Raw genomic sequence first — 72089 nt, 5'->3', positions numbered from 1 at the left:
TTATCAACTTTCATACTATCATCATGCATCCCACTTGTTTGGAAAATTTTTGAATTAGAGTAAGATTTATCCTTTTTTAAAAATGTTGATTATTTATTTTTGAGAGAGAGAGAGAGAGAGAGAGAGCGAGTGGGGATGGGGCAGAGAGAGAGGGAGACACAGAATCTGAAACAGGCTCCAGGCTCTGAGCTGTCAGCACACAGCCCGATGTGGGGCTCGAACTCACAGACCACGAGATCATGACCTGAGCCGAAGTCAGACGTTCAACTGACTGAGCTACCCAGGTGCCCCAAGTAAGATTTATTCTTGAAAGAGAAACGTTGCAATAACACAATATGGTTGTTTACTCTGGCCTGTCAGGCAAACACTTGCTTAGATTTGCAGTTTGGATATAGGTTTTTTTTTTTTTTTTTTAATTGAATAATGGAGTCATTGATTTTGATCAGAAAACATAAGTGATTCAGAGTTCATATTTAAAAAAATTTTTTTTAACATTTATTTATTTTTGAGACAGAGAGAGATGGAGCATGAACGGGGGAGGGTCAGAGAGAGGGAGACACAGAATCTGAAACAGGCTCCAGGTTCTGAGCTGTCAGCACAGAGCCCGACGTGGGGCTCGAACTCAAGGACCGTGAGATCGTGACCTGAACCGAAGTCGTACGCTCAACCGACTGAGCCACCCAGGAGCCCCAAAGAGTTCATATGTTTTGAATATGAAAATATTTTTTATAACAACAAATGGACTCAAATCCCAGTTATTAAAATATCATGGCTTCTTGGAATACCAGAACACCAAAAAGCCCACTTATTGGCTGTGTGATCTAGGGTAAGAGACTCTGAATTTCTCCAAAATTCACTTTTCTGAGCTGGAAACAATACATGTACTGCAGGTTTGTGATCAAGATGAACAATAATGTATGAAAAGGGTTGGGCAAAGAGCCTGGCTCATGGAGGACTTGGAACAAATGCTTACTGCTGTTGTCTTGAAGGAGCATGAGACAGAGGGTTCTTCCAGGATGCAGGAATGCCTGGGAGCCATCCAGGCTGGAAAGTCACAGGCCTGGGGAGCCTTCCCTGAGAGCCTTGTCATGGAGCTGGAAAAGCAGCAATGAGTCTGGGGGCAGCTGTCTCTGGCCACTCTGGGCTTGCCTTGCCAGGGCCACTGTGGTCAGGATTATTTCTTGTGTGATAATTAGGCTTGTCAGGGAACTGAAGGCCAAGAGCCCAGCTGTTTATACAACTAGAAGTGAAAAACAAGGTTGACCCAGCAGAGGGTTCTCAAATGATTGTGCACTAAGGCAACACTTGCACTAATACATTTTGTCATTGAGGATGGGGATTGAGGGGGATCCAGGAAGGGAGAGTCATAATGCCTTGTTGTGGGTCAGCATTGGTTTAGGATCGGCCTACAGCAGGCATAGGGTTGCTGGGAGAAAAATGTTCCTGTCCACGTTCGCCAACATGGCGAGGCTATCTGTAGTGGCCATACTGCTCATGGGCAAGGCCATAAAGTAGGTGTTGTCTGAATGTGAACCACTTATATTCCTTATTTTGGTGCCCCAAAGCCCAGATGCCTTCCTTAGTGCCCCTAGACCTCATCAGTAATTGTCCTGTCACTTAATGGAATCTCCACTGGGTCCTTCTACCAACTCTTACCTGTGGCATGTTCTTTTCAGCCCACCTGAGGAGTGTCTAAGTTTCCCCCTCTTGTCAATGGCTCCCAATCTGATGACGCAAAGAATCACCTGGAGAGCTCATGTAACATGCCAATGGTTGAGCCCCACCCCATGAGGATCTGCTTCCCACGAGGTCTGGGAGGTGGGGCTCAGGGGTCTGTAGTGGAACCAGCACTCTGGTCCTTCTGATTTGTAGTCAGGTTGGGGAATTACAACTCCAGCAGACTGGGGAGATAATGAGCTCTCATTATGTACACCAATCTCAGAGGATGCATTAGCTAACTCACTAGCAACCTTCTTAGAAAACAGAATCTGGTGCCAGTGAAAAGCTCTGAGGCTCTTCAGGGGTAGGGTAAGTTGGAGACCTCAATCGCTGTGTTCTGTGTAGTGTAGGAGGGACACACACGATAGATTAGAAAAGCTTTGCTTTCTCAAGTCACGCCAATTAAGTGGTTTATCTGTGGGGTTTAGATGGTGACGTCCGGGGGACATCCATGGTCATTGCTGGATGCAATTCTCTGTGTGTTTATATTCACCCCCACCCTCCTCCACAGTGGCCAGAGCAACAGAAAATGGAAACTCAGGAAATATTGTTATCTTGGGGGTGTCGACTGGCATGAAGGGTTGGTAGCATTTTAGCTGCTGTCCCTTCATTTTGGATGAAAATGAGAGTTGAGATGGTCTCCTTTAAGCATAATTTAGGGGCTGCCTGGGTGGCTCGGTCAGTTAAGCATCCAACTTCAGCTCAAGTCATGATCTCACAGCTTGTGAGTTCGAGCCCCGCGTCAGGCTCTGTGCTGACAGCTCGGAGCCTGGAGCCTGCTTCGGATTCTGTGTCTCCCTCTCTCTCTGCCCCTACCCTGCTCACACTCTGTCTCTCATAAAGGAATCAATGTTAAAAAAAATTATAAAAAAAAGAAAATAAATAATTTAAAAAAGAATAACAGGAAATTCTCATTTGTAAGAATAATAACAATAATTAACAATAATAGTAATGGTAATAAACAACTTAGTGTTTTCTACTTACTTTTGTGCTCAGCTGTCCAGCACAACAATGAGGTCATGAGGTGTGATTTTGTCGATCCCAGCAGGCTGCCCAACTGCCAGGGGCTCTCCATCTAGGCTCATACTATGCCAGAAATGCCATTGTGAAATGCTCTGTTCTGGCATTGAGACTGTCCACTCATTCACTTGCACACTGTGTCTGATTCAGGCAGCAGAGCCCCTACACTGGGCCTCGCCCTACAGACCCCTACGGCCCCCTCCCCCCACCCCCACAAACCACAGAAATGTCTGGGGGGGGTCCCAGTCGGTGAGAATCCCCACTGTCTCTCAGACTACTCCTGGCACCTGGAAATCGTCCACGACCCTATGTCTTGATTCTATTTTAGAAAACATGACTACCACAGCATTACACAGATCGGAATCCATATTTCTAGACTTCACCTCCTATCGCGAAATCAGTAGTTGAAAAGAAGTTTCTGGGGCGCTTGGGTAACTCAGTCAGTTAAGCATCAGACCTTGGCTCAGGTCATGATCTCACGGTTTGTGAGTTCAAGCCCTGCATTGGGCTCTGGGCTGACAGCTCAGAGCCTGGAGCCTGCTTCGGGTTCTATGTTTCTCTCTCTCTCTGCCCTTCCCATGCTCATGCTCTGTCTCTCTCTGTCTCTCAATAATAAATAAATGTAAAAAAAAATGTTTAAAAAAGTCAGGTAATTTTGGGGCCCCTGGGTGGCTCAGTCAGTTAAACAACCGAATTTGGTTCAGGTCATGACCTCACTGTTTGTGGGTTTGAGTCCTGCATCGGGCTCTGTGCTGATGGCTCAGAGCTTGGAGCCTGCTTCGGATTCTGTGTCTCTCTCTCTCTCTGCCCCTCCCCCTGCTTGCACTCTGTCTGTCTCTCTCAAAAATAAATAAACATTAAAAAATAAAATAAATAAAATAAAACACCTTAAAAAAAGCAAGAAAAGAAGTTTCTGAGGCACTTGTTCTTCTGACAGGCAGGCTTTGCAAGGAGACCAACGTGTTCTTGTTCCATATAACACACACTACACTCTCCCTTCCTTAGCCGATTCCCCACACTTCCCACACACTGTCTTTTTATTTACTTTTTTAACCCGAAAGAATACTGTGTTCCCTGCTCGCCTCATATGCACGTTGGAGGAACAACAGCACGCTGTCGGACAGAGGTGGCTATTAATACATTGTGGATAACGAGCAGACAGCTTAACCCAAGGCTCCCTCAGGGAAATAGAAGGGATGGGAGAAATAATGCCATGCTGGGGAGGTTGGGGGAGGAATATCTCAGCGAATTCATCACACAAACATTAAAAATAAAATTAGAATAGATAGCCTGTGATTCCTCAGCAAGGCAGAAGCAACATAAATTGAAAATATTATCCCTAAGCTTTAATGGCTTATCTCCAAAGAATGGCCTCTTTTCTTCCATCTGATTACAGCGTTCTTCCTAAAGGTCAGCCTCATGCTCGTCCAGAGCCAAGATGTTTGGGGCCTCAGCTCTTCTCTCTCAGGCCAAGGTGGGCAATTACATCGGCCTGAGAGGCAGAGGTCAGTGACGAGGTCAATTCCAGGGCTCATCTTGGGAATAGGATACATAGCACCAATTGTGTTTGTTTCTATAGTGTTGGTGGCAGAGCCCAGGCTTGGAAGGCAAACTGCCTAGTTCCAAAGTCCAGCCCTACTACTTACCCACGCTTATCAGTTGCGTTAACTCTTGGTGCCTCAGTTTGCTCATCTGTAGAATGGGAGTAAGGTGGACTCTACTCTATACATTTGTTGCGGGGCTCAGGGGAGTTGATGCATGTCAAGTCCCAAAACAGTGCTGAGCACGGAGATGTTGGGACTGGTAGTTGCTGTTATTATGTTTACCATTTTAGAGACTCCGCACCCCATTTTACTAAGAAGCAACATGATTCAGTGGAAGGAGTTTGGGGGCAGCACAGTGGGGATCTGTAGCCCAAGCGTCCACCCTGCCCAGATGTTTCATGCGTTTGGTGTGTATCCTGACCTTCTGGATCCCGTGTTGTCGGTCCGCAAACCAGGAACACAGCTGCCGGGCCTATGTGTGGATTTCTCTGGATTGCTGTGAAGATAGAATTCGATGCAAAATGCCCGTGGTCTAAGAAGACCTAACAAAGTATGATTTCTCTCCTCCCAATTTCTGATTCCTCTTTCTTTCCTTCCTGCAAAGTGGATCAAATCCAATTCTGGCATCAAACTGGATTGCAGACGGTCAGACACAGAGATGTTAGCTCATTGGATTGCATCGCCATCCAGCTCACTGGACCCTGTATTTTCTGGATTATTAGCAATCTCATGAGTTTATTACAGAATACTGTTCCAAATTTATGTTGGTGTCTCTGATGTGACATGTATCAAATATCAGATAGATCACTTGTCACTGTCTGGCACAACGTATACCTATGTGCTGTTTGCCAGTTTATGTCAGCACACCTCTTGCTTGCTCTGGATTGGAAACTTCATTTATTCCAGGCATTTCCAGGGTTGGGGTGTAGGGGAGTCAGGCTAGAGATTAGAACCGACCCTTTCCTGGAGATGGGGATAAGGTAGCATATTTACAGCAGACCTGTTGGCTGAGCCAAGGAAAGGGAAGGAAAGGGAAGGGCTGAGAAGGAAAAGGGTAAAACGCTACTCAGATCTCCATTTACATGATGCCTTCTAAGGGAAGGAAACCATGGAAAACTGTGGAGTCAGCCCGACGTGGGCTAGGCCGAGCGTGGAGAGTCATATTTATTTAGAAGCAGGTTGGCTTGAGTTCATCTGGTGAGGATTACATCCCCCACTAGGGCCAGCATCGTGCCTTCTATCTCTCATTCATCAGCTAATTCCTACAAGTGCTGCGTCCTGGGCTTGTTTTGTTCAAAATACATCTTTTTCCCCCCTCAGTGAAATGGAGCAGAGTTGACAAGAAGTTCTGATAATTACTCCCTGAACAATACATCACTCTGCAGCTGAACTGTGTTAACTCAACGCGCGGCATGAATGCGTTTCAAGGGAACCTCTCTCCAGTCAAATGGCAGCAAGTGATGTGGTCACAACTCAAACAGACATGCAGACAGGGCTGTCTGGAGCCTGGTGCTGACTTCTGGGCTGGCGAGAGCATTCGAGAAGAGCCACTGTGGGGGACCTGGACAGAGAGATGGACTCTGCTGCTGCTTGTCCTTGGAAGAAGCACAGGGATAGGCACAGAAAGGAGGGTCTTCAGTCTTTACTCATTCATTCACTCATTCATTCATTCACTGACTCATCAGACTCAGCTGACATCTGGCCAGCACATGCTCATGTGGGTCACCTGTGTTTGTAGCCAATATCTGTCTGACGGGTCTGTCCTAACTGTTGCTGTCTTTGCTTTACCAGATGTCAATTATTGTATAGCCCCATTAATGCAATTTTGTTGAGCACCCACTATTTTCTAAGTACAATGGAAAGTACTGGAAATATAAAGATGAATGACGTGGTGCTTGTCCTCAAGAAATATACAAACCAGTGGGGGAAAACGTAGTTCCTTAACGTGTTTTGAAACGCCTAAACTTGATAGGAGTAGAAGTGGCACCAAGATCAGTGTTTGAAGAACCAAGGGAGGGTTTTCAGGACAGGACACAATGAATGTGGGATGTTGAGGAAGGAAAAAAGAAGACGGAATCACAAGAGTGTGGCCCTTGTGGGAAACGGCAGGAGTTTAGGGTGGGTCAGTTTAGGGAGTACCAGGGTGACATGAGCTGTGTCTGGGAAAATGGCAGATAGCATAAAGGAGTTTGAATTGATTCTTGTTAATTCCCTAAAAATTCTAAAATTCTAACCAGCAGATGATGAGATCATATTTGCAACTTAGAAAAACCTCTCTAGCTTGAGAATAGAATAACAGAAGGGCAAGAGAGGGAGACCCATTAGAAAACACCAGTCATTCATTCATTCAACAAATAGTCTTTGAATGCCTACCATGTGTCAGGTGACAGCTTAGGTGCTGGGGATATGGTAGTGACCAGGACAGCTTACAATAAGAGAGCCGAGTTTAACTAGACACCAAATAAATTTATATTTACAAATGGCGGTAAGTGGTATGAGTGGAATTCTATGATGTCATAGTCAAGTATGGAGGGGGGGGTCCACTTCAATGGGTGACCAAGGGAGGGCCTTCTTAGGCAGCGACATTTATTTAGGGACCAAAGGAGGAGTAGAAGTCATCCTGGCTACTCTGCAAAGCACGACTGGAAGCAGGGAAATCTGCTAGGAAGCTGGTTCGGTTGTCCCTGGCAAGGAAGAGGCAGTGGCATTGGCGATGCGGGGAAGACAGCTGATTTGAGATGTACTTTGCAGATGAAGTTGGCAGAATCTTGCCAATCTGGGTGGGAAGAGATGAGGCTGTGAGTCATTCCAGTGGGAGGCGGTGTGGATTTGATATGGGTTTAGAGAGGAAAATGCAGAGGGTTTGGTGTTGAATGGGATGGGAGGTGGGTCATGAAGGGTAGAGCCTAGGATAGTTTCTGATTTTCTGGCTCTGTAACTTGGATAGACAGAGGCATGATGGTCCATAAACAGGAGTGGGTCACTCCCAAGATGTGTCTGAGAAGCCCATGGCTCCTCTAGGGAGGGCTGTCTGTCTGTCTATTCAGTCGGCAGGCAAGGCTTGGGCTGGGAATTGTAGTATACAGGAACCAAAGGATGAAGGTAAATGAGTTCACTCAGAATGGGTATAAGATTTGGACGAAGGCAGCGCTGAGTCAGGTGCCTGGAATGTGAGCCAATCCTGTGGTGCTAAGTGCCATCCTTTCATCGAATATGAAGGCAAAAGCAAGCCAAGAGTGGTGGCAAATTAATAACTGCACATCGATATTGATATCATTGTTTCCCAGGGACCCAAGGATGGGGGGCAGTCTTAATTTAATGCAATCCCGTTCTTTTCATTGAAAGCCCATTACCTAATTAGCAATGGTCATCTCTGGAGCATGACATTAGGAGGAGATGGTTGAGGGGAAAACTTTACTTATAATGTTATAAAATTCTTTTCCTTTTTTTCTTCAATTTTGTTTTGCAGCAACCAAATTTACTTCTTATATAAACAAAAGAATATGTATGCATTTATTTATTTATTTATTTATTTATTATTTATTTTTAAATGCTTATTTATTTTAGAGAGCGAGAGAGAGGTGGAGGGGCGGAAAGAGAGGGAGAGACAGAATCCCAAGTAGGCTCTGCACTGTCAGCACAGAGCCCAATGTGGTGCTTGATCTCACAAACAGTGAGATCATGACCTGAGCCGAAGTCAAGAGTTGGATGCTTAACCTAACCAACTGAACCACGCAGGCTCTCCAAGAATAGAGTTTTAAATACTCAGTTATAATAGTTTGGGCTTCCCCTCACATGTTAAATAAAACATACCTGCCATAAAAACTTAAATGTTCATCTTACGTACACATAAATCCTTTTTTTTAAAGTTTATTCTTTTATTTTTGAGAGACAGCGAGAGCAGGAGAGAGGCAGAGAGAGAGGGAGACAGAGGATCTAAAGTGGGCTCTGTGCCGAGGACAGAGAGCTCAATGCAGGGCTTGAACTGGTGAACCACAAGGTCATGACCTGAACTGACGTCGGACGCTTAACCGACTGAGCCACCCAGGTGCCCCATGCCCATAAATTCTTAAAGAAGGAAAGAAATGATTCCCCCACTGCATCAGACTTCTGGTTCCTGAATTGGCCACTACAGATGAGTTCTAGTGAATTGGAAATGACCGGAGAAGAAAAGACCAAGATAATCCATACTCCTCGCCCACAGCCTAGGGCTTGTTCAGGGGCATCTGGTCATTCCAGAAATGTACTGAAACATGTTCCCAACATGTGGAGGATTGTCTCTGAGGCCACAGATGGTAGAAATCTTCGGGTGACAATGGGTTGTACGGAAGGAGAGGGGGGAGTAGGAAACCTTGCAAAGAGTGGCCAAATTCCACCTTATCTTGGGCCCAGGAATATCTGCTGCATGTCAATGATGCATTTGCAGAGAACATTTCCTCACTGCCTTTGTGTTTAAGTGGCTCCTTGAAAAGCGAGAAAAGGACTCATGCCTGCATATGTAATGATTTCTTTCCTAATGAAATCTGGAGAACAGTCAGATCTTTTCTTCTTTAATGGAGCTTCATTGATTTGTTTATGATTCAGGGAAACTTCCCCACCAGACTCACTTCTCCAGCTCTGCTCAGGTTGGTTGTTGTTTTCTTCTTGGGGGTCAAGGATTGTTTTGATTATCTCATTCCTTCTACAAACTAAGGGAGAATATTCAAAGATTGGGACTGATTACAGAGTTCCTTTTGCTATGGTTAACACTCAGTAACATTCTTAAAGAAAGACAAAATGTGCTAATGAGATTCTTTGAAAGAGCAAGATAAAAGGAGTTTTTGCAGAAAGAAACTTGAGAGTTGGGTTTACCGTTGAAGAAAAGAGGTGAGAGCAGCAGGCAGCCATCAGCCGGGATTCAACCGGAGTCCAGGATTCTCAGATGTGACTGCTTGTGGTGCTGTGTTTTAGTTCAATTGCGCGTTTTATTCTTAAGCAAAGAAAAACTGAAAGAAGCCACTTTAAAAGGAGATCAGGGTAAGAAAAAGGTATTAATTCCAACGAAGGCTGTCTTTTCTCTTCGCGACATCGGCTTCTCCTGTGCCATCTTGCTACTCTGGCCACAACTGCTGGCCTTGTGGGTTAGTGGTGGGAGGAGCAATTGATGAGTTAACCGAGGCAAAAGAAAAACCAGGCAGTTGGTTAACTGGGGCTTGTTGTTGTTGTTGTTCATCCATTCCTTTGATTTGTCATACCATGGATGCACGTTGATAAGTTGGCAAATCTCTGCCATCTCTGTGATAGTGTGCCGGAAAACTGAGGGAGAGTGGAAAAATAAATCAAAGAAAACTTCCTTTCCTTCATCTTACAGAGAGATAAATTCACTCAAAATGACTTTTAGACATTTCTGAAACTATTTCAAATGAAGTGAGCTGCTAAGGAATTGAAGATAAAGGTAGAAAGAAGACTGGATAGGGAGGAAATTAGATGCTCTTTATTTTATGATTACACACAGGAGCTAAGGGTCGGGCCCTCACTCCTGAGAGATGGGTAGGTTGTGTTGAACAAGGGCAACCAAATGAGTAAAGCCTCTCTTTCTGATGATCCTGAATTAGGCCACCTTGCAGGAGCCGGAATGACAAAAGTTTGCTCAGTCATACAGCCACTTCAGGGGACCTCAAAGTCTAGGGCTTATGTACCGGCTGGTCCTGGGGTCACCAGCCTGGGAAGTGAGGTCCAGTCAGTGGTGCAAACCCTTACTAGGCATCTCTTGTCTAGTAAGCAGTTTGTTGAATGTTACAGATTCAGGTTTTTTCCTATGTGTGGGGTTCACTAGACCACATGGATTTTCCAAATTATAACCACTTGAACCCCTACTCTGCTCAGTTATGAGACAGTCCATTCTTCTCCCCAAGAATATCTGAGACGCCTTAGGAATCTCTTAGAAGTTTCCCCCATCTCTCTTGGTTGTCACTTAGCTATCACCTGGCTCAGGAGCATCGGTGATGATCCTGTGTGATCTGCTCCGACCGCGGTCTATACAGGCTCTGCTGCAAATTGCCTCCTGGGTCCTGAGAGCTTCCCTCTGGCTGCTGACACATTCTTCTTTTCCCCAGTCTCTCATTCATGTCCATTGGGACCTTTAACCAGTTTTTATTAAAAGTGCCAGTGCCTGGCCACCACACGCACAGACCCCAACGACAGTGACAACTTCTGCTCCCTTCAATGTATCGCCAAACCCCCAACTGCTCTTAGAGTGTTTTTGCCTTATGTTTCCTTACGATCATGTTACTACGGTGTTCTAACCCATTATCAGCATTTCCCCCAGTGCACTAATGAACCTAAAATGACCCCACGAGTAGGACGTCAGCCTGAATTGTTCTCAGCCAAGTTCACGTGTTTCCTTTCCGTATTCTCTTTCAGCTTCAGGTGAAGCTTGGACTAGTTCGTCCATTCCGGCATCTCGGGGCTTGTAGTTCTTTCTCTATCACCAGGGGAGACTCCTTGAGCTGGAACACTGGCACTCACTGGCACACACAGCCCCACAGGACCAGCGACGGCAACCTCGGAGAAGTCTGAATCCACACAGAGGAAGGCACTCTTCTGAAGCAGCAATAACATCTGCTGGAACATCAGCTGACATCACAAACATGTCCAGACCCAAAAGGAGCACTTGGACTACTTGTGAAGCATCTGTGGTTGGGGACTCTGCAATGATAAGGGGACATGCTCTGTGTTTGCACAGCCTAGAGACCTGTTTGGGGGTGGACACCCTGGGACAAAGGGTTCCTTCCTTCAAAAGTACATTCCAGTTGGGAGCCTCTCGGTCTTCTCATTTGAGTCTTAAGAGTTGACGGGGCGCCTGGGTGGCTCAGTCGCTTAAGCATCCGATTTCAGCTCAGGTCATGATCTCGCGGTCGGTGAGCTCAAGCCCACGTCGGGCTCTGTGCTGACAGCTTGGAGCCTGGAGCCGGCTTCGGATCCTGTGTCTCCCTCTCTCTCTGCCCCTCCCTTGCTTGTGCTCTGTCTCTGTCTCAAAAATAATAAATAAACATTAAAAAAAAAAGAGTTGAGTTCCAACTAGAAAGACTGGCAGTGGTTGCACATGGCCAGCCTAGCCATGGAACCCAAGGGGCTTATGTGCTTGGCCACTCCCAGGCCACTTCACCCACCTATGCATCCAGTATGGACCCTGCTCTAGATGACTCAGTCATAGGTGCTGCCTTCTAGTGGCTCATGGTCAAGGGGCTAGGAGTCCACAAGGGAATAGTCCACACAGTGCTGCCTGCCCCAGCATTAGCCTCCAACACTCCAGCAAATGTTGCCCAGTCCTCCTTGAGCCTCTTTCTGTTCTGCCTTGGGGAGCCTTCAGACTAACAGCCCTTGTGGTCATGGCCAAGTCTTGGTTGCTTACCCATTGCCATCAGCCTTGGCCGAGTCCTGATCTTGCCTGGGCACTTGGCCTTCGTTGCTGCTGGCACAGGACCCTCTTTCACCCTTGCCACTGTGCCACTGTCGCCACCTGTGCTGGATGGACAGCTCTGCGCCTCACACAGTCCAAGACATCTCGACTCTTCCAGGCTTTCCCTTCCCTCCACCAGCACAGGTTACAAAATTAGCCATTTTAGTGTTTGCCCACTTGACCTCCCAGGAACTGGGGCTGTGGGGAATGGTGTCTGTGCTCTGAGCCTGAGCGGGAAGGATCTCACCCCTTCAGAGCTCTGGCTACATCTATTTAGAGAATTAGGAAAATTGCCAGCACAGAGCCAAGCAGTGGTTCAGGCTGTTCCCATATTGTATGCCTCATGAGCCAACATATCAATTGCTGCCTCTTTCAAAGCATATTGTAGTCTTCTGCTTTGGGCAAGATTCTTGCCAGAGTCCTGTATCATCTCCAAACAGCTTCATGAGTCACCTTGTGGCTTTGATCCGCAAAGCAGCACATGCTAATTGATGCATTCTATAATAACTGTAGGGTACAGTATCTGAGATATAGCTTCTATTTATGGTCCCAGAATAATTAATTTATGCAAGTATTCACTCATCGAAGGAGTACTTATTGTAAATCTACTATAGACTAGGCCAAGTGGTATGGAGGGTGCCAATAGATTTGAGACATAGTTCCTGTCTTCTAGTAGCTTCTGATCCAGATGGCCAAGTTCACATTGAAATATGTGAAACCATCTTGGCTTCCATCCTCACCAGCAGTGTGACCTTGGGACAATCTTCTAACGCGTCTGGGCCTCTCAGTTTCCTCAGTGAAATGGAGATTAAAAACACCTGTGATGGCGCAGCCAGCTGGTTCAGTTGGAAGACCATGAGACTCTTGATCTCAGAGTTGTGAGTTCCAGCCCCACATTGGGTGTAGGGGTAACTTTAAGAAGAAGAAAAAAAAAACCTTAAGAAAATCACCTTTGATGTGTGCTTCCCTGAACTGTTGGGCCAAGCAGGTTTGAGTTGGTCAACACCAGAGAGCAGAACTGGACTGAATGGGGCAAAATGGCAGATTCTCTAAGACGGCCTGAGGAGGGACTTCTTAATCCCCCAGGGTGCTTAATCCCCCCAGGCTGCTTCAGCCTGCCAGTGAGCTCTCATCCCTGCAGACTCTCCAGCATGGACCCACTGGGTCTTAGTGGAGATGCTGTAGTGAGGTTACAGAACTTACCCTAATCCCCCAGGAGGCTGTGAAAAACGCAAACAAATGCATGAAAAATGCAGAGTCTTGGTCTTTTGATTGGGTTTCTTTTTTTAAATTATTTTTATTTTTTATTTATTTTTAAAAATGTTTTAAATGTTTATTTTTGAGAGAGAGACAGAGACAGAGACAGAGACAGAGTGTGAGCAGGGGTGGGGGAGGGACAGAGAGAGGGAGACACATAACTTGAAGTGGGTTCACGAATTGTGAGACCATGGCCTGAGCTGAAATCAGATGCTTAACCAACTGAGCCACCCAGGCGTCCCTGATTGGGTTTCTTTTTAACTAGCAGACATTCCTTGGGCACCTGCTACTTCCTGAAACCTGTGTGTTCTTCCTAGAGGGAATGAGCAGATGAGAAGAGTGTTGTCCTTGTCTTCACTGTGGTGAACACTTTGTTGAGGAGATGGACACGCGTATTGTGCAAGGGAGTGAATGAAAAGGCAAAGAAAGGACACCTGGAATCCAAAGCTTTGGGTTTCCACTCTGGAACAAATCTAGTGTGTTCTTCCACGTTAGTTTAGAGTCAAGGTTTATGGGAAGAAAAATAATTTTAGTTGGCTTTGGAGCAGGAGGGATATTGTAAATGCCTAAATGAGTGAGCTAGAAAGGAAATATAATACCATGTTCTCAAATTTGAGATGGATGGACCCCATAAAATATTTCATTCTGTTCCTCCAGGGTTGGCTTAAACTTTATTTTTATAAAGCTATTTAAATATAAACATAAGACTAAGTACAGATTTTTAAGGATTATAGAGTAGCGTATTTGTGAATTATATAGGAACGAAACTATGAAACCAGTAACATTTACATCTAATTTAATTTACTTTGATGGGTGAGGTTTTCCTAAAACTAAATTGCTTACAAGGGACTTAAGAATGGGTTATCATTCTTTCTTGCCAACTTGTCAGATGACTTTCCCCAGGATGGAGCATCGGTTGAGTGACTGTCATTGTGGAAGGTTAGCTGCATGGTAGTTAAAATCATGGATGTGAAAGCCTGAGGTCATCATTCAGTGCCTTGGGCAAGTTGCTTAACTTCTCTGTTCCTGCTGTCTTCACCTGTAAAACGAGGATGAAATAGTAGTGCTTACCTCTTATGGTTTCCGTAGGGATTAAAGGATGTGAAGTATGTATGTAAATAAATCATTATTCAAAGTACACAGAAGAGTGTTGTACAGAGTATTAAACAAATGCACTGTCAGTATCAACTTTGATTGTTTCAGCGTTCCTTTTAAATTATGATCTCATCTTAAATCAGTGATGCATGATCTCAGTAAGCCAATTGATGAAAAGGTGGCCCCCAATATAATGATGAAAAGGAAAAATTCCACGTAATGAAAAACGCCATCACTGCGTATTTGCCACTATGCTCATTGCCAGTGAACTGTCCCAAGAAGGTGAATCTAACCCTGGTCTCTCCCCATGTTTCTTTGTTCAAACTACGGTGAGATCTCTGAATTGTCTGCTGCCAGGGAATTCGGTCTTCATCTTGCACAGACATCAACACGAGAACAGATGCACAGCCTAGGAGTGTGTGTTCCTACAGCATCATCTTCCTCCGGATAATGACGACATTGATAATATATCAGGAACATGAAATTCTTGTAGACCTCAGACCTTGTTTGAAATACACTATTCCCGGAACTCAGGCAAAGAGCAGATAACGTTGTGTGGCGTCATTAGTCAAGGCCTTTGAGATCTTGTCTAAATACCATTCAAAATGCCAAACGTCATTTATAAATGGTATATATATTTTTAATCCTCAGAACTTTCCTATGGTGGGGAAATCTTTATGATGGGCAAACTGACGTTTGAAGATTAATTTGCCAGACTTCACTGAAGGAAGGGGAAGAACCAAGAATCTCCAGGTTAGGGGCCTGCAAAGCCACTGCTCTCACCGATCATTCCAGTACCTGCCCCAGAAAGCACAGCGTAAGAAGTAACCCCTCCAGTGGAACAGAGATGACCCTGGTTTTAAAGACTGCAGCCGACTTGTTTCCCCTGCCATACTTGGCCTTCGCCTACTAGCAGGAAAGGCATTGTGTTACCCCACAGCACTAGGCCCAGGAAAGCTGAACTCCCAAGTTTGAATTAAAACAAAGGGAGAAGGAGAAGCTGAGTATCTTAATGCGATTCTGAGCACATCCAATATTCATTCAGGCTTAAAGAGGTTCACAGTGAGTATTCCAGAATACGTGTTGAAAAGTGATAATGAACCTCCAATTACATGAAGCTTGGGTCTTATTATCATTTCTTGGAATTACTAAAACAACAAGATAAAGATTTTTAGTGAATATGAACTGGGGAATTTACGAAATAATAATAGCCATCGTAATTACTGCTAACAAAGGCTATGTTGTAAAACGATATGAGGCCACTTAAAAAAGTTAAGAATTATTTACATCAATGTGTTTTGTCTGTGGCACGGAGGGTCATTCAGAATTTTCCACAGGTTAGCTTTGACTTTGTTGCTATGACTGAGATATTTGGATTTTTTTACTCCTCTGCCTGAAACTATTCCAACCAATGATCTCAGTCGACATCTGCTGTCTCCCTCATGGTGGGAACTTGTCAACATTAAGAAAGAAATAGGAATGTGAATGGATAAAGAAGATATGGTATATTTATACAATGGAATACTACTCGGGTATAAAAAAGAATGAAATCTTGCCATTTGTGCCTTGAGAGTATTATGCTAAACGGAATCAGTCAGGTGGAGAAAGATAAATACCAAAGATTTCACTTATATGTGGAATCTAAACAAAACAAAACAAACAAGATAAAACAAAACAAACTCACAGGTACAGAGAACAGACTAGTGGTTACCAGAGAGGAAGAGGGTTGGGAGGTGGGTGAAATGGATGAAGGGGTTCAACTGAATGGTGATGGATGGTAACCAGAGGTGGTGATCACTCTGTGTTTTGTGTGTGTGTGTGTGTGTGTGTGTGTGAGAGAGAGAGAGAGAGAGGGAGCGTGGGGGAGAGGGCAGAGGGAGAGGGAGAGGATCTTAAGCAGGTGCCACATTCAGCAGCATGGTGCCTGATATAGGGCTTGATCCTATGACCATGAGATAATGACCTGAGCCAAAATCAAGAGTTGGGCACTTAATTGACCAAGCCACACAGGTACCCCAAGCTGGTGATCACTCTGTAGTCCCCACAGATGTGAAATTATAAAGCGGTACATTTGAAACTTATTTTTAAAAAAACGATGAGGTTCATTACCATCACTCTCTTAAAATTCTGCTGTGAAGACTATTTGTACCTTATCATGTGTCCCCTGAAACCTCTTGGCTGGTTTTCCTTTCTTAGCAAGAAGTAGCTAGTCACTCCATGGTTCTGTGACTGGCTGAAAATATGTGGTCAACTACACCGAAGTTGTCATAACTCGGATAAAAGGCCGGCAGTTTCTCCCCTCTCTGCCATCTTTAACTTGGGTAATCCTAACAGGAAGACTGAAGAAGGTGGTGTTATTTTATGAAAGGGAAGTCTGAAAAAAAACCCAGTTTCGATACAAAACACACATCGTATAGGTGGTAGTTGAATATGTCTTCAGTTTACATAAGAGTGATTTTATCTGCAGCATGACTGTAGGGTGTTATAACTGCAGCTGTACCGTAAGACAATGTCGCCTTTAGATGTCATTCCTAAGGATGAAAAGGCAACCAAAGAAAGGAGAAAATTAAGAAACTGTCAAAGAGGGACCCCCCCCCACCTCAAAATGCATGCTTTCCTTGGGGAGTACTTTCACACCTTCAAGGAACTGACAATTCATGGGCTGTATAAACTGTTCTAGAGCAGAAAGAACAAAGCTTCCCTCTTCTTTCCTGATGTCAGCTCAACCCTGTTACCCATGGGGAGAGCACACCTGACTTCTTCTGAAATGTAGAAGCAGACAGCTTCAATATGATGTGGGCAGGTAAAGCGCAACGGTGTTATTAGAAAAAGAATGCCCAGAGATCAGGGTCCAGGAATAGAAGTATGGTTTCATATGAGAAAATCTATTAATACCGTATACTCTTTTAATAGATTACTTTATATTATATGTGAAAAAATGATAATATTTAACCCCAATTCTAATGAGAATAGATGACAGGGTGCCTTCTTGTAAGACATGAGATAGGAAACAATAAATAATACACACGTGTTACATGCACACACCAATCTCATGCATGTGATTAGCATATTGAACGTGTCAGCCACACTCACGCACACAGCACATCATACGTGTGAGCACCTTATACAACACAAGTGTGAACCCATGTATTTTTATATCGTATCACACATGTCGTAGATGTGTGCACAGCACGAAACAAACATCAATCCCATGCATATGCACATCATATTATAAACACACCGATCACATATGTGAGCACACGCATCATACGCACGCCAATGACATCCACGTGCAATCATATTATACACGTGGCAATCACATGTGCACACCATATCCCATGTGCCACCCACATGTGTGCACATGATATTATACACACACATCAGTCACGTGTGTATGCATGATACGTCACAGCTCTACATCACAAAAATTTGACAACCGCCTCGGGAAAATAGCCAGCATCGCGTTTGATGGTGAAACACTAAAATAGGCCACTTTTGTCACCACCAATGTTGGGCTGGAGTGCTATTTAGTAAAATTAGGGAGAGATTTAATCAGAGTTCCATATCCTGGTAAGACAAAGGCAGTTATTTTTTCAGATGATATGATTATCTACCTGGAAAATCCAACAACATCCAGTGAAAAAGCTCTTAGAGGCAAAAGGAAAACTGAATAAGATGTCTGGTAAAAAAAAAAAAAAAAAGGAGAATACAGAAACAATAGCATCTTGTCTTATAAATTAGTATAAAATAGTTCAGACACACAGAATGGTATAAGAAAACTACAAAGCATCTGCGTGCCCACACTCTGGCTTAAGAAATAGGAAAGTGGGTGATGGGCATTGAGGAGGGCACTTATTGGGATGAGCACTGAGTGTTGTATGGAAGCGAAGAATCACGGGAATCTACCCCCAAAACCAAAGCACACTGTATACACTGTATGTTAGCCAACTTGACAAGAAATTACATTAAATAAATAAATAAACAAATAAATACATAAATAAAACTGGTAAAAAAAAAAAAAAGAAATACAACATTGCTGATGCAGTTTGCCTGTGTATTCTCCACGGGTCATCTCCTTGCCTCAGAATCTTCATTATGAATTTAATGTGTATTATTTTTCTGCAGCTTTAAACGTGTTTGTCAAATAGATCTGTATTCCTCAATTCCATTACTGTTTGTTTGGTGCCTCATGAAGGTGGCATCCTGTTGAGAAGGTTCTTTTTTGGCCTGCTTGTTCAGGTCAGCATCAGATTTACGGGGTTCACGTGAGCGGGTACATGGGCTTTTAGCACATGCATTTCGTTGCTATGTGTTGCTCCAGGGAATGAATGTAGCTCTACATATCCCACCATCTGCTGTCCTAAACCCCCATGTACATGTTCTCTTTTTACAAATGTGGGTGCTCCCAGGGACCCCAGGCATCTAGAGTAGGCACCAAGAATTGGAAAGAATCCCCCTCTTCACTTTTTCCAGGCAGAGACCAATTGTGCTGAGTTCATGTTTGAACGCAGCATATACAACTTCTCATTGTTTCACATCCTCACCCAAACACTTTTTTTATCAATCATGTTGTTTACTATATCAGCAAGAAATAAGTAGAAAATGTAATGGAAATAAAAAGTCTCATTTACAACAATAGCGATAAAACTCTTGGGAATAAAATCAACCAGAGTCATGCAGGATTTGTATGAACCACTTTTTATTTATTTATTTATTTATTTATTTATTTATTTATTTATGTTTTATTATTTATTTTTGAGAGAGAGAGAGACAGAGACTGAGTGAGAGTGGAGGAGGGGCAGAGAGAGGGAGATACAGAATCCAAGGCAAGCTCCAGGCTCTGAGCTGTCAGCACAGAGCCCCATGAAGGGTTTAAACTCGCAGACTGCTAGATCATGACCTGAGAGGAAGTTGGATGCTTAACCAACTGAGCCACCCAGGCGCCCCAAAAATGGAGCCACTTTTAAAAAGAATGTAAACAAAGACTTGAGTAAATAGTGAGAGATATATTTTCCTTAGCTACAAAGATCCTAAGTTGGAAAGATAAACTTTTAATCTAAATTATTCTATAAATTCAAAACTTAAAGTCATTTCCCCCTAAGTTTTTTAAAAGAATATATACAGTGGAACACAGTACAGAGATTCCTCAACAAGTTAAAAATAGAACTGCCCTACAATCCAACAATCACACTACTGGGTATTGCAGCATTATCTACAATAGCCAAATTATGGAAGCAGCCCAAGTGTCCATCGATAGATGAATGGATAAAGAAGTTGTGGTATATATATATACAATGGAATGTTATCCAGCCATGAAGGATGAAATCTTGCCATTTGCAATAACATGGATGGAGCTAGAGAGTATTACACTAAGCAAAATAAATCAGTCAGAGCAAGACAAATACCATATGATTTCACTCACATGTGGAATTTAAGAAACAAAACAGATGAACGAAGGAAAACAAAAAAGAGAGACAAATCAAGAAATACATTCTTAACTCTAGAGAACAAACTGATGGTTACCAGAGGGGAGGTGGGTGGGAGGATGGGTGAAATAGGTGAGGGATATTAAGAGCACACCGATCATGATGAGCACTGAGTAAAGTATGGAACTGTGGAATCACTGTATTGTACGCCTGAAACTAATGTAACGCTGTATGTTTACCAAACTGGAATTAAAATAAAAAACTTAATCAAATTAACAACAACAACAACAACAACAAAAAGAACGCACATGAGAAAGTAGCCATAAGTTTTTTAAAGGAAAGAAGTGTGAGAAGGGGTAAAGCTAGTTCTACAAGATTTTAAATTATTTTACTACACATTTAAAAGATGCAAAATTACTACATTACTGATGCAAAAAAAAGATTGATCAGTGAAATGCTAACTCTAGAAAAAGACTCAAGTATATATGAAAAATGGCATCTCAAATAACTGGAAAAAATATATACTTTATAAATGTTAATTGAGAGTGTTGGCTAACAATTTAGAAATAAACAAATTTGGATCCCTACCTCACAATTTTTACACATGCACACACACACACACGCACACATAATTCAGAAGAAGTGAGTATTTTAATGCAAACAATAAAACTAAAATGATTGGAAAAAACTTCAGGGGTTCAAAACTGGAAACCAATAAGGAGAAGACTTAAGAACAAGAAGATAAGAATCTTTAGTTCAGGGGCGCCTGGGTGGCGCAGTCGGTTAAGCGTCCGACTTCAGCCAGGTCACGATCTCGGGGTCCGTGAGTTTGAGCCCCGCGTCGGGCTCTGGGCTGATGGCTCAGAGCCTGGAGCCTGTTTCCGATTCTGTGTCTCCCCCTCTCTCTCTGCCCCTCCCCCGTTCATGCTCTGTCTCTCTCTGTCCCAAAAATAAATAAACATTGAAAAAAAAATTAAAAAAAAAAAAAAGAATCTTTAGTTCAATGATAAAACTTATGCATATAAAGAAAACCAACCAGGAAAAATATTAATAAGAGATTAACAGTCTAAACATAAAGAATTTCTATGGATAAAAGAAAAATATATACCACAACAGAAAAACAAGCCAAAAAAAAAGGCAAGTTCCCAAACAAGCGATGTGCAAAACAAGAACCATAGCAATTTCAAGAATAAAAAATACATATTAAAGCAATAATGAGATACCCAAAGATGGGTAAGTTATGGGAAATCTGCAATATAAACTCACAACAGGTTTTTTGAGGAAAATTTATATATGTTTCAAAAGTCAAAATGTGTATAGCCTTTGACACAGAAATTCTATTTCTAGAAATCCATCACTAGGGAAACCAAGACAGGAGTAAATGTGTGGGCAGCAGAGTGGGGTATGTGAGAATGCACACCGGGAGTCCACGGGCCTGGGTTTGAATCCCGGCACCATAACTTTCTAAACCTTGGTCTCCTCATGGGCACAACAGATGTGATTAATCACACCTTACCGTCTGAGGATTAAATGAAGCAATGCATGTTGAGTGCTTAACAAAATATGTGGTGTAGTATAAGTGCTCTATAAATGTTTGCTACTGTCATTGTCATTACTATTAAGGTCGATTCATATTGTGCAGCCTTTCAGGCACTAAATGATGATGCAAAATTCTGTTTACTGACACAGGAAGATGTCTAAGATATACTATTAGGTGAAGATGCAATTTATAAATAGCATTTGTAGTATGAATACATTTCTGAAATATATAAAGTCTTGTTACATCAGGGTAATGAATATTAGAGAGTAGCCATTTGATGTAAATCTATTTAAATGGGTAAAAAATTTTGGAGTAAAAAAATGAGAATAAAGAAAGGTATTTTACAGAGAACAAACTGAGGGTTGCTGGTGGGGTATGGGGGGAGGGGATGAGCTAAAGGGGTGATGGGCATTAAGGAGGGCATTTGTTGGGATGAACACCACGTGTTGTATGTAAGTGATGAATCACTAAATTCTATTCCTGAAATCATTATTGTGCTATATGTTAACTAACTTGGATTGAAATGAAAAAAGAAAGGTATTTTATGACTATCTTAACAATTAAACCTAAAACTGTTGACAAATTTTATAGTTTATTCTTTAAAAAATTTAAAACGTAAGGGTAACTAAGCAGTAATTGTTAAAACAAAGAATACTGGACTGCACTGGCAAAACTTTGCCTGCAAAGCGTATAGGACAGCAACTATTAGGTGTTCATTAAGTGTAGGCACTTTGGAAACACAGAGGATATAGCAAACAGTGAAGAAAACAAAGGCTTACCTATACCTCACTTTCTGGAGGGGATGACAGATAGGAGCAAATCAGCAAATAAGAAGGTAAGTGCTAGAAGGAGAATTGATTGAGGTGAGGAGTCCCTGGGGAGTGGAAAGGGAAGGACTCTGATCAGGGGGAGTTGAGACAAGGCCTATAGAAAGTGGGGAGGGGGCCAAAAGGGAGGGAAGTCTGGGCAGAGGGAAATGCTAGTGCAAAGACCAGGGGCCAGCACTGATGCCGACATGTCTCAGGAGCAACAATGGCACCTCATGGTTGGGCCAGGGCTGGGGACTCGTGGAGGAACGCATATAATAAACTGAGAAGAAAGGGTCTGTGAGGGAGGACAACCAAAAAAGAATGGTCACCTGGATGCCAACTGGGGGGAAGTGTCTCAGGAGGAAGAGAGAATGTAGTGCCCGGAGATCAAGTAAATTAAGGACTGAGAAAGATCATTGTATTGGCAGCTTGGAAGTCACTGGATGAGGCCAGCTTCCCTGGACAGGTGGTGAAGGAATTTATTGCAGTAAGAGAGGAAGTGGAAATTAGAGCAAACAATCCCTTTAAAGTATTTTCCTATAAAGAGGAGCAAAGAAATAAGACAGAATCTGGAGATGAGAGTGATAAGACAAGGAAAGGGTGTTGTGTGTGTGTGTATTGGGGGTGTTGTGTGTGCGTCGGGGGCGGGGGGAGATGGGAGAAATAGCAGCATGTTTGAGTCATGCTGACGGGAATGATCCGGTAAAAGGAAGAAAATTGCTGATGTTGGGAGAGAACACAGCTGCAGCCACATCCTGGAGCAGAAGGAAGGACTGGAATCAGGGTCCAGCACGGGCTGGCCTTAGCTGGGAGCACGGACAGTCCATCTACTGTGTTTCTCAAGCCTGACTGCACAGAAGTGCAGGGGGACTTTGAAAAGCATCACCGCCCAGTCACAGTTCAGGTCATTTAAATTAGTGCATTGACATAATGAAATTTGGCATCTGTGGCATATTTCTAGTTCTACTTTAGAATCAACTTGTGTTTTATTCGAGTATCCCATAACCAGTGAGAGAGACTGCCCAGCAAAGATTCTCAGTTGACAGGTAGTGTTATCAGGGAGGGAAGCTCAGCGAATACCAATTTCATAAGTGATCATTTCATTTGCTGATTTTTGTGGTTATTGTTAGTTACGGCATTTACTTTGGTTTTAAATATTTTGTTATGAAGAATAAGAATATACCAGGATAAGAATATAAGAAGAATAAGAATAAACCAGGAAAAAATGATAAAATCTGGAAGGCAATGTACTGCGTTAACATTAGTTTTTGCTGGGTAGCATTACTGGTCATATTACTGGTCATATTTCTGGTCACTCTCCACTTAAAAAAAATGTTTATTTATTTTGAGAGGGGTGGGAAGGGCAGAAGGAGCAACAGAGAGAATCCTAAGCAGGCTCCACACTGTCAGCACAGAACCGACGCAGGGCTCGATCCCACAAACCGTGAGATCATGACCTGAGCCAAAATCGAGAGTTGGATGCTTAACCAACTGAGCCCTCCACTTTCCACTTTTGACAGCTTTTTTCCGTGAGCATATACAACTTTCATTGCCAGAGCAAAACCCAAACAAACCTATTTTTATTAAAAAGAAAGAAGAAGGTATGGAAAACAGTATGGCAGTTCCTCCAAAAAATGAAAAATAGAATTCCCATATGATCGAGCAATTCCACTTCTGGGTATGTATCTAAAAGATTGGGAAGCAGGGTCTCAAAGAGATATTTGTAAACCCATGTTCAGAGTAGCATTATTATTCACAATGGCCAGAAAATGGGAGAAAACCAAGTGTCCATCAATGGATGAATGGATAAATAAAATGTGGTCTGTACCTACAATGGAATATTATTCAGCTTTAAAAAGCGAGAAAATTCTGACTCCTCTTACAACATGGACGAGCCTTGGGGACATTATGCTAAGTGCAACCAGCCAGTCACAAGATGACAAATATTGTATGATTCCAATCATGACGTACCTGCAGCAAACTTGTAGAAACAAAGTAGAGTGGTGTTTGCCAGGGTTTGCGGTGAAGGGGGTAAATGGGGAACAGTTGTTTAACAGGTATAAACTTTCAGCTTAGCCAGGATGAAAAAGTTCTGGACGTTGGTTGCACAACAATGTGAATATAATTAATACTACCGGTTTGTATACTTAAAAATGGTTAAGATGGCAAATTTTATGTTGTCTGTATTCCACCACAGTTACAAATCTAAAGAAAGAAGTAGGAAGAAGAAGGACAATGTTAGCTAGCTGTGTCTCTGGGAAGAACTGGGAAGGTCAAGTTGTCATTGGGACAAGGGGATTCTACAGACATCCTCTGAAGGTCCTTTCTAGTTTTGACGATCTGTAAAATGTTAGAATCCTTTCTTCATTCTTGAAAAGAATTCAATTAATTAAAAGATTTTTTTTAATAACATGATTTGTAACCTATATTTTGAGTTTAGACCAAGAACACTTCAAAAGCCCCATCTGAATACAAGTTTTAAAAGTTTGGCAAGTTCAGTCACAAGAAAAAAGACGGATTTTTTGGATTCATTTTCAACGTAATCTATTTTTCCAGTCTCTAGTGTACAATGTGATTCATTTCAAAGGGGCTCTATTTCAGGCAATGTGGCTTTAAGTGGGACTTACATAAAATGAAGCCACTGCATCTAATTAATCATTCAGGAACCCAAACTTTGTAATTATGTGGCCAACCATTTCCAATCATGAGTCAGTTGTGAATCTAAATAGAATGGTTCACCCACTGCAATTACCTAAGTTCCTCTTATTGGAAGGTTGTAATTACTTTGACAGCCCTCACCACTGGCTCTCTTTCAACTTTTAGAGGATACTTCTCTTTGAGATGTGCAGCCGTATCTCCGGGCTCTGTGGTCTGCTTGCTAATTCCGTCATGGGCAGGGTGTGTGTCCCTCAGGACTGGAATCATGATGACCTTCTCATCAAGACATGAAGGTGAGGCTTCCCTGGCCCCCCATCATAGCACTTGGAGTATAGACATTATTCAGCCACTGGTCTTTAGGAAGTACATTCTTCAGGGGCGCCTGGGTGGCTCAGTCAGTTAAACATTGGAGTTCAGCTCAGGTCACGATCTCGCGGTTCATAGTTCAAGCCCTGCGTCAGGCTCTGTGCTGACAGCTCAGAGCCTGGGACCTGCTTCAGATTCTGTGTCTCCCTCTCTCTCTGCCTCTCCCCTGCTCACACTCTGTCTCTCTCTCCTTCAAAATAAATAAACATTAAAAAAATTAAAAAAAAAAAGAAGTACGTTCTTGAGAAGCCACATCTCCAGTGTAGTGTGTATTGGACTTGTATACTATTCAGACATGAGCAGCATAAGTGTTGTGAATGACAGGTTTACGGTTTTTTTGTTTTTTTCTTAGTTACTGGAACTTCAAAAGTAAATCAGACTCCTAGTAAAAATTCAAATACTGCAGAGGAGTCTAAAGTCAAACTAAAAATGCCCCCAACCCTCCTCCTAACTCTACCCCTGATGTAATAATTAATAATTAGATACATTTTCTCCCATACTCTTTTCTTTGCTCATACAAACACATATGTTTGTATATTCTTTTTATTTTTATTCTTTTTATATTATTATTTATGTTTTACCGCATCATACTAAACATGGTATTCACTGATTTACTCTTTTCACTTGACCACATCAGAGGTATTTCCTGTGGACTGAATTGTGTCTCCTTAAAAAAAAATCATATGTTGAAAACCTAACCGCCAGTGTGATGGTATTTGGAGATGACACCTTTGGGAGGTAATTATGTTTCCATGAGGGTAGAGCTGCCATGATGGGATTAGTGCCCTTATGAGGAAAAGAAGGGATCACAGGTTTCTCTTTCCACCATGTGAGGACAGAATGAGAAGGCAGCCATTTTTGAACCAGGAAGAATATCTTCACTAAGAACCTGACCTTGATCTCAGACGTGATGCTCTGGCCTTAGACCTACAACCTCCAGAATGATGAGAAATTAATGTTTGTTGCCTTAAGTCACTTGGTCTATGGCATTCCATAGACCATTCCTGAATGCAAAGACTCCATGGAACAAAGTGACTTGGCAAACGTGTTTAGATTCTAACAATAGACCGGGCAGAGGGAGAGGGCATCCCAGGCATGGTCTGGACAAAGCCTCCCTGCTGGCAAGGAGAAAGGGCCATTGGGCTAGTCTCCTTCCATGGGAAGATAAGTGTGGGGGTCTTTGGGATTTGGCCCAAACCTGCTTCCTTAAAGTTGTTCCTCACCACTGTGTTTCATGTCCTCTACTTAGCCCAGCAGAACTGTAGAATTCACTACTCTGCATATATGTCTTTATACTGTAATGTTATTGGTCACACTGGCCCTGTTTCCAAATCTTTGTCTTCCTACGTCTTAGTCACCCTTCAAAGCGTATTCAAAATTTGATACCCCTCAAGAGCTCACTACTATCCTCAGAGCCAGAAATAAGATCTCCCTCTTGGAGTCCCTTCGGTCTGTAGTTTGTCCCTCCCTTAAAGCAAGGACTGTTTTTACCTTAAATGAGAGTGATCTGTGCGCACGTTTCATGGCACTTATTCTGTTGTAAGCTCCGTCTTGTTCATCTTTGTATCGTGCATAACACGTAGTCCCTAGCACACATGTGTGTTCATGGTGATGACCAATCTGAATATTTCATCGTAAAGAAAAGTAAATTTTGAAAGGGAATCTTGGACATGAAGTGAAGGGATCCGGCCAGAAATCTTTGGCTTTATGCAATAGTTACCAGGAGTCACTGTTGATTGTTAAACAAGGTTAATAAATACAAGTGTTAGCATAATTGTTCTGATACTGGTACACGGGGTGAATCCAAAAAGAAAATTCTATTGCCTAGAAGAAGTAGAGTAATGGGACTCACGAAGAATCACGGTGTTGAGGAGTATTTAGAATACATACAGTTCAGAGACAGTAATGAGGAGGATGGGGCAGAGGCTCAGAAGTGAGTTGGAAAGAGAAGAAACAATGATGAGCTGAAGTCATAAAATAGGAAAAACTGTCATAGAGAAATTGGGACTGGAGGGGAAAAAAAGGAGAGAGAAATGAATTTCCCAATTTCCATGCTTTTCACAACCTTTAGCATTGTGCAGAGACATATGAAGTTACAGATAAATCTGACACATTTCTGGGGAGTTCATTTTGATCAAAGTTTGGGAAAAAAACATTGTTATTCTATTACAGTCACAAATATCTTAGGAGCATGAAATGTTAACATAAAATACTAGACTACAAAAAATTTTATTTTAGACTTGGGACTTTTTGTGTTCCAAACTCAGACTACCAGGGGTTATAAATTCGCTCTGCTTCTGCTATGAGGATATAATGGGAGCAGCATTCAAAAAGTGCTGCTCTGACCTTGGAGACATCCAGGTGATGTCTGCTACACAGGGGAAAACTGAGGAGAAAGGAAAGGCTGTAGAAGGATCTTTTCCCAATGTTGGTATGATATTGTGATTTATAAGAAATGTGTATTTGGTCAAGTCCCCTTCCTGAAAAGAGCTCCTATAAAGTTTGGAATTTCCTTAGTGAGGACCGCAGTAAAATGTGTTTTGTTATGTTAATGAGGTGACTTTGGGGAGGCTCAAGGGGAAACCTAACAATAGGGGCCGGTTACCAGGGGGTCCAAACTTGTGATTAGAGGTTGAAGCTTGCAGTCCCATCCCAGACCTGAGAGGGAAGAGGGGTTGGAGACTGAGTTCAATCACCAGCGGCTGGTGATTTAATCAGTCGTGTCTATGTCATGAAGTCTCCATGAAAACCCAAAAAGGATAGTTGGGGGAGTTTCTGGGTTTGTGAACATACAGAGATTCAAGGAGAGCCGCACACTTGGAGAGGGCATGGAAATTCTTTGCCCTTCCCCATATCCATCCTTGCGCTATGGATCTTTTCTATTTTGGCTGTTCTTGAGTTATATCCTTTCATAATAAGCCAATAATCTAGGATGTAAACAGGTTTCCTGGGTTGTGTGAGCCGCTCTAGTAAATTACTTGAACCCAAGAAGAGGTTGTGGAAACCAAACTATAGACAGACTTGTGATTGGTGTCTGAGGTGGGGGAGTGGGGCAGTCTCGTAGATCTGAACCCTTACGCTGTGAGATCTGATTCTGTCTTTAGGTAGATAATGCCAGGATTGAGTGAACTGCTTGGTGGTATTGAAAAAAAACACACCCTGAAGTGGGTCAAATAAGATCCTTGCATGTTACACCTGTGCTGGTGGCAGTTTCTTAGCGGACCCAGTGCACCATTCCTTTATTGAGTTTCCCCAAGTCTTGTATTAAGAATGAACAAGCTCTTTGGATTCTGTGTTTCCCTCTCTCTCTCTCTCTGCCCCTCCTCTGCTTGTGCTCTGTCTCTCTTTCTCTCTCTGTCAAAAATAAATAAACATTAAAAAAACAAAGAAGGAGCAGGCTCAGTTCCTTCTAGAATTCCTCATGTTTACTCCTCATGCATTGGTCATTCAATGAATACTCATTTAATCTCCAACATGCCAGGCACAGTCTGAATAGCCTCATTAGCTTGGTTTTTTTCCAGAATGCCTCCTGTCTTGTCTATACTGCTCCTAAGAGAGATACCTAAAAGTGAACCCAGTCCTCAAGTATAGTTTGGACAATTCTTACTGGGAAAGAATGCTTGCTTTCCTTGTTCAGGACATATGACTTCCGTCTAGACAGGCTAATGCTGTATTGGCTCACAGGGGGTTGTCTCTTACTGTGATTTCACCATTGACTTGAAAGCCTGAATTTTTTTCCCCCCATTTACTCCTGTGGATTCATGTCTTCTTGTCCTGTATTTGAACAATTGCTCTTTGGCAGAGTTGGAACTTATATTTATCTATATGACAGCTCATCCTTTTAGGCACAGTCTGTGGTCTTATCCTGATGTGGTCCTTTTGGATCCTGACTTGGACACGAAAATATTTGCCCACCCCCGTGGGTTGATGGGCAGGCTTTGTACGTCTGTGTCCCTGGGCAGGTCTGGTGAAAGGTAGCCGATGAGCTGAACAGGAAGCACAGTAGAGTTTCTCTCTCTCTCCTAAATTTTAAATTTCTAGAGGAAACTTTGCTCTTTCTGAACAAACTTAGAGCACGTTTAGTACAGCAGATTCTGTGCATTCTACCAGGGGCAACGGGAATGGATAGAAGTCTTGCTGGCAAAACATGTGGAGCGAGCGCCCTGAATTTTTGTGAGAACAATGACTTTTAGAAGGCTGTAGATGAAACGCTGATGAAATGTGTTCTTTTACAGATGACTGACTCTAACCATGTTTGTGTGTTTTTAAATTCGATACAAGTTTAAATTAATTTCTTACCTTAATTAAAAATTCTTATCCATTACCAAAAAATGAAAAGTTCTTTTAGGTTCAGAGAAAGCAAAATAAAGATCTCTGATGTAGTAATTTATAGGCTTACTTTGTCTCTGATCCTGGGCCGTCAGCTGGATGTTAATAAACAGCAGCTGAGAAATATCCAGACAATTTTGCCTTATTATGTGGGAGACGGGCATAGCAGAAAGGGCACCAGAACAGGTAATATCAAGCAGCCACATGACCCTGGACAAACCTCCCTGGGCCTCATTTTCTCCAGTGGCTCCCTCGTCTGTTTCATAAAGTTTTGGTGAAAATCAAAGAACATACTGGGTAAGAAAAGCACTTTACAAACTACAATCTGTTAGTCAAATGTCAAGGCTTATTCTTTAGAAACTCTTGAAATACCTACCTTATTCAGAGCCCCCACACCCTCACAATGACTGACTCTTAAGCTTACAAAGGAACATTTTAAATGGATCGCATATTCAGCTCAGGTAATAACAAAAGAAGAAAATTCAAACTGAAGACAAGACACTGGTAATTAGAAAGAAAAAATTATAAGAATGAGCAATCTGAAGCTCTTGGATTAATCAGTTTACAGTGCCAGGAATCTGAAAGTTGGTAAGCCTCTCTCTGATGATACTTCATTGAAACAAAGAGGAAGAGTGTCGGTAGTTGGGACAATGGCCAAGCTTGGTGTTTCTCTTCTTGGTGTTGTTTTCCCTTCCCTTTGCACATGGTTGGTTTTTCCTCCCCAAAACTCATTAATTTGTCTTGCCCACCCACTGAAACACCTCCCTGAAACACCTCCCTGAAACACCTATACTAACCTTTGACAATCTATGTTCTTGCAAAGAAAAGGACTAGGATGAAAGGGGATAAGTCCTCGGGTCAAGTAAACAAAGAACTAAAGCCAATACGTAAAAATGATCAGAGCCATGTAAGTGGTTTGTCCATAGGCCTTTCACCTGTTTTTCTGTTCAGAGTCTCTGTTTGTCCACATGGCATGAAGTGATTGAGTATCTTCCCTGTGCCTTATTCTCTTTAACTAGGGAGGGAGACCCAGAGAGGCCATGAGGCCAGCACAAGAAAAGCATATATCCAATCTAAACTGTGAAAGCTATAATTTAAGTGTGTCTCTCCCCTTTCCTTAACTTCGGGGAGGATGGAAGAAAAGTGGGACAGATTGAACAATAAATATACTCACAAAGCAAATGCCTACATCACAGCACATATCATATTTTGACAAGTTTTGTAGGCCTTGAGCTACGAAACGCTCTAAGGGTCTTGTTTTTCATTCTGTTGACTTTAATTAGGCTCACAAGTTGGACAATTTACTGCTAATATCAGTATTATTTTTTAAAGCCAATATTCTTAACAGTTAAGTTTCCCAAACTCAGCTCAACTTCACAGATTTTAAGAAAAGATACAACCATATATTTTTGTGACGGTTTCTTAGTACCAAGTCAACAGTAAGGCCATAATAAGATATAGTAGAGCCATAACATATAAAAGGTTCTTTAGAAAACGGCTCTTTCAGAAATTCATAAAACATTTGAAAATGAGCCAAAAGGTTTCATACTGTGGAGGAAGTGGAAGATTGCTCAAAAGGATGCATTGCAGCATAAATTGGTAGGTTTAAATGAGGGGACCAGAAATTCCTGATCATCTGTCTTACTTGTCTGCTAGCTATTATAATGAATGTTCTCAGTATTTATTTGGATTTCTGATTTCCTTTCAATCTGCGTGCTGAAGATCGTATTTTTAAAGCTAGAGCCCATGTACAAAGGGTGCAGTGATAAAATGTGGAAACAAGCTACCTTAGTCTTCATCCCCTCTCTCTTTCCCCAGAACTCTTAAGTCTTAGAGATTGGAAGTGCCTTTCCAGTGGTGCCTCTGGACCCTAAAGAATTTGTAGACATGTGTGAAGGGGCTCTTCTTGGTCAAGGAGGTACCTGGTCTTGTAGGTGGCTACTTGGGATCCCCAAAATACACATCCAGAGTAGGCATCAGAGAATACGGCTGGGTCTAAGAAGACAACAGTAAGATGTCTGAAATACCCTTGCCAAAATGTCTGACCCATATGGTTTTTCTCGAGGAATTTGTAGCTTCAGAAGTTTTGTTCCAGTTCGGGACTTGACTGGCTCCTTGCTTGAGCAGAATGCTAGGAGCAGCCAGCAATCAGCCATTGGCTGGCTTTTGTTTCTTCTGTTTTTGAAATCCTGGTTTTTTTTTCTTTGAAATCTCCTTCTTTGGGTTTTTTGTTTGTTTGTTTTTCCTTCAATTTTTTTTTTTTCTGGGAACTATCCCTGTTCCTAATATTTACACATGGAGGCTTCTTGAATACATGGACTTAATACATGATCACTTAACACCCATCTTGTTTCCTCAGTTGGGGCCATTGAATGTGTTCACCTGCCATGAAACATTTCAAGCCTAGTATACCATGTAACTAACTGCCAACTCGTGCTGATCCAGGATGGTGTGTAATTTCAATTTGAAAGGGCATCAGTAGGGAGATAAATAACATCATTAGGAGGAAAATCCGGAGCATAAAATTTCTTCAGATCATACAAAAAAGAATTCAGCTTTACCACGTTTTACATTCACATATTGTGATAGTAGGGCTGATCTAGGCACGTGAGGAGAAAATGTTACAGGCACCTCCTATACTGGAAATAATCTAGTTATTAGCAAAGGTCTCTGAAATCAGGGAGTCTAATTACATGTGTTTGTAGACGCCTGCTGGAATCAGATGCTGAGAAGGTTAAGCTTCCTTTTCCTCTCCCACATTTCTTTGTCCTGTTGTTAATACACTCCTTTCTAGGGGTACCAGTTGAGACCAACCGGTTTCTCTTACTCTGAACAGGTGTCTCTATACCCACTTCTGGAAAGAAAGAGATAAACAAAAACATTTGTGATTTGCTTCTTTTGGATCTCAGAAGATAGAAAGGTCTGTGCTCTTCTGAGGATGAGAGAAGGAATGGCCAGTCTCAGAAACAACAGGACCCTTAGGAGACGCCACGTCCTGGGACTGATCATATTTTGCCAACTCAAAGATCTTGGTTGGGGCAGTTGGTTAGAAAAATACAATCTCTCTGCACAGCTGTTTGATTTTTCCTCAGCAGATGAGATGAGATCTGCAGGTAATTCCTTCTACCAATAAATAAGGATACAACTAGGTTTTGGCTGAAGTAGCCAGTTGTCAACATGATGAGGTTGGAGGCTTTCTCCTGATCCTATCTCCTCCTGACTCACCACAGGCCCTGCAATTATCCCAGCTCTCTCCCTCTTGGGATAGGCAGTGATTTCCAACCCCTGGCTTGACATTTGAGTCACATGGAAAGAATTTTTAAAAATAATGATATATCTGGGTCCCACCCTGGCACTATGAAGTCAGAATATCTATGGATGGGCATAGGCATTTGATAAGTTTTGAAGTGCCTCAAGTGAATCTCATGTGCAGAGATGGCCGAGAACTCCATTAATTTCTTCTGTTAAACAGAAACATTTTCTGGCAGAGGAAACACATGATGTCACTGTAAGTCAACGAAATCGTTGACACCTTTGCTGGAAGCATCTGGCAGGAGATGAGCCTAGGGCTCCTTAGGACAGGCAGTTGAGGTTGAAGAGAATTGAACAGGAAGGTGAGCAGGGAAAATGCCCATGGCTCTGGAATGTCAGGGGTCCTAGAAGACGATGGTGAAGGTCGGGGCCAATAATAAGGAAGATTAGAAAAAGGAGGGAGAAAAGACCCATGGAAGCACAATCCAGTGATCCCACAATTTTGCCAGGGCCAACTAGTTGCTGGAATAGGAAGGGGGTTTGGAAGATACAGAGACGGAGCTGAATTTAGTACTTCCTGTTTGGAGGTCAGATGATGTAATCCATTGTGGAGGCTGAAAAGACATAGGCAAACAGTTACCCTTAAAATTTGTTCAGCGGTCAGCATACCACACAGGGACAAACAGCCAGGATCTTCTTTATTTTCAAGGGAATGAATAGTCATCATTAGTGTACCATAGTCCAGTAGCAAAAAAAAATTTTTTTTTTTTTTACCTAAAATCTAGGCCTGATAAAATTCTCTTTTGGAGTATAGTTCTCAATTTTACAGTTCTGAGTAGCTAAATCAACCATTCCTGGAGTAACTCAAGGCGATTGGCAATTTCTTTCACAAAATATTACAGGGCTCCATTGTAACACTAGGTCGGAATGAGGGGCTCTGTGGATCCTAGCAGGAAAATCATGCAGAGCAGTCAAAAGCAGCACCAAGCAAAAAGCTAAAATCTAATGAGTCCTGCTCTCCTGATGAGAAATTTTAGAAAATAGGGACTATTTCAATAATGTGGTTGTTTGTAGATAAATTTTCTTTCCATTAGTATCAACTTAATTCGTTCTTAGTTTTATCCATTTATTTTCTCCAAAATATAGTCTAGATCATTGAAAGTAGTAATTTAAGGATGCATAGTTTGTGTATTTATTTGTTTTTTAAATTACCATCTCTGAAATCAGGATGTGTCCTAAAGTAAATAGGGTCCTGTATTAGGGGAAATAGGGTTGCTCTGCCCGGCCTTACCAATATTCTCTTTTCTCCATGTTCAAGACCCACTATTTCCAAAAGCTGTGACATATCCTTTTAATGACTCATCTCTGGTGGAGCATTCCTTGGACTCATGAATGCTGGATCTGACTCCTCAGAGATTAACAGCTGCTCTGGGGTCTTGCCCTTTGTCTCGATATACCTCCCATTTGTCGGTCTTCATACCAAGTGCCGTTGGGGAGCAGTCCTGGACTGATGTCCCCAGACTGTGGGAGGGAGAGAGCTAGACGACTCTCATAGAAGTTCTCAAGGCATGCAGTTGACCTCCTTTTTATATTTCAGAAATGCTTTTCTTTGCTTCAGTTTAAAAGCTTGGCATTCTATTAATGTTGAGCACACAGGATCTAAGAGCTTGTCTGGGAAACCTCTCCCTGTAGCCATCAGCTTCTCCTTGGTTACCATAGTGGGAACCTTTCTCTTTCTGAGGCAGTCTGTCCATTATTTTATCGTTAGAAGGGTTTCCCCCCAAAAGCCCATGATACTCAGCATAAGAGGGGCCCCAGGGTTCCCAAGGTCTTCAGCCTCCTAAGAACCATCCATCCATATAATTACCAAATACCCAGAATCTAAGACTTTATCTAGGACAGAGTCCTGTCCCTTCTTTAAATACTTCTGAGGAACCCCAGGAATACACATTCTTTTCATTTCACTTCTCACTTCCTACTCCACATGCCTGCTTTTGACCTCTTCCACCATTTTCCATGCACCACCTTGGTGCTCCTATCCATGCTTCCAGCTCTCTTGGATTCCATCTCACATTTGGACACTGACCTTCCTTAATCCCCAAGACATGGTGCCATCAAGAGAGCTGTGTTTAAAAATATTGAGGATTTGAGAATGACAGAAGAGAATTAGCATGTTGGAAGGACAATTTAAAATTGGATGCCCATGGCTCACTACTCCTATAGTTCTTCAGGGCCCTGCTGGCTGGGTCCTTCATTAGTCCCCATGTGTTGCCATTTTGCTGGGCCCATCTCTTCTGCTTAAAGTCCACTTCATCATCTCTCTTCTTCCTGAGTCCCAGAGGCCACAGTTACCCTTCCCCCACTCCCATTATAAGAATCTCTTGACGATGTCTGCAATGAAGGTAGCTTTTCACATTAATAAGCAGACTAGTTAACATCTCTGTTTGAAGCATTGCATTTGGAATACATCCCAAAGTTGAAGGCTAGCACAAGGATGACAAATAGGTACTCGCCTTAAAATTATTTATAGAAATTACATTGGGAACTCTTCCTATGGACAAATTCTATCTTTAGCTTTAGAAGCAAAAGAAACACATTTCTGATATTTTAACCAGATACCAATTTGTTCCCAGTTCAGGCTGTCAAATATTCAGAAACACTGGGGTCTGGCCACAGGGCTTGCCAAATTACACAGGCTCTGTGTATTTTAATATTATGCTAATAATACCAATATAATATGTTAATATTAATCATTTATAATATAATTATATTAATATATTATGTTATTATTTTCACATTAAATTAATGTAATTATATATATTTTTTATATTAAATATAATTTATTGTCAAATTGTTTTCCATACAACACCCAGTGCTCATCCCAACAGGTGCCCTCCTCAATGCCCATCACCCACTTTCCCTTCTTAATATACATTAAAATTAAAGGAAACTAATTTTGACTTGAAATCTTCTTCCCATTATTTGCCACTTTTGCTTCTAGTTTTGCCCTATGAAATTTAGATTAGAACAAGTCGAATCCCTTTTCTATGTTAAAATATGAAGAATCAACTCTTGTCTCTCCAAGTTTGCTCTTGAAGAATTTAACCTCGGTGGGGTTGAAGGAGGGCCCTTATGATGAGCACTGTTGAATCATTATATTGTACACCTGAAACTAATATTACACTGTATGTTAACTAACTGGAATTGAAATAAAAACTAAAAAAAAAAAAAAGAAATTGAACCTCATGTTGTCACACAGTTTTAGCATGGAGCTTAGGACTATTTTACCCTTTGATCATTAATCGAAATAATGGAAATAGGCCAAATTAGGATTTAGGAATAACAAGAATCTTAGAGGTGCGGTCATCTTTTCTAGCTGCCAGTGATTGGTGTTCCTTTCTGGGTGTCCTTGAAAATATAGAATTTTTTTGTTAAAAAAAAATTGAAGATCTACTTCCAGAAGAATTCCACTGCAATCCTGAAAGAGTGTACTATAATCTTTATCTTTTAACCTCACTAAAGGAAAAGAGAGATTCCCCAAGTATGGTTTCATAAACTTTATTACAGTGCTCTCACATGATTTTTAAATATTTGTAATTGGCAAGATGTAAATAAAAGACTTTATGAGTTTTCTTAGAAATATGGGGCGCCTGGGTGGCTCAGTCGGTTGAGCCTCCAACTTTGGCTCAGGTCATGATCTTGAGATTCGGGAGTTGGAGCCCTGCATCGGGTTCTGTGCTGTCAGCATGGAGCCCACTTCGGATCCTCCTCCCTGTCTCTCGGTCCCTCCTCCTCCTCCTCTCTCTCTCTCTCAAAAATAAAATAAACATTAAAAAAAAATAGAAATTGCCTGTAGCTCCACAGCTTAGGTGAATACACGATAGAAAGCATACACAATACAAAATGAGGTCCATGGATTATTTACACATGTTGTTTAATTTTTAAAATTTGGGACCTTTTGGTTATTTTTTTGTTAGTGGTTTTTAATCAAATGTCACTGAGATCAGAGACAATATATTATATACTTTGATGGCTTGAATTTTGTTGAGATGTTCTTTTTTTTTTTTTTTTTTTTAGCTTTATTTATTTGAGAGAGAGAGAGAGAGAGAACGAGCAGGGTTGGGGAAGAAAGAGAAGGAGACAGAGGATCTGAAGCAGGCTCTGTGCCTACAGCAGAGGGCCTGATGTATCAGGGGCTCAAACTCAGGAACTGTGCGATCATGACCTGAACTGAAGTCAGACACTTAACCAACTGAGCCATCCAGGCGCCCCTTTTGAAATGTTCTTCATAGCACAGCATACGAACATTTTTGGTAAACATTTCTTATGCATTTACCAAAAAGTGCACAAGTAGTGTAGTGTAGTGTAGTGTGTTGTTGTTTAGATAACAATTACTTCATATTTGTTAATCTTTGTTTCTTTGTATTCCTCTCCCACCCCCTGCCACGTGTGCTAACAGTTACTGAGAGAAGTTGTTCAAATCCCTCACTATGATTACACATATGTCTATTTTTCCTTTCAGTTTTGTCAATTTTTGCTTTATGTGCTTTGAAGTTATGTTATCAAGTACATACTATTTGTTTATCTTCCTCAAACAGTGACCTTTTCTTCCTCATAAAATATTGTTATCTCTAGTAATGCTTCTTGCCTTAAAAACTGCTTTGATATTAACATACTTACACCAGCTTTTGGGGGGTCAGTATAATGGTCTATTTTTTCCACCTTTTCTTTCAATTATTGTGTGTTCCTATATTTCAAATGAATTTCTTTTTTTTAAATTTTTTTTAATGTTTATTTTTGAGACAGAGAGAGAATGGGGAGGGGCAGAGAGAGAGGGAGACACAGAATCGGAAACAGGCTCCAGGCTCTGAGCCATCAGCCCAGAGCCTGACACGGGGCTCGAACTCACGAACCGTGAGATCGTGACCTGAGCTGAAGTTGGAAGCTCAACTGACTGAGCCACCCGGCGCCCCAACTTCCTTTAATTGTTTTAAACATGTCACTGTCTTGTTTTTTGGCTTCAGTTAATCCTATTAAGAGTCAGTGATCCATCTTGCTTTTGGGAAGATAATTTTTTTTTTCTTTCTCTGGATGCTTTTAAGATTTTCTCATTGTCTTTGATTTTCAACTGTGGTGTACTAAAATATAATTTTCTATGTATTTTTATTGCTGTGCTTATATGATATTTTAAGTTTAGAATTTGATTTCTTTTATCAATTTCAGAAAATTTTCAGCTTTCACTTTGTCAGATGTGACTTCTTTCCAGTTCTTTCTCTCCTTCATTTCTGAGATTCCAGGTATACACATGACAGGTCTGCTCACTGGGTTGCACAGCTCTCTGTTCTTATATTCTCTTATTTCCTCTTTTCCCCTCTCTGGGCTTCAGGATGGACATTTAAAAAAAATACAGTTTATTTATTTATTTTGAGAGAAAGAGAGCCTGCGCAAGTTGGGGAGGGACAGAGAGAGGAGAGAGACAGAATCCCAAGCAGGGTCCTTGCTGTCAGTGCAGAGCCTGATGTGGGGCTTAATCCCATGAACTGTGAGATCATGACCTGAGCTGAAATCAAGAGTTGGACGTCCAACCAACTAAGCCACCCAGGTACCCTGACGATGGACATTTTAAATGGCATGTCTTCAAAATCACTACGACCCTTTCTAGCTGTGTCTGTTGTTGAAACATCCCTGTTATTGTTAATTTCAGTTATTATATTTTTTGGTTCCAGAATTTCTATTTAACTTTTTGAATAGATTTTAGTCCTCTGGTGAGATTCTCCATATGGTCATCTGTTTTCTTGAAACCTAATGGTCAAAATTCAGGTCTCTTAACTCCTCTTAACTTGGAGCACCTGTGGGTATGTTTTTATTGTGTTTTCATCCCTTTGTTCTAATTTTGTATTGGATGCTGGAAATTCACATATTCATAGCCATTATGGGAAACCATTAGAGGCTCTGGATGATGTTACTTTCCTCTGAATAATTTTTTTCTTTTTACATTTTTTCTTCTGATATGCAACAAGGACAGGAGCATCTTATATCCAGTTGAGGATGGAATTGATGACATTCTACTCTTCAGTCTTTGTAAGATCTGGTCTATTTTTAGTTTACTCTTACTTCTAGGGTATAGTCCCTCAGGGGTCCCAACTGAAACCCTACAATATTGTCCAGGACCCCTCTACTTGGGCAGGGATTCAAGCCTAATTTTTGTTTCTCTAATGCCATGCCAATAGCTGTTTTTAACTTCTTATCCTTTTCAAGTTGTTTTTTTGTTTGTTTTGTTTTGTTTTGTTTTTGTCATCTCAATTTCCATAAATTGTTTGTCCTGTTCATCTTACATTCAGAGAGTGGCTCTGACTATTATGCTCAGTTTTCTTTACTTTCGTTCATTCCAGGATCTTGATCTCTCACACCTGTGTGTCAAATCTCCTTCTTCCTCATATAAAGATTCCAGTCCCTGAATTTAGGGCCCACCATAAATTCAGGATGATCTCATCCTGAGAGTCTTAACTTAATTACATCTGCAAAGACCCTATTTCCAAATAAGGTCACATTCACAGGTATCTGGGGTTACGGTTTGAACATATGTCTTTAATCCACTGTACACCCTTGCACGGAAGTGTAGCAAGTAACAGAACATCTATGTCAACAAATGTGCCACCCCATGCTATTTGGAAGAACATGGTACGTGCCTAAGAATCACATGCTCCCTAGACTCTACAGCAACTTGAAAGTTTCTGGTAGGAAATGTGCCGGACAACATTTCTTACCACGCTTAACCTCACTACGAGGCTGGCCTCACACCGGCTGGAGGAAATTCTTGAGCATCATCTGATGCAAAGTCTGGTGGCTCCTCACAGTGCTGGATGCAGTTCTATTACCTGCTGCATAAAGCAGTGATTTTGTCTACGAAGTAAATGTACCGGCAAGGCCCAGGCTTGGCTGAATAGCAAAACTCAACTTCCCACCCTATGTCTTAGAAACACCTACTGTTGTGGGTTGAATTGTGTCCCTCCAAAATGCGTATGTGGAGGACTTACTTTCCAGTTGCTCAGCATGTAACTTTATTTGGAGACAGGGTCTTTACAGAAACAGTTAAGTCAAAATGAGTCATTAGGGTGGGCCCTAATCCAGTATGAGTGGTGTCCCTAGAAACAGAAGAAATATGGAGATCAACATGCACATGAGGAGAATAAACACCATGTAGATAAATGAAGCCAGAGATCACGGTGATGCTTCTACAAGTCAAGGACTGTGAAAGAGGATTAGAAAACCATCAGAAACTCTGGGAGAGGCGTGGACAGCTTCTTCCTTAGAGGCCTTACAAGAAACCAACCCTGACGACATCTTGATCTTGGACTCCAGGCCTCCAGGACCGTGAACACAAATTTATATTGTTTAAACCACTCAGTCTGTAATATTTTTGCTGTAGCACCTCTCGGAAAGTAATCACATGTACCTTTCTCATTTCCTCATTAGTATTCTTCTCATTAGAATGATATGGCAAAATAATAAGTGTTCAGCTATAAATAATGAATATAGACAGAGATATTTTTTCCACTCTGTACATCTTTTAGTCACTCGGGTTTATTTTTCTGATAAACATGACACGAGGCTAGGGATTTGTCAGGGGCTGTTCTGCCGGTGGTCGCCAGAGCACGTGATTTTCTCATCTCCCCAGCAATGGAAGAAGTGGGAGAATGTCTGCCGAGGCTCATGATGCATTTATCGTTCTGGAGGTTAACAAATTACACCAGTTTTGAAATGAGGGAATTTTACACACTTCATGCCATAGATTAAATTTCCAAAAACACTGCAAGGATATCTCTTACTGCCAATGATAGGTCTGCCAGTAGAGAGGCAAGTAAGTAAAACAATCCAAATCTTGCTATGTTATTTATTGCAAATTGGATTTAGGCAAGGCTTGCGGTGGTTTATAGTTGCTTCCAGGAAAAAAAAAAAGGCCAAGTAAATTCACTGCCTATTATCCCTGCAAGTTAAAGACGAGAGCTGTGGGGGAGCCAGCATGGAGGTTCAAAAGAAGTAGTTATGGAAGTGGGGACCTATCTGTGACATGTTAATATAGTGCTAGAAGTAGAGCTCCACCTGCCTTTATGTGGACATGTTCACGTATGGTAGGTCCTTTCACATACAATAAAAGGCTGCAAACACCATTTAAGGAGTTATTTATTGGCATCTGGATATCAGGACCTGTGATGTCTGCATCACCCCCGGTGACTGTCTCATTTCTAATATCCGTTGGAACAATGGGACCAAGAACCAACAAAAAGTCTCCTGAAATTGAGGATCAGGAAACCTGGGACCCAGATGAAACTTTTTCTTGCTGACACCACATCCATAACCCCTCATCATTTCACTTTCCCCATTGCTTCGTGGGAACATATAATTGTCTTTGCACCTTATTTAGCAAGAGGAGATGAGGAGATGGGTAATGGCATTCTTCCCCTTGTTTGGTGGCCATAAATATAAAATAAATATGATGAGTGCAATAACATACATTAATAAAGAACATAAATTATATATAATAAAATATTCATAAGTGAAATAAAATAGCTAATGCTAACAAATTAGGCTTTTTTGGGGTACTAGTTATTCGGGTTCAAAGGCAGATTTTCTATGGTTAAGCATCTGGTGGACCCAAAAGAGCTAAGTGCTGGTTGTCCTCAAGAAAACTGCTTACTGGGAGTATCAGTAAACCATCGCCAGTTCCAAAGATGCTTTCCTACCCATTTCTTCCATGCAGGCCTACGGCATAAAGGGTCTGGAGGGGAGCAAAGGCCAGGGGGTCTCAAAATCAGATATTTCAGCAGGAGCTTCCTCCCTACACACCAGGGTTTTGAACAGGTGCCCTGAACTCTTTTGCCTGGAGAGCATGAAGTCATGACAAAGATATAAAGCAAGGTTATTGGGTTATTCGTTTTGACAGAGGAATACGTAAGTTTCCTTTTCTGAGCAGCTCATTGGAATTTCAAGCTTCTGATTCCATCAACATGGAAATACATTATTTCACATGTTAGGTACGATATTTGTTTAAATCTAAATTTAACTACCTGCTTACATGTACATTTTTTCTTTCTGGGGGTTATCGATCATGGTTCGTTTGAATCGGTAAAAACAGTTCTACTGTTTGGTATTCAGAAGAAACCATTCAATGCCAGTTTCTCCCAGTCTCGGTTGAAATTTGTTCTAGACCACTATGAGAGAGAACTCAGGAGTTAGCATGTTGGACGGTGCTCATGGTGGCTCCAGAGTTTCTGCCTTCAAAAGCCTTGAGCAGTCACCAAAACAGTATGTTAAAACTACCTTATAGATTTGATGAGAAACACGCCTATTTATGAGAGCTAAGGGGGGGCTGGCTGTATTCATACAGTGTTACCCTTGGCAACAGGGATACTCTGGTAAGAGATTAAAATCAGAGAGCCCCCATCCATGCTTCTCCCAAAAGTCTTCAATGAAGTAGGTGCACTTCTTTTTGTGGTGGGTCTTTCTAAAGATACACCAGGAACAATATAGACTCATCCTTCTGTGTTTCTTCCCCATTCCATTTCCATTTAGATAATGATTCATTATTAGCATTTTAGTACAATTTCAGTCGTTACATGTTCTCATATGTTGTGTCTGTTACAGTGGTCCAGTAGCTAACGGTTCTGAATCAGTTTTTACTCACACCTTTTAGCCAAGAATAGCCTTGACTTTCATCTTGCTTCAACCTACTTCCATCAGGCCTGGCATTCATCGGGGGAATCATAACTGCTAGTAACCCCTTCCTCTTTCAGAGAAATTGAAAAATAATTGAGATCTCACTTTCCGTTGGTTCACATTGGATACTACTTTAAGACCACTTTTGGACTGCCAGGCGCATATCCTGGCAAAGTGGTTTTATTCGAGAATAAATTTTTTTTTGAGAAGCAAAATGGAATCTGAGTCCAAAAATGTCTTCACTGTTATTTTCTTTTAGACTGGCGAGTTCATTGATTCCCAGGGAAGTTCAAATAGATTTGTGGTTAGAACTTCAAAGGCTTCATGTGAAAGCATGTCATTAGAACATATGTGAACATCTTGTCCCTATGTTACCTCCTGTGCCTCTTCGTTGAATGTCATCACGTTGAGTTTGAGACAACTCTTGCACATGGAAAATGTTTTCCTCTAAGTATCAGGTTACACTGTTACGTAAAAACTTGTTTGGGATCCATAACTAAATAGAAAAAGAAACCCACCTTTTTTCCATATGGTCAGATATTTTTGTTCCTTTTTAACTCCAAAGCTGATGAAGTAACTATTAGACACGTTTCTTAAAACAGAAAACACAGTAAAACTTAACTTGAAAGTCTTTTCATGGTCACCATTTAAAAAATTCTAAAAGTACTTCCAAACCTTTATCCAAACACATATTTTTTTAATGGAGCTGTCATCATCGCCTATTTATTTCTTTTGTCACTCAATATGATTATAAACATTTTCTGTATTTTGAGGTGGCCATCCTAATCACATTTTTAAGTCCAGGAAAAATATCTTTTTATGGCTGAATAATATTCCATTATATATATATAGTATATATGCATATATATTGTGCATATATATTTCTTGTATATTGTGTATATATATATATATATCTTTATTCATCTAATGGTGGACACTTAGGCTGCTTCCAGAATTTGGCTATTGTAGATAATGCTGCAATAAACATAGGCGTGTTGATATCCCTTTGAATTAGTGTTTTTGTATTATGGGGGTAAATACCCAGTAGTGCAATTGCTGGATTGTAGGGTAGTTCTCTTTTTAACTAACAATGTTTAGAATTGTTGAATCACTATATTGCACACCTGGAAACTAATCTAACACTGTATGTCAACTACATCGGAATTAAAATACAAAACGATAAATACAGAAAACAAGAAGAATATCTCATTGTGCAGATGCACCATCACTTAACAGAAGGAACACGTCTTTGTGGTTTTCATTCCACCCAGCTGTCTTTCTTCCCAGCGTTGAGAATGCTTCAGAGAGCAACAGCCTGCACGGAATGCTTTCTCCTATTAAGGAAATACGTTCTTGGACTGTGCTCTCTGGAGTGATGCAAAGGGCCTGGGTATTGACGGTGCTCCTGCCGTGTGCTGCCTCTCATCCCTTTGCAAAAGCCTGTGCCCGTTTACAATGTTATCGTGGTGGCGAGGTTTACCATGTTGTCTGTCTCTTGTGCGATAACTCTGTGATGGAATTTGTCCTTTCTGTTCCTGCTTTCTTTAATGTACCTCTTTTTCTCTATCAATTTAATGTACCTGTCTACCTTTTCCTCTATCCTGGTTATATAAACATCTTCAGCGTGACTGCCTTTTACCTCTCCAATGACAGTGCTGCGTTGAGAGCAGGAAGCGAGCAGGAAGCTGGCAGGAACCGCGGGGGGGGGGGGTGAGGTGCAGGGGAAGAGTGCTGCTGGCAGTGGGCGATGCCACATCCTGAGACTCCCTGTGGAACCTGTGGAATCTTCAGTAAAGTCTCATTGTTCGCTAATGTCTTACATGGGTAATTTTATTTTTTGTTTAAATTTTTTTTAATGCTTATTTTTATTTTTGAGAGAGAGAGAGAGAGACAGAGCATGAGCAGGGGAGGGACACAGAGAGAGGGAGACACAGAATCGGAAGCAGGCTCCAGGCTTCAAGCTGTCGGCACAGAGCCCGACGTGGGGCTCAAACTCACGAGCAACGAGATCATGGCCTGAGCTGAAGTCGGACGCTTAACCGACTGAGCCCCCCAGGCGCCCGGATACTTTTTGGGGAGCGAGCACTGGATACTGCTTGAGGTCAGATGACTCTGAGTTGGACAACAGCCATATCTGGTCCTATGGGCACACACTCAGCCTCAGAAGCCCATTTCAGCCCACAGCCAACGATGCAGGGTTGGCAATGCTGGCGTCGTGGGAGATTCTGTATTTTGGATTTATTATCATTCTTTGCTTAAAAAATTTTTAAGTTTATTTATTTCTTTTTGAGAGAGAGAGAGCATGAGCACGAGTCGGGAAGGGGCAGAAAGAGAAAGGGTGACACAGAATCCAAAGCAGGCTCCAGGCTCCAAGCTGTCAGCACAGAGCCCGACACGGGTCTCGAACCCAGGAGCCGTGAGATCATGACCTGAGCCAAAGTCAGACGCTCAACCGACTGAGCCACCCAGGCGCCCTGGATTTGTTATCACTCTTATGAAATAACTTCCTTTGTTTCCTTTCTATTTGTCCACACTTAAGTTCAGCCAGCAGACATTTTATTGGGTTCTTACTATTCATTAAGTGCTGAAGGGATGATAAAGATAAAGGTAGCTAATGCTCGTATTCTTCTTTAGAGCTTAAAGTGCTGTCCCGCGTATTAATCTCTTGCATATGATATGAGCTCTGCTCAAAAATAAATTATGTGACATTATAAGAATGCCTTGTGTAACTGACGTCTGGAGTTTGCACAAAATGAAACAGGAGCGAGAGGTGCAGGTGTTAACGTTATCGTGAGAGCAGGCTTTTAAATGAACGGAAGACAAGTTCTTCAAAAAGGCAAAATGGATTAGACTTAATGCTTTATATTAATGAAAGGATTCTGAACGAGCGGTCATGTATTTTTTAATAGACCAAGAAAAATATTCTATTCAGAAAAATAAAGAAGTAAAGTGACTGACAGCTTTACTTGCCTATTTTTGTCCCTTCCTAAATTTACTTCTTTCTGGAGAGAAGAGTGATAATGACAGCCCACAGAGGTGATGGGCACTTGGGGTCATGGGTTTGCTTTGGGGCTGCAAGGAGAGCTTTTGTTTGGATTTGCTGCCGTGGCCTGTGGGAAAGCAAGTCTGTAATTTTAGCTCTTGAAATAGTGTTCGGTTCAAGGTAAGTAAAAAAAAAAAAAAAAAAAAAAAAAAAAGCATCTGTCTCTTCTGAACACATTCTGTTTTTGACAAACTCTTCCCAGCTTTGTTGTTCATATGCGTTTAGGTTGCATGGAGTTACGTAAATGCCCTTGGTATTAACTCTTAAATTGAAGCTCTCAGGAAACATTAATCTGTGAGAAAATGCGGGCTGTGTAACAAGGATGCCTCTTCAGTGGTACCTAGGATCCAAAACATATTTTTTGGCCGTACGAATGAGACAGACCATGCCATGACGACGTAGCATGATGCTCTTTCTGGGTTGTTACGAGGCTGCCGTATTTCGATTTTGAAATCCGCATGCGACGCTGGTGGCGGGCTTCCCGATGGAACCCGGTGGAAGGGGACATCCCGAGGAGGGTTTGGAATTGCTTGGCTGCCTCGTAGTCCGAGAAAAATCGTCCCAAACAGCTCTGGCAATTTACAGAAGACTCTTCAAATTCAGAGAAGTTGGGTCTTGTTGAAAATAAAAAAAGGAGGAACACAACCGACTCCCTTGTGGAGGGGAAAACACTCTTATTTACGATGTAAAGGAAACGCCATGCATGCGTTCTCTGTGGACCTTCAGAATTCTTCCTGCTCCGGGACCCCAGCACGGGGAATGACTGGTTTGTAGCCAGCGAGGAAAGCAACGGCTACACGGTTTTCTTGGCTAAGCTGTCCCTGTCCCTCTTGTCACATACACATGCAACGGCACATGGCTGAGAAGGGATGGTACCAAGTTCCTCAGCCGCACTTGTTTCTGTGGGCAAAGCAGCCAACGCACGCTTACCGAGAGCCAGCGATGCACTAGACGCCGTGCCGGGGTCACCGTGCCGCCCACGAAGGAGTGTAGGGGGGGCCCTCTTGTCTTGCCTGTAATGGATAATGAAACAGCTTCATCTTGCGTGATACGTTTAATGATGGGGAGGAGCAGAGGAGAACAGGAGAAGCGCCTAGTGGAGTGGGGGTTTCCCAGTGGGTGTGTCAAAGCCAGCTTGCAGGGACACGAAGACACTTATCTCCTCCCCTTTGCAGTGACTGGGTGGGGCACGGGGGTACCAGGGGGCAGGGTCTGGTCTCGGTGGCCCCTCACTGCATCTCAATCTGTTCATTACTTGGTGCCAGTCCAGTCCTATCTGGGTGTCACTGCCTGAATGGGGGGAGGTACCGTGGGGAGCCCGGAGGCCGGGAGAAGATAATGGCTAATCCGAGGCTTCCAGTTCAAGAAACAAAATCTAGGTGGAGGCTGGAGCCTATGGAGAAGATCAGAGACCAGCGGTATGTGATGTCTAGGCAACAGTCAGTCTTTGATCCAGATGGAAGGAAGGGGCAGGGGGAAGAGAAGAGATAGGAGAGCTGCCGACAAGGGATGAAGACGCTTATGGGGAGCTTCGACTTTCTCCCAGAGTCTGAGTGGCGTCACAGAAGGATCGTCCCCGAGGAGGCCACACAGGCTGGTCTGTCGGAGGGAGGATACGGCAGATAGAAAGAGGCGTGTGGGCTGAATGAGCATCGTGGAAGTGGGATTCGAAAGCATCCAGAGCAGATGCGATAAAGGCCTCAACCGAGGCAAAACCATTGTCAGTCAAAGCATCTTTTGCAAATTGCATTAGTGAACTGTAAAAGCTGACTTGAAAATTTTTTTCCCCATGTTTTTATTTATTTTTGGGACAGAGAGAGACAGAGCATGAACGGGGGAGGGGCAGAGAGAGAGGGAGACACAGAATCGGAAGCAGGCTCCAGGCTCCGAGCCATCAGCGCAGAGCCCGACGCGGGGCTCGAACTCACGGACCGCGAGATCGTGACCTGGCTGAAGTCGGTCGCTTAACCGACTGCGCCACCCAGGCGCCCCAAAAGCTGACTTTAAAATATGCCGGAGGGGATTGCCTGTACGAATCACAGATAAGATCTGTAACTACCAATTAGGGCAATTGAACGTGTTATTGATTCTTCAATTTCAGGCCACAAAGAAATCATGACATGAAGTTAGGAGACTTCCGGCTAAATTTAAAGAAATCTCTGTATTTTATTTTTTTTTCTTTTTAACAGTGGATTTGGCTTCGCATAGGAGACTGCTTCTCTAGAGCTACACAGAAATGTCTGACAGAGACCCATCAGAGGTGGTTAGGACAGTCAAGCTAGAAGGAAAAAGGAGGAAGTGACCTCTGTGTTGTTTCTGTCTTCCGTGAATTTATTCTTTAAGTGTGACGGTTAATCTTGCATCGGGGGATTTGTGCGTCGGCCACCAGCCTCCGGGCTGAGTTTCCCCTCACTCCCTGCTAACCGATGACTGGGATGTGGCCCACCACGTGTTTTGAATCCTCACCGAGACCCGGGACACCGCTGACGAGTGGAGGCGTGGAATGGTGTTACGTTAGGACTATTCTGGAATGCTTCGTTTGCAGAACCTAAGGCTTGGGCAACGGTGTACCGGATTCTGCACCACGCTGTAGTGAAATTTTAAGAGTCCTGGTGACCGTCTCTGATCCGTGAGCATGAACGTCCCTCGTTTGGTAGCATTTGGGGTTTTTGTGAGCGATTCTAGTGCCCAAACCAAAGAGGACGGCCCAAGAAGAGATGGTGGGGCTTTGCTGGGATACGAGAAGCACTGTTCTCCTTGAAATCGCACTTAAAGCAAGTGCTTAAAGTGAGTGCACTTAAAGCGTGTTCTCCTTGGAAGGTCTCTAAGAACCACAGAGAGCCAATTCCTGCACGCAGAGGCTGCAACAGGTCTGACCTGAAGAGGATGGGCCTCCTGACTTCTCAGATGTTTTTCAGCCTTAAGTTTTCACTTTCTACGAGCCTTTTATTCAGCCTAACACAGGATCCCACGGAAGTCAGGTTTCTGAGAATAAGCCTTTGAAATCACTATGTTGGGTTATTTCAAGAAGCTCTTGGAATAATGAAATGTTTTATTTTGAGAGCCAGGAGAGAAACACCCATCTATTACTTCCAGGTGAAGTCACAGCCCTGTGATGGTCGTTACGGTAACGTGAAGGCCGTGGTAATGACGAACTAACAAGGGGGTGGAAATGGAGACTCACCGTCTTCGTTATTCTGCTGATGCCTACTGTTCATCAGTTTTCGGCTTTTGGCATAGTGATAAAGAATACTTCGGTTGGGGTTTAAAACGGGGGTGCATCTCGGGGCACCTGGGTGGCTCAGTCGGTTGAGCGACCGACTTCAGTTCAGGTCATGATCTCACGGTTTGTGAGTTCGAGCCCCGCGTCGGGCTCTGTGCTGAGAGCTCGGAGCCTGGAGCCTGCATCTCCTCCTCTCTCTGCCCCTCCCCTGCTCATGCTCTGTCTCTCTCTTTCAACAATAAATAGTGTTAAAAAAATTAAAAAAAAATAAAATGAGGGTGCATCTTGGAGGAAGATTAAGTCAAGGTTTAGTTTCTTTGCCTCGACAAGGATATGTGTCATCGTTAAGCAAGGTTCATGACCGGTGATGGGGTTTATAATCATCTCTGGAACAAGAGGTAAGTGCTAAATGGAAGTAACTTTTGCCGTGAGCTTTCCACAGGCGGGGCAGGGGGTGGGGTGGGGGCGAAGACTATACATCACAGAGGGAACAAGAACATGCGATATTTATCCCTTCGACAAATATTTATTGTGGTCTATTATACGCCAGATATTGTCCTAAGCTCTGGACATAGCAGCAAATTGCATGAACAAGTTCCCACCTCCCTGGAAGTCCTATTCAAGTGACAGTGCTCCAAAGATACTAATCAGTATGAAGCATTTGATATCAGACAGGTGGTATCACCATGGTGAAAGGCGGTTACATGCTGGGCCAGGGAACTCGGGTTCCACGCCGGAAGCTCCCCTAGTAAATGTCTCCATGGCCCTGGCCTTGGTAGCAGCAAAGCCTCAGTCGCTCCCTCCAAATTCATCCGCTAATTTCTGGGAGCAAGCACCTTGCAATGCCTCTCCTGTGTCTGCACAGGTTTTGCACAGCCATTCCCACCCCATCGTTGTCCGCTTCTGCCTTTCCTGTTATGGCTCAGGTGCCCGCTGCCCATGCGATGGCCTCCTAGGTTCCTAGGGAAAACGGCACTCGGAACCCACCATTCAGCCCTTGCCAAGATGGGGTAGGAGGGCTATCACCTCTCCCGAAATTTTCATTCATCAGGACATGTCAGTTGGGCCGGTTTCCCTGCAGAGATGGCCCAAGACCCCAGTGCAGAAACTGCTAGCTTGTTGCCCGTCTGGCCTCTTTCCTTACCATTCCAGAACCCGCCAAAGGGGCCTGAAGGCTGTGTTTCAGCCCGAGACCTTTCTCTTGGCTTACCTGCACAAGTCAGAGATTCTGGGAATAGGTGCCCGGGGGCAGCTCTCAGCTGATAATGGATGGAAGTTGAGGATAAATACCTCTACTTCTCGGCAACTTAGGTATTTTGCTCCGTAAATTGTGTCTGCGTTGGTTTCCCGGTCTGGAACCCTGGTCTTGTCAACTCAGGGAGACTGCTGGGCTTCTGTGGGTCCCCCTTCCTGCAGGCTGGAAACCTTCTAGGCAGTAAGGCTTAGTGCCATTGCAGCTTCCTTCTCCCACGGCCCCTGTCCTGAACCGCCTATTGTCTGTTGTTTCATTAATGCTGCCCGGTTTCCAGTTAGTTAAGGGCAACCCCATTCCCTGTGACTCCATCGGGGTTAAAAGTAGAAATCCTTAGTGTCAGCATTCAGTGAAGAAGCATCGGCTTTCTAACATAAGGTGCTGGCCCCTGAAATAGCCCTGTGGGAAAATCTGGCCTTTAACCTTTCACTTCCATCATGACACAAATGAACACATAAGCAAGCAAGCAAGCACACAAACAAAAACGACAACTTGAAATGGTCAGAAACCTGAATATAATGACTAAACCATTAAGCACAGAGAAGAAGCGTAGGAGAAAATCTGCACAGCCCCGTGGTAGGCAAAGATTTCTCAGGACTCAAAAAACACTAATCATAAAATTAAAATACGGATCCATTTTATCAAATCGGAAAAAAGTTTGCTCTTCAAAAGGCACTGTTAAAAAATGAAAAGACATACTACAAAGCTGGTAAGAAATATATATATATTTAAAGCTTACTTATTTTGAAAAAGAAAAAGAGAGAGAAGGAACAGAGGAGGGGCAGAGAGAGAGAGGGGGACAGAGGCTCTGTGCTGACAGCACAGATGTGGGGCTCGAACTCACAAACCGAGAGATCATGACCTGAGCCGAAGTCAGGCGCTTAACCGACTAAGCCACCCAGGCGCCCCACAATGCTCATAAATGTTTTATTCATAAAGTCACCGAACTGGAACCAAGCCAAATGTCTGTCAACCAGTGGATGATGGGTTAACATGGCGGTGGATCGTGTCGATGGAATATTACTCCGTGACAATACGAATGAAGTCCCAGGCATGTGTTAAAGAAAAACCAAAGTGGAGGCCACAAGTGGAGGGTTCCAGCGTACCCCTAAGCCAACCACCCATAGCCACATCACCAAAACGTAAACTATATGATATCCCCCAAAGGCTGACTCTGACCTTCAACAAAGTTTAATTTCTTGATGTTGGCATGGCCTTGCGGCTTCCTGGCCGTTAGACTACAAGCAAGTAAGCTGATGGAGCGTTACTGCACACCCCCCCTCCGACCCCCCCCCCATACACCCTCCCCCCCAACATCCCCTCCCCCTGACCCTGGATGTAAGTTTCCAGTTACCAGTCATAGCAGAAAGCTAGTGCTTCCCCTATTCAGGCTTTAGTAACTGAGCTGTAACCAGGAAGAGACAGCTTCACGACTTTCCATTTTGAAGTCACCCTATTTGCCAATCCTTGTTTCCCACTCAACAAAATACCGTATCAAATAAAGCTTCTTCTGACACATGTAGCAACTTGTGTCAGAAACAGGAGGCTGAGCAAAAGACATGAGTACATATGGTACAATGTTATTTCTTGAAATTCTAGAATGGGCCAGACTCATCCATAGGGTCAGAAAGCAGATCGGTGGTACGCTGGGGTTAAGTGTTGATGGCAGATGGCTGGACTGCAAAGGAGTAGGTGTATATTTTTTTAAATGTTCATTTATTTTTGAGAGAGAGGGGGGAGGGGCAGAAAGAGACAGACAGACAGACAGAGGATCTGAAGTGGGCTCCGTGCTGACAGCACAGAGCCCAATGTGGGGCTCAAACTCAAGAATGGTGAGATCGTTACCTGAGCCGATGTCTGACGCTTACTGACTGAGCCACCCAGATGCCCTGGGGGGGGGGATATTTTATATTTTGATTGGAGTAATGATTACATGAGTGAATATATTTGTTGAAAGTACTCAACTGTTCATCTAAATGAGTACAACTGTACTGTATATAAATTATACCCCAGAGTTCATTTTGAAAGAATATGGAAATTGTAGAACTCATCTTTTTGGTAGCCTCAAATATTTTTGGTTATTATGGTTATTAAGAATATTTATTTATTTATTTATTTATTTATTTATTTACTTTAAGTAGGCCCCACGTCCAACATGGAACCCAATGCAAAGCTTGAACTCATGACTCTGAGATCAAGACCCAAGCGGAGATCAAGAGTTGGATGCTTTAACTGACTGAGCCACCCAGGCACCCCTATAATTTACTTACTGTGTTTATCATCACTTGGATGCTAAGTGCTTTTCATTAATTACTCCACACTGCATCTAAGAGGGAAACACAATTATCATTCCCATTATGTAGATAGAGAAACTGAGGCTTCAAGATGTAAAGTAAGGCAGGAAATGACCTGAGTCACTGTCACATGGGTGGAAGGCAGGATATGAGCATCTTTCTGCCTCCAATGTTCTTGTTCTTAACCGCTCTATGAAGCAGGCTTTTTTGTCACAAAGGTTGTAATATTGCTTCCTCAGTAAAATAAAGAATAGCTCACTTCTCTAGCTTCCGCGCTCTGGGGTGCTGGCTGGGGCACCCTGACCCTTCCTCATGGCGTTGCAGGAGCGACAACCCACCCACAGCCCACTGTCCCCATTGCCGCCCTTCCTCTGCAGTAGCGATGCTGGGGCTGACCGGCCAGACACCATGGACACGTGGCACTTGGTGAATTGGTCCCAACACTGCCCCAACCAGCTGGGGATCTGCAGCTCACTGTACCCGAGACCCTCTCGGGCTTAGAGAGGTCTCCTCTGCACTGACTTGTCACCTTCCCTTAGTGGTGTCATTCTTCACCTGTGGCCAAAGCTGCCCTGGACTGTCCCTCAAGCTGGCGCCCAGACCAGACTGCTGTTCTTGGAGGGACCACAGCCTATGCTTGCAGCTCTGCCTACTTCACTGACCACCAGTAAGACCCGAGCCTGCTGGCAGTTCTCACCCCTGGGGAGACAGGACTAGATCTGGAGCACTCCTCTCCTCCCCCACTCTAACCCCTGCCTCTCATTCCACTGTCCCCAAAAGGGACCGGACAGCAGCAAAGTTCTGTAGCCTGAAGACTGAGGCCACCCCCACCACCCATAAGGAATCAAGGAGCACTTTGAATTGAAATCAGTTTGGATATAGAAAAACGGTTGCAGTTCCTGAGCACCTGAGCACATATGGACTGTGTCATCCATTTCTATATACTTGGTGATCTGATGTGCTGGTTTTGGGGAGTTTGGTAGACCGTGGAGGGATGGGCCATGTACCGTGCAGCAACCTTCTAGGTTCTAGATTTTCTAGGAGAGAAAATGCAATAGGAAGTGTTGGCCCCTTATGTGAATTACAACACAGACTCTTGCATGACTGTTTGCAATAGCTCTGAGCCCCATGTAGGGGAGACGGGGTTGGGGGGGATCTCAAGGCAGGAGCTAGAGAGAGAGGATCAGAACTTCTTTAGAAATGCCTAGGGAGAATTGTGTGTTCCCCTAAACCTGACTAAATAAGAGACACTCAGAAGAATCTGGTACATGGGGATCCAAGAGGATTTGACCCAATATTCCAGTGTCTTCTGAACTGTTTTTCTACATGTAACTTAATTCCAACTCAAAGTGCAATGTACTTGACATATACTAAGGTACAATGTGTTCTATGAGAATGTTGACTCTGACTTTGCTATTCCTCTCAAGGCAACAATAATAGGGGGAGATCCACATTACTCAGCTCGGCACCCACCTCCCGACCTCACAATCTGTATCACAAACAGGGATGGAAGAAGGAAGGGAACCAGAAAGGAATGAAAGCGTCGGTGGGTACCAAAGCGCAGATCAGAAAGAGGAAAGAATGAAAGAAGACGCGTCTCTCTGGGGTTGAGGGGACTGAAGAAGGCTACGGGTTTAAGAGGAAATAACTGTGGTCTCTTGTGGGTCTGCCTTGAAAGGGGTCACACATTTTCCTTATAGGTCCACTTCCTGGCCACCCCTCCTATCCCAAACTCATTTTCACTGGGTCATGTTCTCTCTTCTCTTCTTTATTTGGTTGTTGAGAGAAGAGCATAATTCCCCTGCCATGGTAGAGGAAAAAGACAGGATTGCTAAAGAGCTTTGAGCCTAATTACCAGACCCCTTCAAGTATTTCAGTGCTTTTGTATCAGCATTCCTGAGTACCTGTTACTTTCCTCACTAGAAGCTATGTTTTAATTAAGTTAAGGCTGTCCACTGTCTCACTGTTGATTTTCATTTTTTGAATTGTGCAAGACCTTCCTGTAAGCAAGTGCGGAAAATCCTCTGTTCACATTTAAGGTGGCAGTAATTAGGCCCAGATTTGCTGAGAACGTGGGAATCTTACAACCAAAGTGATCTTAATGGTGGTTTTTTTTTTTTTTAAATTTTTTTTTCAACGTTTTTTTATTTATTTTTGGGACAGAGAGAGACAAAGCATGAACGGGGGAGGGGCAGAGAGAGAGGGAGACACAGTATCGGAAACAGGCTCCAGGTTCCGAGCCATCAGCCCAGAGCCTGACGCGGGGCTCGAACTCATGGACCGCGAGATCGTGACCTGGCTGAAGTCGGACGCTTAACCGACTGCGCCACCCAGGCGCCCCCTTAATGGTGTTTTAATGTCTGAACTCTTCTGTCCTTATGTGTGAGGTTACCAACTACATAAAAGAAATGGCTTTGACATCCTGATGGTTATTGAAGTTTGGAAAATGCCCCTGAAGGGTAGAAGGTTTGTTTTTCTTTACTAATTGAAAAACAGTTAAACCAAACCTGTACCAGTATCCACAGCGCATGAGGGTTTTTTTTGGGGTCTCTTCACACTTACGTACCTTGAGGTATTCTTGGGTAAATGCTTATGTCAGAAGAAATAAAGATCTTATGGATGACAATACCTTGTAAATCAACAAAAATTAGAAACTGGAAATTTTCAAAGGTTTATAACAGGAGACATGTCATGTTTTCAAAGGAGAGGTTTGTGTCCTTCAAACAGAGGCACTAGTGTTTGGTGCTTATTTGAGAAGACTTCACATAAGATTTATTTAGTCTTATGAAAAAAAAAACCTGGTTCATAGAATAGAAGTCATTTTTATTGGTGTTACCTTCCACATATGATTTCTGATCGATGCTATGAGTAAAATGGAGAGTAAGCAAAAAGAAATTAACCAAAGTAATAAATCACCATTTTTTCAGACTGTTATCTCTGTTAAAATCTTTCTTATTTTAGGGGACCACGAACAGTTACCTGGCCAATTTCTCTATCAGATGATGCTCTTGTTACCTGAATCCTACAAACTTCACTTCCAATTAAACAATACTAAAATTCTTTCCTCACTGGTTTCTTTGATATGTCCAAGTCTTTTCCAAGTGTGAGAATTTCTGAGCGGAGACCCACCTCATTATTTTTGTGTAACCAGTCCATTATCTCAGTAGCTTCTCTGCCTGAGAATTGCACGGCACCTTTTTGTGTCACCACGGTTATTGGGAATCAATTATGCACCAGGCATTGTGCGAGGAGCTCAAGGCATCGACATGCCCAGGTTGGACCTCAAGTTGCCTTATCTGTTGAGAACAGCAAAGCAAACCAATGATTATGATGTAGGGTGGGTAGGACATAATAGAGGCATGCAGTAGGTGTCATGGGAGCTGAGGAAAGGGAGCCAAATCAGATCATTGCATCAGAGAGTCATTCCAAAAGGTGACAGGATATAGTCTGAGCCTTGAGGGATGAGTGGGAGTTGAATAGTGATATGCATTCCAGATGCAAAGGACAGAAGGTCATGAAGACTTTGGGTAATGGCCATTGATTGGAATGGATGGTGTAACAGGTATGGTAGGAAGTTGCAGGAGCTACTATAGAGGCAATTTCCGATTGTGAAGGGTCTTGAAGTTCAAAATTTATGCTGAAAGCTCTCAGGAAGGAATTGAAGCAGGGCAGCAATATGAATGGACTTCTGTTACAGAAAGCTAGATCTAGCCAAATTATAGGATATAGGTTGGGAAGGAAACCATTTTAGACAAAGGGAGCCAATGAGGATGTTGTTTCAGTAATCCAAGAGAGAAATAATCAGGGCTTGATAAAAGCAGAGACAGTGGAAGAAAAGAAAAGTGTAGGACGAAGAAATATCCAGAAAATTGAATGGGTAACTGATGTGGGCAGGGGTGATGGGAAAGGGTTTAGAATGACTCCCATTGCTGCCTGGGTGGTGGGGCCATCCTATGAATTGGGGAATGGAGAGAAAGGGAGATTTACAAGGGGTCAGAGGCATGTAAACCAGCATGTACGTGTAAGAAATTTGGAAGAGAAGTTATGAAGGTAGTCTTACACTTGAGGCTGGACCTTGGGACACAGGTCTTGACTGGACATATGGTTGGAAGTATTGATCTGTATGAAGGGAGGGAACAGACAAGTAGAGGAGAGGTTTGAGGATGATGGACATTTAGGAAGTGAATGGAGGAAGAAGAACCTAATCCAGTGCAACACCAGGAAAGGGCTTGTCAGGGAGCTAGAGGGAAGACTCGGATTGCTCCGGAACTTTCATTTCATATCCCAGATGAATCTCTGTGGAGCTGACATGTTTCTCCCCACTGCTGACAATTCTGTTTCTTTTCCTCTTCTGAGTTCCTCAAGAACAATGGAAATATTTCCTTTCACTGTACAGGTCCTTAGATTTGATTAACATTCTCTATAATGATAGGTCCTGTCTGTCAGTGACCTCACGAATATGTAGCGCCATACATCAGTGGGTCTTTCTATGCCTGAAGAAAGGCCACCTTCTTATACTTGGGATATAATTAAAATTACATTCCATGGGAACAAACTGGGCAGGCACATTTCTGATCACCAAAAAATATTTTTTAAAAATGGTGCACAGTTTAGGGAAAATTTAAACAAATAAAAACACCCAGTTACAGTTTATCTTAATGTGCTTTAATACATCTGATCTAATTGTAGAACTATTGTCAATCACTGCTCAGTGTGGTGCTTATTTTCATACAAGTTTAATTAATTCACTCTGATATGACTTTATTCCTCAGCACTTGTCTTTTATTGAAAGACCCTAAACCAGTTTTTCCAGGTGTCAACACCCTATAGCCTTTCTTTCGCCCTCATTTTTACTGTGTGAAGGCAACTCTGAGTACATTATATGCAAAGCCCTTGAGAACAGGCATTTTACTTCTTTGTACTTCCCTAACCTTCTCTACTGGAAATTGTGAATGAATATATATGGATACATTGATCAATGAGTTGGCTGACAACTTATCAGGGAAATGAGTGATTGGCCCTCTCACTCTTTTGCTGCCAGCTGGTTCATTTTTAGGCCCAGAAGAAATAGAATAACAAAATCACATACTAAGATATGCTGGTTTATATGAACACCTCAAGGAGATCCCTTTCTGATAAGAAAGGAGCCTCACATAAATTTCACTAATTGTTATAAGGTTTTTGCTCTCATTGGATACTTTTATTAAAAAAGTTTTTTAATGTTTATTTTTGAGAGAGAAACAGATAGACAAAGTGTGAGTGGGGGAGGGGCAAAGAGAGAGAGAGAGAGACAGAGAGAGATAGAATCTGAAGAAGGCTCCAGGCTCTGCTTAACCAACTGAGCCAGGCACCCCAGGATATTTTCTAAAAACCTGTAATGTTGACCTTCATCTTTAAAATTCATTGTTTTTGAATACATAGAGGACTAACCAACTATCTTATTTTAAAAGACAGTTCTGGCATTTTCAGAAAACGCACCCATTCCAACATATTTAACCTGAATAGAGGAATTAAGTAGCATTCAAAATAGAAGTAAAAAAATATTTTCCACTGTTACTCAGTGTGCTTTAATATTCTCTAGGTAAATTATTATTTAAAGTAAGCATGCATGAGAGAAAGTCTGGTGGGCCCAGGTTGGATGGGGTCTGTATTAGTTTCCTATTGCTGCTATAATAAATACTACAAACTCAGTGTGTGACAACACCACAAATCCCAGATCTTACAGTTCTAGAGGTCAGAAGCCTGTCGTGAGCCTTACAGGGACAAAATGCACCAGTAGGATTGCATTCTTTCTGGAGGCTTTAGGCTAGAATCCATTTCCTCCCCTTTTCTAGCTTCTAGAAGCCAACTATATTCTCCATCTCTCTCTCGTCTGCCTTTCACTTCTACATGTGCCCTATTCTTAGTCATTTTAAGAGGACCTAAACAGGAGTCATGATTATATACCTTTAATATTTCAAGGGAATGTACAGCCTGTACATGATAACATGAGCTCTCAAATCTGGATGAGTAATGAGACGAGATAGGGGAGGATACGGGGATCTTGGCAGCCTGACAAATGCCCCATTGTGCACTCAGCAGCAAGCGTGACACCACATCCCCATCGCGGTCCCAGAGCAAAAGCATTTATTGATTTTTATGTTTAAAAATCTTGTCTGTTCAAGTAGCATATTTAATATTACAAGTACAATGGAAATCAGTTAAAACTCCAAGAGACACAACAAATCCTACAATATCTTAAAGAACTAGTAAGTTGTGTCACTATCTGTAAGTTTACTTATAAGTGTGTTGGCTTCTCAGTTATCCATCCTGTTTCTCCCATTTCTTAGTAAACAATGTAAGTTCTCTAGTCCAATTTAAGGACAATCACTCTTAAAATCATACAAAAGCTTGTTGCTGGAGAAATTTCTTCCCACACTGGTTATTTGAGAGTGCCAATTCATTTATTAGCGTTTCTATTGGGATGAAAAAGACCTCTGTTAATAAAATTTTTTTAAAGCCATTTAAGTCCAATGACTTGGACTTAAGGGGATTTAAGTCCAAAATGAGAGATGCTTGTCTCATTACCAATAAATGGCAATAGAACGAGGAAATCTCCATTCATCTGTTATTCCGAAAGATTGTTCTAAGCACCATGTGAAGTGTTTCCCCACCGTCCCTTTCCTGCTCCTTCTGACTCTCTGTTGACCCTAATTTCCACTTCATCAAGTGTCCAAAGTTATTATGCAGCTCCCAAACTCTCCAAAGCCATCTGATGCAGAACCTCACCTGGGCTTTCCCTTTCCCTCTATTCCCCTTCAACATTGCCCATGAAACTTTGGAGATCTTACCTTGGTAGAAATGTCATCAGATTCCAGTTATCACACATTTCACAACCCAGTTCTAGCCAATGTACCTTATTCCATTAGTCTTTCCGGAATGACTAGAAATAGAATACTTTAACAAGGATTCTTTAGAGTACAAGTTTCCTAGCATGAAATAGTTGTCATGTAAAGGCTATGTTTAGTTGCCAAATAAGCCTTGAGAATTCATGACGTGCGTTGGCATGTGTGAAAACAAAATACTCCAAATAACTTGTCTAGTGTCATTCAGTACCTCCCATGATATTGTTTAAAGAATCAGGGACAACCTGAGACCACACTTAAAAGATCTTTAAAAATGAGCTGTCTTCCTTAGTGATGAGCAGGCAGTAAAACATTTTGGGGAGAATCAGCACAAAATGAGGCAGAGAAGTTACTCATTTGGTATGTCAGGAGGATTTTAATAGCAAGTATTGGAAAACACAACCCAAACTTTGGCAGAAAAAGGGAAATTAGACATAAATATCTTGAAAAACTTAGGAGTAGACCTGTTTCAGGTGGGGCTTGGCTCTTTAATAATAAGTGATAAAAAAGTCAACTCAATGTTAAGCCAGAAACGGGGAATTATTGGTTCATTTATTAAAAAACTCAAGGTGAGGCTTGGCAAAAGCGTTCTAACACAACCAGAAGGAGCTAGGTTTCTCTCCATCTCTGGCTCTGACTTCTGTTACATTGGTTTCATTCTCAGGACTCTGGTGATCTTTGCCAGCAACTGACTCTTATCTCCCTTATTGCTAAAGAGCACTAAAGAAAAGTCTTCGTTTCACTGGTTCTGATTGAATGATGTGATCATTTCTGAACCATTTGCAGTGATGAGGGAAGTATCATACTCTGGTTGGTCAGATCTGAGTCCCGGGGCCAGGGGCAGGGCCAACTCCACCCAGTGCACACCATTAGAGGGTAGGGGAGGAAGTGGTGCCCCACAGGAAAATTGTGCCATTATTAACAGAAGTAGTGTGAGTGGGTGCATAGTGGCCAGAACTCAACAAATATCTACTGCACTGGAAAGGGAAACATTAGCTGGCATGTGTCTTTGTTTGCATGTATTTAAAGCAATTAAACTGTATAGATCAGTACAAAGTGGTTACTGAATATTCCCACAGTAGATTAGCAGGTTGGTGCTGTGGGTATTCAAGATGCCTGCAGGTATCAGAAAATGCTAGAGAAAGATGTGCCCAGGATAGGGGACAAAGCTCACCCTCTGAAAATACGACTGTCCAAAACTTACCTCACAAAGTGTGAGTCAGAGCAATGCTCCTCCTGGGCTGATTTCTGTAAGGGTTAAGGATGTCAACTCAATCTCTCCACTTAGCGTAATGCTTGGTGCAGAAGGGCTGGTGAGAAGACCATCGTAAACTTAATTAATGAATACATTTGAAGAAATAACTCAAAGGATAATTAAAAAAATTTTTTTAAGTTTATTTATTTATTTTGAGAGAGAGAGAGCACAAGCAGGTGAGGGACAGAGAGAGGGAGAGGGAGAGAATCCCAAGCAGGCTCCATGCCACCAGCAGGGAGCCTGACATGGGGCTTGAACTCAGAAACCACGAGATCATGACCTGAGCCAGAATCAAGAGTTGGACACTTAACCAACTGAGCCACTCAGGTGCCCTAGGGATAATCTTTTTTTTTAAAGTGTGTCTTAAGATGCTTGGAAAACACTCATGTCCAGTCAAATGGTGTCCATATTTTGGACCACACTGTGCTAGTTGAGGAAATCTCTAGCCTAATAGCTGTTCCCTAACATGTCTGAAGATTGCGTAAAGATAAGGAGATAAGGGGGTTGGTCTAGGATGAGTCTGGGAAGGGCAGACAAGGGCCAGAACTTCTCAGGATCAATGCGAGAGGTGCCCTGTCCAACCTAATTCTCTGCAACTATCTTGTCTCCTGTATCTGTGCTACAAATTCAGGCCTTTTTGGCCATCCTAAACTTCGAGCTCTCCTCAACTCAGACAGGTCCTGTTTTCCTCTCTGCCCCTTGGCCGTGTGCTCATGTAATCGCCGGGCTCACCTTGTTTCCTTCCTTTCATGAACCATAATCCCGTGCAGGCCTTTGTCCAAACCCTTTGCGTATATTTGGTCTGGTCTTCTAGGTGTTTAAGGTTTTGGTAGGGGGTTGGCAGTGGTAAATCCAGCCTTTGCTCTTTCATATTGGCCCTGGGTATTTACTGGATGGGATCCATTGGATCCACTGGATGGGAGGGAGGTTGGTCCTTGGGAGAAACATGGAATAGACAGGAGCAGCAGGATGATCTGGTTGGCTACAGAGTTCTGACCGATGGATGTCTTCCTCAGAGCTTCTCCTGGTTCACTGATGAATGCCCATGGGTAGGTGTGGGTATTTGTCAGGTTTTCTAGAGGGTGGCACTGTTAGGACAGCTTTGCTTGGACTTAATCTAAGTCCAAGCCTTCCCAAGGCAGAGACCTGAACACTTGAACCCTGAGCGGTCTTCGAGGCAGTAGTGTAGACGTGTGACCTGAGTTCAACCCAACAACCTCTGCCGTGGGATGTTTCAGTTGGGGAGTGAGTGACTCAAGGAGGGAAACTCTGGGCAGAATCCATTCTCCCACAGCTGTCTGGCAAGGTCCCTCCCTGGTGCAGAAGTCACGTGGATGGACTGTGCCTTCACGGCCGTGTCCTCCGTATTCAGGCAGCTCTGAGGCTGGGTTTTAGGCACTGCATCCTGAGCCTTACCCACAATTCAGTTTCTATAGCCCTCCCAACAGTCCTGTAAACACCTCCTTTTTCTTCTCCATCAGCCAGTCGGCTACAGTTATTTGGAAAGTTATTTGGAAAATTCATTGTCTTGGTTGTATTATCATTTGATTGAGTAGTGGATTATCACCAAAGATGTATGTGAAAAATTGCATATTGCTTTGTCAAATAAAGGAAGGGTAAGCTTAGATAGCTTCTTCCAAGTAGATCGGAATCCTTACCTACATTCCATCTGTGTAAGTCACGGACCGATGCCGAAGACCAGAAAAAAGAGAAGGCGTTACTTATTCCAGAGCTTATCTCTTGCTCTTGTCAACTGTATTAATTTTTCAGTTTGAAGTAAAACCTCTTGTTAGTCAGTGATTGTTATTGGCTATTTTAATGACTGTGTCAGCACTATACAAATCATATATTTTCTGAACAAGTTTCCTGGCTTCATCAACATTTCCATAGATGGACGTTTGTAATCAAGCTATAGGACCGATTCGGTTGACAAATGGCTTTCTCTAACAGGAGATTTGAAACAGCATCTGGTTTCATTAATTTTGTAACTTCTTGTTCCCTTACGTTCAGAACATGTACCCACTACCGTTGTAATTCATTCTTTTGAAAGATGGGCACCCTTGGCATGGTGCAGAGACGAGGGCCATTTTTTTTTATGGGTAAATGCTCATCGTTTTAAGGCAGCGTGCACAGTGGTGGCTTATAATCCTGACAGACTCTTAAGGGTGTCAGCTGAGCCAGGATGCTAGTGGGTAAAGCAGCTCCCAGGACTCAACTAGACAAGATGCGGTCGTGGAAGATGGGAAATGCTGTTTTAATAAAGTACCATTGATTTTGTCTCTTTTTAACAGAAAACAGCTTCTTTCTGGCTTGCAGTTGAAAGCATAGCACTTGGAGTTTCTGATGTGACCTGCTCAGAGCAGAGGTATATATTCAAACGTCTGAATGGTCCGCTTCACTCATCACCAAGAGAGACTCGGGGACATTTTTATGGACAGAGCAGGAGCTAAGTGTGTTATGCAAACCTTTGAAAGGGGATGAGAGAGAATGAAAAAATCAACAAGAAAGTAAATGGATGGGCTGTGAACATAATAGGTGAGACATTGAACTAGCTGTTGTTTATGTTTGCAGGAAATTGAGGGTGTTTCCAGATCGTGTCTAAATTCAAAACCAAGGCATTATACCAAGCAGTGAACACTTTGTCAAGGTTTTTGTTGTGTGAAAAGCAAAACTGTAGGTATCAGAATAAATTCATGGGAAGGGGCCTTAGAGGTCTATCTAGTATAATATTCTTATTCTGCCAATGGGGGAAACTGAGGTTCTGACAAGAAAGTGACCTGTCCAAGTCCACTTATTAGTGAGACAGTGCCAGGCTTAGAAGGCTGCCACTTGAAGGACAGAACATTGTGACAACATTAAGATTGAGGTGCTGACACCTCTCTAATGTATCCATTGTAATGAATAAAAATCTGGGAGACAATTACAAGCTAAAGAGCATGGATCCCGCAAACAGCAAGTTGAGCAATATTCTCTGCTGATAAAATTCTTCAATTCTGAAAAGTGGCTTGGACTTCCACATCCCCGAACAGGCTCTCTCCTATCGAACACGCACCCGAGTGAAGCCCGACAAAGTCAGGTTTATGACAGTGACAAGTGCTTCGATGCCGACTCAAGATGCAAAAAGGCAGGGTTGAAACAAACAAGGTGGAATCCAAGTGCAATTGAGAAGGTCAGATGCACAGGTCCAATTCAAGGAGACAGGGTCCTGATCGTAGAAACTCTACTTGCCAAACCCAAACCAGCAAAACCCCCCAAAATAAAAGCAACCTGGAGTTTTAGTTGATTCAAGGTTAGGATGCACCAAGGGCATGATGTGACTATTGAAAACACTGAAAACGCTGAATTAATTGGGCTCAGTGTCTAAGACACCTAGAGAAAAGAATTTATAGGTGGAATGGATGCAAGGTCTACACAAGAGGGAACTTTCTAGCACCTTTTTGTATTAGTTCGGGCTGACGTAACTTGGCATGCTTCTCTGGAAGGGTGACAACATCTGGGTGAACGTCTGTCAGGGAGGCTGTAAATTTGACTCTGCTTTGGACTCGATGGCCCCCAAGCCCCACTACAACTCAAGTATATGAGTCCAAAGGCCAACATAACTCCAAATCCCACAACTAACCATGTGAACTTAGACAAGTTATTTAACTTCTCTGAGATTCTCTGAGATTCTGAGATTCCTTGGCAATGTGATCAAATATTTATTAATATTTTAAACCATTTTTAATATCAAAATTTTATAAAAACCAAATTAATAGGTGATTAAAATGAATAATATTAATATATTAATGCTATATAATGTATTATATTAATATTAATAAAAAACAAGTTAATTATTTGGTGTGTGTGTGTGTGTGTGTGTGTGTAAAAGCATTTTATTTAAAAATGAGCTGCTTGTATAAATCAGTATAAATCCACTACCAACTCCCATCACCTGTGACAGAGAAGAGTGTGGTATTTTTCTGGGCTTGAGGTATAAACTGACATGGTATTTAAGAACTTATCCAGCTGGGGCACCTGGGTGGCTCAGTAAGTTAAGCATCCGACTCTTGGTTTGGGCTCAGGTTATGATCTCACGGTTCGTGAGATCGAGCCCCTCATCAGGTTTTACACTGACAGTGCAGAGCCTGCTTGGGATTCTCTCTCTCTCTCTCTCTCTCTCTCTCTGTCCCTCCCCTCCCCTGCTCATGCATGTGCACACTCTCTCAGTCTCTCTCTCTTAAAATAAATAAACATTAAAAAATATTAAAAAAAAAAAGAACTTATCCAGTGGACAAAGCTGGTCAGGACAACCTCTTGGCACCTGCCCTTCCACATTGGGTGATAGAGCCCCACAAACAATAAAGCCCTTAATATGATGCTTGGTAATTTTAATGATTGGTAACATGATAATTTTTAAACAGTTTGTGTTTCTAGAGCTTTCCATTCTCCCATATCTAATAACTCATTCAGGAATGAGTATGTGACCCCACAACGACTAATGAGATGCCCCAAGATTTTTGCAGTGGCTTGAGTTATTCTTGCTTCATGGATTTAAAGCTGAGAAGACAGACTTCCTGGAGGTTTGATTACACCTGAACTTGGATAGTGCGGCCAGGACAGGTGGAGACAATTGAGACATACAGACAAACAGGCCCACGGTAACTTTATCTGGTCCCTGAATCCAGCCATGCCTGGAGTCTGCTGACTTCTGGGCTTTTCATTTACAGGAGTAAATTAATTCCATTTTGCTTACTGAAGCCTGGGTCAGGTTCTCCGTCTAGCGTGCAACAAAGATCTGTGACAGACGCAGGCCTGGAGGGAGACATTCTCACATCTTCATAGATTTATTATTATTGCTTAATGTGAAGATTCGACCTGGCAGCCACTTTCTTCCATGCAGGGAGCTGGAGGGGCCACGGAGAGCCCTGCTTTCCTTAATCATCTCCGCTTAGAGCCCAGGGCAGCACCCGGCTTTGATATGTCAAGGACGCGTAGACCTGAAAAGTTTACTTGTTATTTTTGGTGGCTCTTGGCTTTGAGGTGGCACCTTTGAAACCACAGCTGCTGCTTCTTTAGTTCCTCCTCCAGGTGCCAAAAGCCTGATCAATAATGAATCCCTGAAATGTCTTCAAACTTAATTTAGCATCTGGCCCAAAGAGGTAAATGCCAAGCCTGCGGCTTGTGGCAAGCCAAAGTTGGAGCAAAGACAGAAATACTTGGAACTGCTCAGTCACCATGTAGACTTCCAGGAGTTTGTCTGTCTGTCTTTCTTTCTTTCTTTCTTTCTTCTTTCTTTCTGTTACATTGCTGCCATCATCTGCTCGCTAATTAAGTTAAACTTGCCAAAATGGATACGACACCAGATCTATGGGGCCATCATGGGGCAAGGTTGTCAGAATCACTCGGCTCTTTCTGGTATCAGCTTGAGGATGCAGAAACTCAGCAATCTGGTAAGTGTAATGAAGAGTCTCCTTATGAACGCCGAGGAGACAGGTAGGTCGGCTGGTCGACTTGCTCTTGAAGGTTGGAGGCACAGGTGCTGGTGAAAGCTTTACGGTCCTACTGATTTCTGTGCCTGCCAGTCACTCGGTGTCAGTGTCTTGCCCAGAGGAGCCTCTTCCCTGTTAGTGTTGTTTGGTCCCCTGCAAATGCACACAGGACCCCCACCTGTGTTTGGATATATTGGGTTTGGGTATATTGAGGTCGATGATTTCCAGGAACCAAGAGAATTTTAGAGTCTTCTTATTCAAAGGACTTCTAGGAAGAGCTGGTGGGCACAAGCAGGTCCAGGTTGACGCAGGCAGAGCAGAGCCATTGAGTTTGGGCCTTTATAGTAAGTGGCCAAGGGGTGGGACTGCAGGAGAGTTCCCAAGGATGGGAGGTTTAAGTTTCCCACTGTCCCAAAGGAGGATGCGAGCTCAGGGTCTTTTTACCAATCTGTCCAGTTGTATCGCCAAAGAGGAAGGGAGGGTAAGACAGAAAAGGGAGTGCAAAGTGAACTGTGGACGCCTGGGTGGCTCAGTCCGTTAAGCTTCCCGCTTCAGCTCAGGTCATGATCCCTCAGTTTGTGGGTTTGAGCCCCCCATCGGGCTCTGCTCTGACAGCTCAGAGCCTGGAGTCTGCTTCGGATTCTGTGTTTCCCTCTTTCTCTGTCCATCCCCTGCTCGCACCCTGTCTCTCAAAAATGAACAAACATTAACTACCCCATGACCCAGCAATTGCAGTCCTAGGCATTTATTCACGGGATACAGGTGTGCTGTTTCGAAGGGACACATGCACCCCCATGTTTATAGCAGCACTATCGACAGTAGCCCAAGTATGGAAAGAGCCCAAATGTCCATCGATGGATGAATGGATAAAGATGTGGCATATACATTCAATGGAGTATTGCTCAGCAATCAAAAAGAATGAAATCTTGCCATTTGTAACTACCTATGTGGATGGAACTGGAGGGTATTATGCTAGGTGAAATTAGAGAAAGACAAAAATCATATGACTTCACTCATATGAGGACTTTAAGAGACAAAACAGATGAACATAAGGAAAGGGAAACAAAAATAATATAAAAACAGGGAGGGGGACAAAACAGAAGAGACTCATAAACATGGAGAACAAACTGAGGGTTACTGGAGGGGTTGTGGGAGGGGGGATGGGCTAAATGGGTGAGGGGCACTACAGAATCTACTCCTGGAATCATTGTTGCACTATATGCTAATTTTAAAAAATAAAAAATAAAATTAAAAAAATAAACAAACATTAAAAAAAAATTAAAGAATGAGGTCAGATTCTCCATTACAATTAGATGTAATCTTACCTAAACAAATACATTGGTTTCCTGGGATTGCTATTGCAAATTACTGCAGAGCGCCTTAAAACAATAGAAATGTACCCTCTCGCACTTCTGGAGATTAGAAGTAAGAAATCGATGTGTGGGCACGGTTGGTTCCTTCCAGTCGCTTTATATTATTCCACGTCTCTTGTTTCCTGTGGCTGCTGGCAATTGTTGGTGTTCCTTGGCCCGTGGATGCATCCTTCCCGTCTCCGCCTGCACCAGACCATGGGATTCTTCTCTGTCCTGTCTTTTAAAAGGACATGCTCTTTGGAATTGGGGTCCGCCCTAATTCGGTATGATCTCATCTCCATCATTTAGATGATACCTGCAAAGACCCTATTTCCAAATAAACTCATATTCTGAGCTTTCAGGAGAACATGACTTTGGGGGACACTAAACTCAGTAAACAAAGTTAAGGCCCTTTGTTATGAAATTAAAAAAAAAATCACATTCTCCATCTCACTTAGATTGTTGAGTTTCTGCATCCCTAAATGGGACTGGAGAGAAGGTTCACGGGCTCCTGGGGTGCCCAGGGAAGGCATGATCCTTGAAGAGGGCTGGGGGCTAATGGAAGGGTTTGCACAGAGTGCGGGCAGAAGGGGAAAGGGAGAGATGGGGGGGTGCCTTCCACCCAGGACTCCCCTGGAGCTGGGGGTGGTGCACACGGACCCTCCGGGCCTGGCTTCTCAGCAGGAACACCGGCGAGTCAGGAAACCAGGAAACGCTGTGATGTTTGGGGAAGCAACAGGGAGCCCAGTTTCCGAAGCTGGGATGTTCGTCAGTGGCCTGCTGAATGGCCTCAGGACGAGATGTCAGCTTGCTTTCAAATACAGATCTCACCAGAGTACCCATCAAGAAGGAAGACTTGCTCGAGGGCATGTTTCATTTTTTCGACTTTTCCATAAGCTGATTGGCTTCATGGGTGCCAGCCTTTGATCCCTGTATCAGTCATCTCTGGCTGCCGTAGCCAAATAGCTGGGACCAGAGGCTTAAACAACAGAAATCTATTTTCTCAGGTTCTGGAGGCTGGGATTTGGAGGCGTCGGCCGGGTGGCTTTCTTCCGCGGCTTCTCTCCTTGGCTTGCAGGGGATCTTCTCCCTGGGTCCTCGCTTCGTCCGCCTTCTGTGCGTGTCTGTGTCCAAGTTTCATCTCATTGTAAGGCCACCCGTCGTAAAAAAACAAGGTATATCGGGGTCCCCCTCAGCGACCTCGTTTTAGCTTACTTACCATTTTAACAAGCCTATCTCCAAATAAGGATCCATTCTGAGACACTGGGGTTTATGGCTCCAGTATGTGAAGGGGGGGGGGGTGCATATTTCAGTGGAAACCAATCTCTTTCACATTTTGGTGCTGAGCGAGCAAAATGCAGCCCTTCTTTGTTGACACATTGCTCTCACTGGAGCCAAAGAAGCATGTAGACATGAGATGGTGGGGCCATGGGGCAAAGCCAGAGTGAGTCCTCAGAATTGTGACTCAGGTCAGGAAGCGGGGGCCTGCAGGAATGGGGGGCGGGGGCTTACCTCCAGGTGCTATGAGAGCGTTCTTACCATGTGCCCTTAGAGAACCAGGCTTTAGGGATCCCCTTTGGACATTTATACCTTGACTCCTACCCATGCTGGGAACTTTCATCCACCCCTGCAGTAAGCAGACCAGTCTGCAAATAAGCCTATTTCACTGTATATTGGATAAGACTTAAAAATGTAAGGCTCCTCATTATAATCATGATTCCAGTTCAGAGCAGAATTTAATGTAAGTCATGTTAATCACTCTATGGGGGGGGGGATCCTTTCACAAAGGATACATATATCACATCATGACATTGTACACTTTAAATATCTAACAATTTTGGCAATCATACCTCAATAACCCGGGCAAAAAATTCAAACGCTGGGACCTTTTGTTACACTTCTGCAAGGGTTTCCCTTTCCTCTACCTCCTGTTCCTTTTATTTGCATTTAATCTATCCTCCCCCACCCCACCTCAAGATGCATGAATATCGATTAACATAAATAAATTTAACAAAGGAAATCTTTTCTTTTTTTGACCAGAAACGTGTATGAGAATTTCCACCTGTTCAGAGATTTTGGAAGTATACTACTATAGGAAACAAATGAGTTTATGCCCCTCCCCAAGAATTTAATATAAACTAGATTGTTTTAAGGCTTTATTTTCTGAATCTAGGTATTAATACAGTTAGAAGCCCTTTTAAGACTTTTTTTTTTTACATGAATTCAACGATGATATTATAGCAAGAGCCTGATGTGGTAGACTGAATAAAGACTCCCTAAAGATGTCCACGTGCTGATCTTTAGAACTGGTGAATATGTCACCTTGCATGGCAAAACGACTTTGCAGACGTAAGTTAAAGAGCTTGAGTTGGGGACACTATTAATGTCATCAGAAGAGTCCTTATAAGAGAAAAGAGAGAGGTGGAAGACAGAGAAAAGATTTGATCGAAGATGCCATTCCACCAGCTTTAAAGATGGTGCCAAGGAACACAGGTGGCTTACAGTTGCTGCAAAAAGAAGAGGATTCCTTCCCATAAAGCCCCCGAAAGGAACACAACTCTGCCAACCCATCTTGGGTTTCTGACCTCCAGAAGTAATACATATATCTCTTGTTTTAAACCACTAAATGTGCGATAATTTGGTCTAGCAGCGTGAACAGCGCGACATCGTTGCTGGTGATGGCAACGGTTGCCACAAGGCACTAAAGGTTGCAAAGAGTGTTCTACGTCTTTACTTTTCTAAAAGAAGAAACGCGATATGTCATTTTCATGGCCGCTTTCCCTTCTCTGGGCTGTTCCAGAATCCGAGGCTTATGAGCCCTACAACACGAGTGGCCCAGGCACTGGGTCTGTCTTGTGCTACCTGCTGCTGGTCTGGGGGCGGGGGGCATCCGGGCAGAGAGGGGTGCCAGGGTGCCACCTTGTCCTCTGCTTTGCCAATCGCTCTTGAACACAGTGCCTTTCCTCAGTTCTTCTTCATTTGCGTCCACCTGCAGGCTTTCCTTTCTTCTGTCCTGCAAGCCTGCCGACAGCTCTGTCCCCACCCCAAAAGCTTCCCAACCTTCGTCCGCAGGTGCATTTCTCCTGCCGGAGCAGGGCTCTACCTCTGCTGCCCTTAACCCTGCCCCCGTCCCTGCTGCTCCGCACTAGCGTGGGTGACGGCAGCACTGCCCTCCACCTGCCGGGAAGGCGTCGCCTCCATGACGACCTGCCACCTTGGCGAGCTGCGGGTGGTTATCCACAGCACCGTGATCCTTGTTAGATCTGTCTCTCAAGGAGCGTGGTATCATGACTCTTACATGGCAACTTCAGTAAAGGTTGGCGGGATGAGTGTTAATGTTCATTCGGACAGCCACTTATGGTGTCACAAGCGGTGGTGTGCAAGAGGAGTCTTGTATAGCTCACGAGACCAGATTGTTACCTTTTCAGGAATACCTAAGCTGGATGTTGAATCCGGCCACACCACGTATCACATTATAAAAATTTAGAGTTAAATTTAGAGTTATATAAGAAATAAAGGTAATAAATAATCAGTAACCAGCACAACCTGATTACATTTTTATTACCTGTGCTCTTGAGGTTATTTTGTCTGCTTTATCTGTACCTTGGAAATGACGTGTTGCCACTTCCGGTTTCGAATTCACTAGCATCAAATCGGCAGTTTGAAATTGGTCGTGGAGGGTGCACTTATAGCACAGAAATTGGCAAGTGCTCTATAGGTCAAAGGGGTTTCTCTTTCTCTCTTTCAACTGTTCAGTGTAAATATGTTCCAAATATTGCACGGGACATTACTTAAACTGAAAAAATTATTGGCTGTTTCACTGAAATTCCATTTTAACTGGACGCCTATATTTTTATTTGCTGGACCCTGCAACCTTGATTAAATGAGATCTGTGTATACATATTAAGAAGATGGAAATATTTCTTGATAGAGTCCTATTAGATTTACAAACTCTGATCTCCTCTCCTACTTACTATGGTCAGTGAAAGGGCGGGCCTACGCCAGCCGACTCCATCTTCTTCTGTGTTCTCCACCTTGAGTGACTATGTCCCTGACATGACCCCTTTTCCGGGAAAATCGCAGAAACCTCAGACCGCGCCTCCTCCCCTTGAGTAACCTCTCGCTCATCCGTTCAAACTTCCTGATCAAAACACGCCCAGCGACCTGCGTAACAGGACTCTGACCCTTTCCCAGCCAATCGGCCGAGGCCACGACCCTTCCCCAGCCAATCAGCTGAGGCCACAGCCATTACCTCACCAACTGCCCCTAGACCCCTATAAAACCTTTGTGCTTTTGAAACTCGCTCTCTCTCCCTGGTATCTCACCGCTGCGTCTTCCGTGCGGGTAGGGGATTGAGCTCAAGGTAGCTCGAATAAAGGCTCTTTTGCTTTTGCATCGGACTAGGCTCCCTAGTGGTGTTTGGAGATCACGAATTCTGGGCATAACAGTCAGCTCTATCTTTACAACTTTACTAGGGTCAAAATTAATGACATAAAATTCCTTAGATTACTTAGTAACTGGGCTAGTGACCGGATTCCCAACAAACTTTCCATCAATCTCATTTCTGACTCCACCTAAAAACAGTTTTCCTTCCACCTATGTCCCTTTCATAACACAGTTTACTGACCCTTTCTCCTGGGTCCTGACCTTGCTTTGTCGGTGCCATCAGCACGCACGGACATCAGTTCTGTCATTCTCAGCCGTTTCTTTTTAGGTTTAAAAGTTCTTGGGAAAACAAGTAAAGCTGCCCTTCAGAATCTTGGGTCTTGAGTGAGCAGAAAATCTGGTTGGAATTCTTCCCTAAGGGAGCTCATGAATGTATCAGGGCCACGGAAGCATCACTGGAGGACCCATTATAGCACCTGTCCTCAGGCACCTGGCAATTAGAAGCTGAAGCCATTCACCTGTATCAGCGTTCCACTGGCTGCGAATGCGCTGAACACTCTATCTTCACAGGGGCCCAAGGACCAGTGTTGGCCAGCTCACCTCCGAAGTGTGGGGCTGGGAATTTGGGAAACAGAGAAGGCGGAGGTGCCACTGTATTGATTGTGTATGTGTGTGTGTGTGGGGGGGGTTGCTAGCAGAAGAGGGAGTGATAAAGGGCCATGTAACTTGGAGACATTCCCATTCTGAAACTGTGCGTCC

Source organism: Felis catus, chromosome A1 (assembly GCF_018350175.1).
Source record: "Felis catus isolate Fca126 chromosome A1, F.catus_Fca126_mat1.0, whole genome shotgun sequence".
Lineage (NCBI taxonomy): Eukaryota > Metazoa > Chordata > Mammalia > Carnivora > Felidae > Felis > Felis catus.
The sequence above is the reverse complement of the archived record's forward strand: the minus strand, read 5'-3'. Positions refer to the sequence as shown.